The sequence below is a fragment of the Hippopotamus amphibius genome, chromosome 7 (genome assembly GCF_030028045.1).
Source record: "Hippopotamus amphibius kiboko isolate mHipAmp2 chromosome 7, mHipAmp2.hap2, whole genome shotgun sequence".
In the NCBI taxonomy this organism is placed as follows: Eukaryota; Metazoa; Chordata; class Mammalia; order Artiodactyla; family Hippopotamidae; genus Hippopotamus; species Hippopotamus amphibius.
The window spans coordinates 74,276,118-74,347,949 of NC_080192.1; the positions used below are offsets into that span (position 1 = coordinate 74,276,118).

General features: G+C 48.7%; 1 protein-coding gene across 1 annotated transcript; it reads left to right on the top strand.

Annotated features, from left to right (window-relative positions):
- Positions 1-35,785: 35,785 nt before the first annotated feature.
- MAL (mal, T cell differentiation protein) lies at positions 35,786-54,342 on the top strand. Its single transcript, XM_057742353.1, has 4 exons — positions 35,786-35,980; positions 48,525-48,692; positions 49,870-49,995; positions 53,780-54,342. The coding sequence occupies exons 1-4, from the start codon at positions 35,888-35,890 to the stop codon at positions 53,852-53,854; spliced, it is 462 nt and encodes a 153-aa protein (XP_057598336.1). The 5' UTR covers positions 35,786-35,887; the 3' UTR covers positions 53,855-54,342.
- The last annotated feature ends 17,490 nt before the right edge of the window (positions 54,343-71,832 follow it).

The window sequence follows — 71,832 nt, forward strand, 5'->3', positions numbered from 1 at the left end:
GCCGAGCAAGGTGCCGGGGGCTCTGAGGTGGCGTCGGGGCCGACACCACCAGTGACCGCCATCCCCAGGACCAAAGCAGGCCGTGAATCCTGTCTTGCTCCTACTTCCCCTCCTGCCATTTGACCATCGGCCTGAGTTTGTCTTTAGCCAGTGTCTCTTCTGCTGGGAATCTTGGAGTTTCTTGGAAGAGCCCCAATTGCGTAGAAAGTAATTTCTTTCTTTTTTTCAAAGGTGATCCACTAGAACTATAGCTTATGATTTCATTTTTATGCTTCTGTAAAATTCTTTCATGTAAAAGAAGGTACAAAGCAGGAAAAAGTCCACTTTAGTTTTGCAAATTACAGAGCGCACACACACACCCACCCAGCATAGAGCGCGTGGGATTTCTGAGGCTGAACTCGCTCTTGTGGACACCAACAGCCTTTCCTCTTTGGCTCAGCCCCCAAGCAAAGGCCAGAGCAGTTGTCGCCCAGTGCTGTGTTGTGGGAATTGGCTGGAAGCTGCAGGGAACACCTGCAGGGGTTGTGGGAAAGCCCGTCCACCTCCATCTTCCTCTTTTCAGGAGGGAGGGGAAGCGGCAGGCCAGGTGAGCAGCAACGGGCAACCTGAAAAGACATCGGAAGGGATGGGGCTGCCCCTGCACGGCCCTGCTTCATGGGGGCTTGTTTCCAGGACGCCTGCGGTAGCTTGGCCGAGTCAGCTGCCCGGCGCCCATTTCCTTGGGATGGAGGTTTGGGTCCCTGCTCGGTTTGGGCTGAGGGCTCGTGGGTGGTGGGAAGAGGGACCCAGCCAGCCCACAGCTCACAAAGTAGATGACCAGTGGGGACGCGGCGTCTGACTGGCAAAGCCCCCCAGGGCCTGAACAGCTGAGGGGAGGCTGAAGGAAACCAGGGCTCCTCCCCTGACCTCAGGTGGCTTGTGTGAGAAGCTGGCTAGTAATACCTCCCATGCATTCCAGAAAGGGTGAGATAGTAGGGTGTGGTAGGCTAGGTTGTTTATTTGAGATTTCCCTCTCTTCTTGAGTTAGGCCTATATCACTAGACATTTCCTTCTTTGAACTGCTTTTGCTACGTCCCACAGATTTTGGAAAGTTGTGTTTCCGTTTTCATTTGTCTCGAGGTGTTTCCTGATTTGCTCTTTGTTTTTTTTCATTAACCCCTTGGTTTTTTAGTAGCATGTTGTTTAGTCCACACTTGTTGATATGGAATCTAAAAAACAAAATGAACTTATTTAGCAAAACAGACTCACAGATATAGAAAACAAAGTAGTGGTTACCAGTGGGAGAGGGAAGCTGGGAGGGACAAGTTAAGGTTATGAGATTCAGAGATACAAACTGCTACATATAAAATACGTAAGCGACAAAGATATATTGTACAGCACAAGGAATTAGAGTCACTAACTTGTAATAACTTTTAATAGAGTATTCTCGTAAAAATGCTGAATCACTGTGCTGTACACCTGAAACTATATAATATTGTAAGTCAACTATACTTCGATAAAAAAAAAAGAAGGGGAAAAAAAGGAAGGGCGTGAATGACCCCAGCTCTGGGGGAAACCTTATCTGCAAAGAGGTGGACTTCCCGTAGGAAGCTGCTGACTTCCCTCCAGCCTGAAGTGCAGTCACAGTTCCCAAGGCAGGTGGATTCATCTGCCCGAGATCTACTGTGTTTTCAGTGCCAAATCAGGCCAGAGTATTCTGCAGCCCTGGATGGAAACATGTGTCTGGCTGAAACCAGCCAGCCCCACAGGCATCTCTTACTGGTGCAGTTTAAATGAAACCTTTACCTTTCATGTCACACGTAGAGGTGAAGTAATACTCTAGAAATAAACTCACACCAAAATGTAAGTGGTAGGCATAGGCCATTCCTCCCTTTGCAAATGTTTACTGATGGCCAACTGGTCAGCAGTCAGAGGTGACAATTAAGTCAGGTAATGTGGATTGACAATCAGGCACATTTTAGTACCTCCTTACATTTTACTTCCCAATCTTTTACACATAGAAAATAATACAACTTTTTTGCACATTGGGATAAACTGAGATAACTGTATAGGGCTTAGTGAAAAAATTCATTACATTACCCTTACGTATGTAAACACTTAATTGTGATAAATTTTAATATTTGGGGGAGATGTTAAATGTGGAATTTGTATGGAACATCAAAATACATTTTCAAAAAAAATCTTGCGCTTGCATTTATGTACATACTTTTGGGGGCAAGCTTGTTTGTTTGAACTGGCTACAGTCAACTCCTGAACAAGCCTTTTAGATCATTTCTCAGCAGAGTGAGTGCATTTGCCCCCAAGGTCTGCAGGGAACTGGTACAGACACTGTCCTTCCCAGCAGGTACCTGGATGCCCAGATCAGAAGGACCCTGCATGTATTTAGAAATGTTTGGGTGTCAAGAAGGAATCTCATAACTGGAATTTTATGCAAGTATTAGAGATTGGGAATCTCAGACTCTGGTGTGTAATTGCTTTAGATTTGTGGTTTAGGCTGAAATCTAAGTTTGTAAGCAGTGTTGGAACATTTAAGAGAATGTAAGTTTCACCATATTTCAAATTCAGAATTTGAAATTAAAAAGCTCAAAATGACTCAGACCACTGAAATACTTAAAAAGGAAAACACATACATTAAACTCATAAAGGCAGTTTTAAATGTCAGAAGATGTTTCCCTAAGTAAGTTTGCAATTGAAAACCAATGTTAATCAAAGGCCCATTAAAAGTGATTGCTGGCTGTACACTAGCCATGAATAATCCAAAAATAAAATTAAGAAAGCAATTCCATGTAAAACAGCAACAAAAAGAAAAAACTACTTAGGACTAACCTTAACTTAAAAATTGCAAGTCTTGTACACACTGAAAACTACAAAACATGGTTGAAAGAAATTTTAAAAGATCTAAATAAAATTGAAGACACCCCATTATGGATCAGAAGACAATATTGTTAAGATAGCAATATTCCCCCAATTAACCAGCAGACTTAGTGCAATCCCTATCAAAATCCCAGTGGCAGTTTTTGTAGAAATTGACAAGCCGACCCCAAATTCACCCAAAAATGCAAAGGACCCGGAATAGCCAAGACAACTCTGAAAAAGAAAAACAGAAGATTCACATTTCCCAATTTAAAAGAACTTAATACAAAGTACAGTAATCAGTACAGTGTGGTACTGGCAAAAGGTTAGACGTGTAGCTCGAAGGAATAGAATTGAAAATCCAGAGTTAAACCCTCACATTTACAGTCAATTGTTTTTTTGACATGAGTGCCAAGACAATTCAATGGGGAAAGAATTATCTTTTCAACAAACAGTGCTGACAACTGGATATCCACGTGCAAAAGAATGAATTCGAATCCCTACTTTGCACCAGATACAAAAATTAACTCAAAATGAATCAAAAGACTTAAATGTAAGAGCTAAAACTATTAAGTCATAAGAAAACGTAAGAGTAAATGTTCGTGACCTTGGATGACGCAATGGATTCTTAGATATGACACAAACTACAAGCAAAAAAATAAACTGGCTTTGATAAATATTAAAACATTTATGCTCAAAGGACACTATTAAAAGAGTGAAATAACTCACAGAATAGGAGATGATATTCACAAATTATATATCTGATAAGGGACTTGTATCTACAACATATAAAGAACTCTTCCAACTCAATACTAAAAAAACAAAACCACATTAAAAAGTGGACAGAGGATCTGAATGAAAAAAAAAAAAGATATACAAGTGGTCAATAAGCACATGCAATGTTGTTTAACTGCATTCACCAGTAGGAAAATGCTAATTAAACCCATATACTTATCGGGATGGCTAAAATTTTAAACAACAACACCACCAAACACAAGCTGGCAAGGATACGGAAAAACTGCATCGCTTATACGCTGTTGATGGGCGTGTATGCAAAATAGCATCGCACTCTGTGACACGAAACGTATGAGTACCTTACAATCCAATAATTGTACTCCTGGGCACTTATGCCAGAGAAACGTAAACTTACGTTCACACAAAACTCTGTGCATGAGTGTTCAGAGCAGCTCTATTTATTATTAGCCCCAAACTGGAAACAACCCAGCTGCCTTCAACGGGTGACTGGTTCTACAAACAGGAGTACATCCACACCATGGAACATTGCTCAGTAATTAAAAAGAAAGAACAACTGATATGCACAGCAACCTGGATGAATTTCCAGAGAATTATGCTAAGCTAAAAAAAATCCCCAAATGTTACATACTGTGTGATTCTATCAAAAAATATTCTTAAAATGACAACATTATAAAGAACAGGGGAAAGTGGGGGTGGGGGATGGGGGATGGTGGGGTGGGATGAACTGGGAGATTGGGATTGCCATATATACATTACTAATAAGAAACAAAATATCAAATTGTACACTTTAAATACATTCAGTTTATTGTATGTCAATTGTATCTCAATAAAAGTTCTCAAAAGCAAGCAAGCAAGCAAGTCCAGTGGGCTGCCGGGGGCTAAGAAGGGGGTGGGGCAGGTGGATATTGAGTGTGATTATAAGGGACACATGAGGGATCCTTGTGGTGGTGGAAATGTTCTGTATCTTGACTGTGGTGGTAGATGCACAAATCTACACATGATAAAGCTGTATAGAACTAAATACACACACACACTCACACACACAAATAAGTACACAAGTAACACTAGGGAGATCTGAACAGGACCAGTGCCTTGTGTCAGTGTCACATCCTGGTTGTGGTGCTGTACGATGGTTTTGCAACATGTTATTATTAAGGGAGACTGGACAGAGGGTACCAGGGTCTCTCTCTCTGTATTGTTCTTACAACTGCATGGAAACCTACAATGGTTGAAAACTAAAAGTTGGATTTTTTTTAAAAATTGGTTTGGATCAGAAGTCAGGAGGCCTGGGATCTGGCCATGGCTATTCCGTCAAGTCACTGTGTGACCCTGGACAGATCACTTCTCTCTGCTTCAGTGTCAATTTCATCTCCTTACCCAGAAGATAAAGGTTTAAATGTCCCAAAGGTGTCCTCCTGTGTGGACAGTCTGGAGTCGAAGCTGTGGTGTCAGTGTAGCCTGAGGCCACAGGTGAGAGGCTCCTCAGGTCTATGGAACAGACAGGTCTCCAGGGGTGTGCCCTGTCCCTGGGGGTGAGGGTGGGGTCCCAGGGCAGGTGAGGACCAGGATTTAGGTACAGAGACCAGGAGTCCTGGCCCGAGGGGTCATCTGCCGCTGCAGACCAGGGACAAGCTGGCCTAGGGCCAGGTGCTGCATGTTACGACCACAAGCTGCTCCCGCAGGAGGCAGAGAACCCAGCCCGCAGCTGCCCAGCAGGCTGACGCTGTGCCCACACGGCTCCCCAGGCTGACGATGGGAAAGCGCTTGGCTGGCTGAATGGGCCAGAATCCAGTGCGGAGAAATGAAACCACGCTGGGTGTTTCACAGAGAGGGGAGTTAACTCAGCGAAGTTGTGACCAACGGTTTGAAGGGCTGAAGGAGCAAAAAGGGGAATGAGAGGTAACCCAGAGGTTAGTAACTGAAGGAGGTAAGTGCCAGGGGAACACAGAGGGAGGTGGTGACACCAGGAGGCCTTGCTGCGGACGTTGCTGCAGTGGGACCCCAGCCACAGGGACCCCCTGAGGCCCCTGGAGCCGGGGCTGCTGCCGCAGCCAGAACGACCACCAGAAGCAGAGGGAAAGAAGAACGGCTCCTTCCTTCCACCACCTTCCAGCATCCCACTAGATTCTGCCATTGGCCAAAGATAACAAGACACTAGCAGCCACCAAGGAGCCTGGGAGATGACGCAGATCAGAGCCGAGGAAGGGAGGAGAGCTGCTGTGTGAGCTTTGCTCTCCAAATACACAGCTTCCTGTTTTACACGTGTGTGCACAGACCTGGAACACAAACGCAGCTATTTACTCTTGATGCATACTTTCTCTAGAATATTCATATCCTTATCTCATTTGACTCCCAGAGTCACTGGTTTTCTCAAAAAAAAAACCCAAACAAAACAAAACTCATGACAGAAATAATACATTGCAGACATTTATATAATATTTTAGGACATTCCAAGATGCAAAAAGCAAAAATAAAAATCACTTGGAATGCTTCTGCCTGGGGACTGCCAAAGTTAATATTTTGGTACGGGTGTGCCCTTCCTGACTGTCTTTGTAAATGTGTCAGGGTGATTGTCTTGGGGTCTTGGCATCTCCATGGAGAGATGGGAAGTCAGCCACGTAGGTTTTACCAAATGGAAGTTCTGCCACTATTATTATCCATTACCCACGGTGATGGTAGAGGGTAAAGGAGGACAGCACCCGCAAAGCAAACAAAGGGGCATCAAGGGAGTTGCCAGAGAGCTCGGCTGGGTCCCTTGGGGGATGGGGAGGTGGGCGCCAGGGTGCAGCACCAGATTGGTGCCTGGAGGATCTAAGAGCCAGAGCTGGGCTGGAGCTGCCCCTAGAGGGAGTGGGGAGAGTAATGGAGAGCGTGCACTGCCCTCTGTGTGTGTTTCTGGGGTGTGGGGGGCGGGCAGCAGGGCCAGTCGCATGAATGGGCATCTCCAAAGGGCCGGGGAGGCCGGCAGAGGCAAGGTGACCTCCCTCATGGAACCCAGGAGTGGAGGGCAACCAGCAGCCCAGAGCTGAGTGCAAACAGCCAGCAGGGGAGGAGCCCCCGTCAAGGAACCACGGGTGGCTATTCCCCAGAACAGAAGCACACGGTGGCAGAAACACCCCAGCAGGAGCAACTACCCCAGCAGGAGCAACTTCAGGGAGACACAGCGGCCCAGGATTCTGTGCTTGTCCTCTAATTGCCCCTGCCCCCCGCCCCCCGCCCTGTCCTAGGCAGAGGAAGAGGGGTGGGGCAGAGAGGCAGGAAGACCACTTATCAGTGGAAGAAAAGGTAAAGTGAAGAAGAGAGAAAAGCACCCCCCCCCCCCCCCCCCCCCACCTTTTGCCCCTTCTACTGCCGGTTTCCAAGCCTGATTCTGTCTGGGCTGGGAAGGGAGACTTTTGGGATTTTTTGTTTAGGGTTTTTTTTTTTTTTAAATTATTTATTTATTTATTTATTTGGTTGCTCTGGGTCTTAGTTACAGCAGGTAGGCTCCTCAGTTGAGGCTCCAGGGCTCCTTATTTGCAGCTTGCCGGCTCCTTAGTTGCAGCATGTGGGCTCCTTAGTTGTGGCATGTGAACTCTTAGTTGCAGCATGCATGTGGGATCTAGTTCCATGACCAGGTATTGAACCCACGCCCCCTGCATTGGGAGTGTGGCGTCTTAACCACTGCACTACTAGGGAAGTCCCTGGGGAGGGGAACTTTTGAACTGGATAAAAGATTGCAGCTTTGGTTCTAGACTGGATCAGATTTTTTAAGACCTGAAGACAAAACCATTCCTCAATATCTGAGAGCCAAATGAGGCTACTGAGCCCTTGAAATGAGGCCAGTCTGAACAGAGGTGTGCTGGAATTATAAAATACATACTGCATTTCTTTTTTTTAATTGATGTAAAACTGGTATTAACAGTATGTTAGTTTCAGGTGTACCACATAATCATTCCATGTCTGTTTATACTACAAAGCGACCACACAAAAGTCTAGTTCCCATTCGTCACCATGCCACGGGCCCTCCACCCTTTTGTCCACCCCACAGCCCCGTCCCTCTGATAACCACCAATCTGTTCTCTGTGTCTGAGAGGGTTTTTTTTGTTTTGCTTTTTCATTTGTTCTGCTTCCTTTAGCAACAGACACATAGATAAACAGAACAGAATAGAGCCCAGAAATAAATGCATAAATTTAAGGTCAATTAATTTACAACAAAGGAGGCAAGAATACACACCGAGGAAAGGACAGTCTCTTCAATAACTGCTGTTGGGAAAACTGGACAGCTACATGCAAGAGAAATCAAACTGGACCCCAACCTCACACCATGCACACAAAACTAACTCAAAATGGATGAAAGACCTGTATATAAGACCAGAAACCATAAAAATCCTGGCAGAAATCATAGGCAGTAAGCTCCTTGACCTTGCTCTTGGCAGTATTTTTTGGATCTGACTCAAAGGCAATGGCGAACGAAAGCAAAAATAAACAAATGGGACTACATCAAACTAAAAAGCTTCTGTACAGCCAAGGAAACCATCAACAAAATGAAATTTTAAAAACACTGCATTTCAAAGACTTAGTATGGAAAAAATGTAAAACAGCTCAATTTTAATATTAATTACATGTTGAAATGATAATGTTTCACATATACTGGGTTAAGGAAAATACACTATTAAAATTAATTACTTCTACCTGTTCCATTTTGTTTTTTCCACTGTGACTACTAGAATGTTGGACTTAAGCACGAAGCAACTGCGGCAACTACGGCTCACTTTATCTTTCTGTTGGACAGAGCTGCTGTGAGGAGAGAAGATGAGAGTGCATCTAGAGGTGGGGACAGGAAGGACTCTGGGTGGCGTCTGAAGGGTGGGGTGGGAGAGAAAGAAATAAAGTTGGTTCTATTTTCCCTACCAAGCCCAGCCCTTCCCACAGACTGATGTTCATGAAGGCTTGTGCAAAGCAATCAAAAAGCAGCTGGATTTTAATTTTAATTTCCCTCTGCCCTTTCAACTCGCTCTTTGGGGCTATTTCTCATCCTAGATGCAAACGGGGGCAGGTGGCCAGGTCATTCTCAGGTGACAAAGACTGGATTCAATGTGGTGTCCATTCTCACCTCCCCATCCCCACCCCCACCAGCTCCAGCCTGCTGCAGCCCAGGGGTGGCCTGGCTGGCTTCTTCCCCCTCAGAAGTGCTGCTTCTTGCCAATGCAGCTTCTGAGGCTTCCAGATGAATCAGGGAAGAGGAAGGAATAGCAGCGGGAAAGGTTTTACCAGATTTACCAGACGGGTCCTGCGGTGTGATCTGGTACTGGCAGAGGGGGGAGCTGCCTCTGTTTTAGACAAGTGTCTTCATGACTTCCTCAGGTCGTGAAGACACCCACCCTTCCTCAAATGCTTTGCTGCACACCTGTGACCCCCAGACCCGGGGTGAGGGAGGATGTGGCTGTGTCCACCCTTGTTGCTTACTAAGGGGCCCGGGGCAGCCAGCCTCGCCTCCAGCCCCTCAATGCGACCCTCTTCCCATGGAAGCCAAGGCCACCCCAGGCCCCCCCCGCGCTGTCTGGTCCATGGCAAACCTTCCCGGCATCCTTTGCCAGGACCCACGCGTTCTCCAGCAAGGGAGCAGGCCACCAGCCGGTCACTCGCTCTCTGGATTTTTCAGGCTCGAATCCGAGAGCAGTCCTGTGTTCCTCAAACTGTGGTGCCACAGGTTAGACACTTCAAACAGGCTCCTTCAAGCCCCGCACTTGAAGCAGATTGTACCCTCTCCCTCCCCGTGCGGATCAGCCCCTGGCTCCCCCAAAACTCCTTCTCACTTCCAACTCTCAGCCTTTTACCCCACGATGCGATGCGACGTGAGCCTGCAGTTAGGAGTCTTGTAACTGATTTTCACCACCTTGTTTCCAAAGCTCCAGGGCACAGCGTGCCTGGGGGTTCCCACGAGAACGTCCCTCTCTGCCAGGCCAAAGCTTCCCTAAGTGTGACCTAAAATAGCAACACTGCTGCCTGGATGACCTCCTGGGGCCCTGTCTGGCTTTCCTCATCCAGTAAATGCATGGATGTTAGCACACGTGACCTCACAGGGCAGTGCTCACTCCCATGAAGATGGTTCCGCTCTGAGCAGGCGCTCTGGTCTCTGTTCTACATTTTCCTTCCCGCACAGCTGCTCCACGTCCTCAGTCAAGTGCAGAACCAGGCCTCTCGACTTCTAGTAGGTTGCAGTTGGCCCCTCCTCCTTCTATCCAGTGGGGTCTGGCCCCTCCTGCGAAATGCAGGCAGCCACGGTCCACTGCTGCCTAAACTGACGTTTCCATGTTAACATCCGCTGCACACGTGTGCAGCTACATGTGCTCTTACCACACACACTCCCTTACATGTAGCACAAGGGTGAATCAAAAATTATCCGCACTCTGGCTGTAGAATTTACAGAAGTTTTACTGTAACTGGCGTGCGGATAATTTTTGATTCACCCTGTAGATGTGCACATCTTTCCAGGTTACTGTAGGTTCACCTTGTAGTTTGCACATGGCAGATCCCAGAAGCTCTGCAAGGCAGGGGTGATGAAACCCCCTCTAGCTTGGCTTGAAGTCCCCTGTCTTTGTTGCAGCTCTCTGTCTAGAAAGCACTGTGGCACCTTGAGAGGGAAGCTGCCTCCCCTCCTAGGTAAGTTGGGGTGCCCTGAGAGCTTCCTTCAACAAGGAAATATCCTCTTCAACCCCACACTTCTCATTTGGCTCCCACTGTGGGCAACGTAGTGTCTCAAATGAGGTGCCCCGAGGTTCCTGCTGGCTGGAAGGCTCATGGAGGAGCTTGCTGGAGGAGCAGGATTTGTGGGGGTGGGGGGGTGGAGAGGAAGGCCCGGGGGTAGAGGGATGCAGGCTGCGTGGGTTATATACAGCAGGGGAGAGATGGGAAGGCTTCTGCATCATCACTACTGCCTGAGGCTGTCCTTGATTAGCCCCTCCTGTGGGATGGGCTCCAGGTTGAACGCTGGTTTAATCCCACAGCAGCCCCAAGGGGAGGTACCACGAGCGTGTCTGCTTCACAAGTGAGGAGACCAAGGCTTCTTTGGGGGGTGAAATGACTTGATGCAGCCTCCAGGTGACAGAAGTGGACTTGAACTCATGCTATGTGACCCACACCCAGCAGACCTCATGTGCCTGCTGAGGGCCCCTTCCTGAGACCCCCGCTGGCCCTGCCCCACAACCACCACACCGTCCACACCAGGGGCCAGGAGCTGGAAGAGGCCTTCCTGTGAGCGCCTGGTGCAATGCTGTTGGAGGCAGCAGGGCGGCAGGAGCGGGGGCCCAGCAGTTCCACCGTGGGCTCCCTGAGCTCCAGTCCTCCACCGCGGACAGCAGATGAGAGGCACCCAGCCCAGCGGCCCGCCCTGTTCCAGCTGTGGAGTGATGGAAACCCAGATCACGTTCCCGGGTCTCTCGCCAGGCTGTCCACCCTGGAGCTGGTTGGCGACCCCACCCCTGCGTGGACACAGCCACTGTGCGTCTCCAGCTCACCGCACATCAGAGGCCGTGGCGGGTGGCTCTGCAGTGGGGGAGATGAGTTGGTGGCGTCATCGCGACTGTGACTGAAAGCCTAGGGCTTGACTCTAAGAAATGAGAAATTACTCAAGTTAGCCAATCCACAGGGAGCCTCAGAAAGCTAGCCAACCCCACTTCACTTCCACGCACAGGCTGCCCCCTACAGCTCCAGCTGCCTGGTCCCCAGTCCCTGGGTGTGAGCCCCTGTGGGGCCCTGCCTGGCAGCGTGCTCTGGTTCGGAGCTGTAAGTAACAAAGAGTCTGCCTTTCATCTATCTGAGGATCTTTGTGTTGGGGCCACCATCAAAGAGACCTTTAAGTCTTAGAAAACAATTGGTGCTCTGAGCAGGATGGCGTGGCCGTGACGGATGGCTCTTGGATAGCTTTGTCAGGAGACCTCTCTTGGTTTATTTATTGGTTCTAGACCATGGGGAGAGGGCTTGGGACAGAACTGGCTTGCGTGTCGGGCATGTTGCTGCTGCTGTGTGGCTGCTACGCTCCCCTCACCCAAACGTCCTCAGCGTAGGAACAACCGAATGATGGGTGCTAACTGGCCAAGCTCTGGGGACCGCATACCCGCTCAGGCAGCCTGCTTTAGGGCCACAGGAGTGATGTGGGTCACCAGAGCAGCACTCTTCTGGGTTGAGTGTTCCAATGTGTCCGCAGAACAACCAGCATTTATGTAGGACCTCATCCTGTCTTGTGTCATTTTTTTTAATTGGGGTAGAGTTGCTTTACAACGTTGTGCTAGTTTCTGCTGTATAATGAAGTGAATCAGCTATACGTATACATATATCCCCTCCCTCGTGGACCTCCCCCCCCCCAATCCATCCCACCCCATCTAGGTCACCATAGATCACTGATCTGAGCTCCCTATGCCATAAAGCAGGTTCCCACTAGCTATCTGTTTTTCACATGTAGTGTATTTATGTCAATCCCAGTCTCCCAATGTATCCATCCCCCTCCATTCCACTCTGTGTCCACACATCCATTCTCTATGTCTGCGTCTCTATTCCTGCCCTGCAAATAGGTTCATCTGTACCATTTTTCTAGATTCCGCATATACCGTTAATATACGATATTTGTTTTTCTCTTCTGACTTACTTCACTCTGTATGACAGACTCTAGGTCCATCTGCATCTCTACAAATGACCCAATTTCGTTCCTTTGTGTGGCGGAGTAATAGTCCATTGTGTATATGTGCCACATCTTTATTTTTCAAATTGTCCTTTGGGGCAGGACTCTAGCTTGCCTGTGTGTTTCGAGTGATCCCCGTGGAAGCTGCTGACTGGACCCCCTGAGGCGGAGAAATGGTCCCTGTCTCACTGTCTATGCTGCTCAGGTGGGGCTGGCAGCCTCTGTGGCTTTGTGGCTGCATAACTCACTTCTGTCACCTGCACACACCCTCAGGGGCGTTGTCAGTTACGTGCTCCCCCAGCCCCAGCACCTGCCAGAGCCCTAAGCACGTGCCTGGGCCTGACTGAGGACCCCCAAATATGAACGTGCAAAGGGACTGATCCCTCAGAATGGGGGGTCAACGCTGCTGTCCCAAGGAAAGTCTGCGATCGCTTTCCTACATACAAACTCCCATCTCTGGGGGGGATGGCTCCTCCCCGCCTCCTTTTCCTATAACCTCCTGGAAGGCCCACACTGTTCGTTATCACAGACAAAAACGAAAACCACAGCTTTAGGCTGCTAGAAGCCCCGACCCCACCCTGCAAAAAGAAAGAAACCTGGATACACGGTGAGGAGGTTAATATACATATATACTTAAATCATACAAACTGGACTCAGGGTATCAATGGCTTTTCTTCACTTGATATTAGGGATTCTATTCTGTTTCCTGAGCTTGCTGTTTGCTTAGACCGTGTTCCTGTTATATTCCTCGCCCTCTGCCAAAACGTGCACCCCTACACTCCCACGCCTGAGGTGAAACCTTGCAGATGTTACTACTGTCTCTGCATTCGCAACCACGTCACCACATGACCTCCCCCTTAGTCACAAGGAAACACCGCTGTCCTTTGTCCATGTACCTCACTGTACTATCAGTTCAGACCCTCCAACAACGTAGCTGCTGGACCTGCCTCCTCGGCCCAAGACATATACCAAGACATCATTGTCATAAAAATGTCACTCATACTTTTAACACACTTTACAATTCCACCAAGATATTATTAAAGGCCCAAAACATTTCAGATCTGTTTTCTTGGCTAATGCCATGGAACTAGGAAACTTGGTTATGTGCCAGCCTATATGGACTCCTTGTGTTTCTACTTGTTTTCCTACCATTTGGGGCAATGTATGCCCTGCTCTCTAAAGTCTCCTCTACCAGTCAGACCACTCAAATACTCCAAATAATCAAGCTCAAAACGGATGACAAGATGCTAAGGGGTCAATTGTAACAGAGTTTTGTTTCGTTTTGAACACTATCTTGACCCAGTTTTGAGGCCATGGCTAGAGGCTGAGCAGCTGATGCAGTCCACACCCCAACCAGTTCCCTTATCTGGCTTTGCACGGTGGACTGCTACGCACCATGCCCTGGGACCAGGTGCCACAGGTCAGGCCCTAGGCCTGTTATAATGCCAAGTTATTCCAATTAGCCAATCCAGGGGAGCCTGTAAAACCTAGTTGGCCCCAACCCATTTGCCATACCCAAACTGCTCCCCATAGCTCCAGCTGCCTGTTATTCTGCTCCCAGGCGCGGGTTCCCTGGCGTGGCCCTGCCTGGAGGCCTTCTCCCGTCTGGAGCCGTAAGTAACAAAAAGTTCTGCTTTTCATCTATCCCAGTGTCAATGTGTTGTGTCCACTATCAAAAGAATCTTTACATCTTATAAAAACACCAGCGGACCAAACCCTTTCTGGCTCAGGAAAGGTTGGGAAGCACTGGACCTGGGAAGGTGCCACGGAGCACCCAGGGACCCAGGACCTGACCAAAACCTGGTCTTGAGCAAGGAAGAAGGCGAGGTGGGGGTGGATGCGGTTAGGCTGCCTCCATGGTCAGCCTCAAAGGACAAACTCTGCTGCCTGCACACATCTGTCCCCTGCTTGTTCTGTGTCAGAACCACCAGAGAGACACCCGGACAGCCAGGAGGGATAGATCATTCATTCACCCCTCACTTATTCACATACTTGGTTATTCACTTGTTTACTCACTACTTGTTCATCAAACATGTATGCTGTAGGCCCTAAAAATAGAAAGATGACTAAGGGGACTTCCCTGGTGGTGCAGTGGTTAAGAATCCACCTGCCAATGCAGGGGGCACGGGTTTAAGCCCTGGTCCAGGAAGATCCCACATGCCGCAGAGCCGCTGAGCCCATGTGCCACAACTACTGAAGCCCGCGTGCCTAGAGCCTGTGCTCCACAACAAGAGAAGCCACTGCACTGAGAAGCCCACAACTGAGCTTGTGTGCCACAACTACTGAGCCTCAAGGATGGGCGATGCTTCCTGAATTAGGCCAGCTTCCCATTTCTCAAAGAATCTCACCATGTTACCAGATGAGATTCATTTACTCACTCAACAACTATTCTCGAGGACCCTGTCTGTGCCAGCGATATTCTAGGCTTGGAGAACAAGGCAGGCATCCCAGAAGGCAAGCGTGCATTAAACAAATAGTGGACCATTTTCAATTGAAGAAAGTGCCATGAGAAATGATCGGGGGACAACATAAGTGACCTAGGGAAAAGAGTCTCTCAGGGAAGGTCTCTAAGAGACCAGGTGCCTGAGTCCTCCAGGAAGAGGTGATCAGGTCGCGAGAGCACAAAGGCCCGGATGTAGGGACGTGCTTCCTCTGCTTGAGGAGTGGCGAGGAGGGGTGGGCAGGGTGGGCAGGGCAGCTGGGCAGCACTGCGGAGGAGAGGCCACCAGAAGGCTGAGCGTGGCTGCAGAAAGCGCCTCCAGGCCAGCCTGGAGGCTGCACAGTGGTGGCGGCGACGGAGGCCTTGGGCTTGGACCAGGGTGGGGGAAGAGGAAGAGAATGGACAGAGGGTAAAATCTTTTGGAGTCTCCACAGGCTGTGGTGTGAGGACGATGCGAGGGGAATCAAGTTGCCCGATGGGTGTCCACAGACCTGGGGTTCCGGCAGGAGAGCAGTGTCTTCGGGCTCCACTCTCACTTCTACTTTCTAGGGCTCCACACACCCTCCTTTCCCACCAGCCGTTTATGCACTGGTCCCATCCTGCCCCCCGCCGCACCCAGAGCTGCAGTTTCTACTGTTGTTCAAGGGCTGGACTCTCTTCTCCACACGGTCAACTCTGTCCCTGAGGCCACAGCCGATGAAAACAAACCCAAGTTGTTACTTTTCTCTACTGGGTGCACTGGCACTCAGAACCCAGAACCGGCAGCTAAGAATACAGCTTCCCTTCTGGCCCCAGACTCTGGGCTTTGGACCAAGAGTTTCGAGGTTTTTGGTGGCCAGTCACCAGACTGGTTCCTGCTTTCTGATACAGGAAGGACATGGTGGCCACAAAGACTACGATACAATGCATCGACACAGGGACAAAGCAATGAACAAGAGAAAGCAATAAAATAAGGCTGTATTGGGGTGCAGTCAAGATGGCGGTGTGAGAAGACGTGGAGATCGCATCTCCCCACAAATAGAATGGCTGCTGGAGGCCGGCGGGGGACCTGAGGCCCAAGCAGACTGCAGGAACCCCGGAGCAACCGGGTAGGACCTGGGGGAAGTCAGGGGGGCGGGGAAGCGGAAGCCGGACGGGACCGGCACCCCTGGGGGGTGGCTGGGTGAGGGGGGAGGTTCCCTCCTGGAGGGACCGTTGGGGGCCGGGGAGATCGGGGGATCCGCAACTGGGTTTCTCCCGCCCAGGTGGCCAGGAGGCCTGCTGAGCTCCCCGGCTTGGGGGCCTGCTGGGCTCCCCAGCGGGGTCCTCCACCCTCCAGGGCCCCCTCCCGGCTGCCTGGGTCCTGGCGGTGTGGGAAGGAGGGAGGAGGGGCGAGGAGGTGGAGAGGCGGACTGGTGGGGGTGGGGGCTTTGAGATTAGGGGACGGGGAGGCCAGAGGGCGTTTTGCCTGCCCTCTTGGCCAGGGAGGCTGACTGGGCTCCTGTGCCTGGTCCTGCACTCTCCGGGCCCCCCTCCGGCACGAGGGTCCTGGGGGCGTGCGGGGGCAGGGAGGGAGGGAGAGAGGCAGACAGTGGGTGTGGGAAGGGATCTCTCTAGGTCAGAAGAATAGCGGAGGCAACGCCAGGTATTTCTTCTGGGCGGGTCCTCCACCTTCCAAGGCTCCTCCAGGCCATTGGTTCTAGAAGTACAGGAGGGAAGTGGTGGGGGGAAAGAAGAGAGGTGGAAGGGGGGAGGGACCCTCTGGGATCAGAGGATTTGGGGAGGAGCAGAAGGCATTTCTGCTGCCCACTGGCCCGAGACGCCTGCTGGGCCCCCGTGCCTCCCCTCCCAGACGCGTCAGTTCCAGGACGTTGGAGCGTGGCAGGGGAAGAGGAAGAGAGGCAGACTGGTGGTGGGACGTTCCAGGAGCAGAGGACCAGGGGAGGTGTGGAGGACCTTTCCCCTGCCCACTTGGGCCTGGTGGGCCTGCTGGGCTCCCGAGTCTGGTCCCTTGGTCTCTCCGGCTGAGTGGGTCATACAGGTGTGGGAGGGAGGGAGGAGAGGAGAAGAGGGAGAGAGGCAGACAGCGGTGGGGGGGACCTTGCAGGACCGGAGGACCGGGGGGATGCTGCGGGAAATCTCCCAACCCACTTGGCACCGGGAGGCCAGTTGTGCCCCAAGGCCTGGTCTTCAGTCCTCCAGGGGCCCCTCTAGGTCTCACTGGTCCTAGGGTGTAGAAAGAAAGCAGGGGAGAAGAGGAGAGGCGGGCAGGGGAGGGGATCTTCTGGGATTGGAGGATCAAGGGAGGCGGAGAGGCTGCTTCCCCAGCCCACTAGCTTTGGGAAGCCTGCTAGGCTCACAGACCTGGTCTTTCACACTCCAGGGCCCCCTCCAGCTGCTTGGGACCTAGGAGAGTAGGGGGCAGGGAAGACGAAGAGAGGCAGACAGGGGCCCTACCAGACTGGGAAATCTGGGGAAGTGCCACAGATGTTACCCTAGCCCAGTTGGCCCTGGGAAGCCTGTTGGGCATCAGAGTCTGGTCTGCTGCCTTCCAGTGCCCCCTGCAGCTGTGAGGGTCCTAAGGGAAGAGGAGAGAGGGGGTGAGGAAGACGAGAACCCAAGGGGGAGGGACCCTCTGAGATTGGAGGACTAGGGGAGGTGCCTAGCATTTCTCCCACCAACTCGGGCCCAAGGGAGCCCACTGGGTACCTTGACCTGGTCCTTTGCTCCCAGGACCAGGAGCATTCCTGGGCCTCTCTGCCTCATTGGGCCTAAGCCCCATTCCCCACCACCCCCAGGGCCTTTTCTAAGCATAGGCCCTGCCCATTGCCTAACGTCCCCCCTGCCCCCCCCCCCCGCCCCCCCCACTCCGTCCACCCTTTTCTAAGCTCCATCTCCACAGCCAAGGCCTTTTCTGGCTTTTTTTTTTTTTCTTTTCTTTTTCTTTTTTTTCTTTCCACCTCCTCACTTAGGCTATTGCAGTTGTTTTACCTTCCAGTTGTTGCTCCATCTTTTTTTTTTTTTAATTTTTTCTAACACATCTGTTAGTTTCCTATTATTGTATTTTTTATCTTGCTATTGTTCTGCTGGTCTCCTACCTTTTTAAAAATTTTTTTTCGTTTTCCCTGCTCCACACAGCTTGTGGGATCTTGATTCACAAGCCTAGGATCAGGCCTGAGCTCCTGAGGTGGGAGCTCTGAGTCCAAAACATTGGACTAACAGGGAAACCCAGTTCCCAGGGCATATTCTTTACAGTGAGATCTCCCAGAGGTTCTCACCTCAACACCAAGACCCAGCTATACTCAATAGCCTACAAACTCCAGTGCTTGAAACCTCAGGCCAAACACCCAATGGGACAGGAACACAATCCCACCCATCCAAAGTGGGGGGAAAATGAGACGACAAAAAAATATATCACAGATGAAGGAACAAGGTAAAAATACACAAGACCAAATAAATGAAAAGGAAATAGGAAAATTGCCTGAAAAAGAATTCAGAGTAATGATAGTAAAGATGATCCAAAATCTCGATAACAAAATAGAGAAAATATAAGAAACAGTTAATAAGGACTCAGAAGAACTAAAGAGCAACCAAACAGTAATAGATGACAAAATAACCAAAATTAAAAATACTCTAGATGCTATAAACAGCAGAATAACTGAGGCAAAAGAATGAATAAGTGAGTTGGAAGATATAATGGGTGAAATAACTGCCACAGAGCAGGAAAAAGAAAAAAGAATAAAAAGAAGACAGTCTCAGAGACCTTGGTAACAGCATTAAGCACACCAACATTCGAATCATAGGCATCTCAGATGAAGAAGAAAAAAAGAAAGGGTCTGAGAAAATATTTGAAGAGGTTATAGTGGAAAACTTTCCCAACATGGGAAAGGAAATAATTAATCAAGTCCAAGAAGCACAGAGAGTCCCATACAGAATAAACCCGAGGAGAAATACACCAAGGCACATATTAATCAAACTAACGAAAATTAAACACAAAGAAAAAGTATTAAAAGCAGCAAGAGAAAAGCAACAAATAACATATAAGGGAAAACCCATAAGGATAATAGCTGATCTTTCTGCAGAAACTCTGCAGGCCAGAGGGAATGGCAGGATATACTGAAAGTCCTGAGAGAGAAAAACCTGGAAGCCAAGAATACTCTACCCAGCAAGAATCTCATTCAGATTCGACAGAGAAATCAAAAGCTTTACAGACAAGCAAAAGTTAAGAGAATCCAGCACCACCAAACCAGCCTTATAACAATTGTTAAAGGAACTTTTCTAAGCAGGAAACACAAGAGAAAGAAAAGACCTACAAAAACAAACCCAAAACAATTAAGAAAATGGTAACAGGAACACACATGTCAATAATCACCTTAAGTGTAAATGGATTAAATGCTCCAACCAAAAGACACAGACTGGTTGAATGGATACAAAAACAGGACCCTTACATATGCTGTCTACAAGAAACCCACTTCAGACCAAGGGACACATATAGACTGAAAGTAAGGGGATGGAAAAAGATATTCCATGCAAATGGAAGTCAAAAGAAAGCTGGAGTAGCAATACTCATATCAGACAAATTAGACTTGAAAGTAAAGACTATTACAAGAGACCAGGAAGGACACTACATAATGATCAAGGGATCAATCCAAGAAGAAGATATAACAATTGCAAATATCTCTGCACCCAACATAGGAGCACCTCAATACATAAGGCAAATGCTAACAGTCATAAAAGGGGAAACTGACAGTAGCACAATAATAGTAGGAGACTTTAACACCCCACTTACATCAATGGACAGATCATCCAAACAGAAAATAAATAAGAACACACAAGCTTTAAATGACACATTAGACCATCTCGACTTAATTGATATTTATAGGACATTCCATCCAAAAACGACAGAACACACTTTCTTCTCAAGTGCACACAGAACATTATCCAGGATAGATCACATCTTGGGTCACAAATCAAGCCTCAGTAAGTTCAAGAAAATTGAAATTGTATCAAGCATTTTCTCTGACCACAATGCCATGAGACTAGATATCAATTACAGGAAAAAAACTGTAAAAAATACAAACACATGGAGACTAAACAATACGCTATTAAACGACCAAGAAGTCACTAAAGAAATCAAAGAGGAAATCAAAAAATATCTAGAAACAAATCACAATGTAAACACAATGACCCAAAACCTATGGGACACAGCAAAAGCAGTTCTCAGAGGGAATTTTATAGCAATACAGTCCTACCTCAAGAAACAAGAAAAATATTGAATAAACAACCTAACCTTACACCTAAAACAATTAGAGAAAGAAAAACAAAGAAACCCCAAAGTGAGCAGAAGGAAAGAAATCATAAAGATCAAATCAGAAATAAATGAAAAAGAAATGAAGGAAACAGTAGCAAAGATCAATGAAACTAAAAGCTGGTTCTTTGAAAAGATAAACAAAATTGATAAACCATTAGCCAGACTCATCCAGAAAAAAAGGGAGAAGATGCAAATCAACAGATTTAGAAATGAAAAAGGAGAAGTAACAACTGACACTGCAGAAATACAAAAGATCATGAGTGACTACTACAACTATATGCCAATAAATTGGATAACCTGGAAAAAAATGGATAAATTCTTAGAAAAGTACAATCCTCCAAGACTGAACCAGGAAGAAATAGAAAATATGAACAGACCAATCACAAGTACGGAAATCGAGACTGTGATTAAAAATCTCCCAACAAACAAAAGCCCAGGGCCAGATGGCTTCACAGGTGAATTCTATCAAACACTTAGAGAAGAGCTACCACCTATCCTTCTCAAACTCTTCCAAAATATAGCAGAAGGAGGAACACTCCCAAACTCATTCTACGAGGCCACCATCACCCTGATACCAAAACCAGGCAAAGATGTCACAAAAAAAGAACATTACAGGCCAGTATCACTGATGAATATGGATGCAAAAATCCTCAACAAAGTACTAGCTAACAGAATCCAACAGCACATTAAAAAGATCATACACCATGATCGAGTGGGGTTTATCCCTGGAATGCAAGGATTCTTCAATATACGCAAAGCAATCAATGTGATACACCATATTAACAAACTGAAGGATAAAAACCATGTGATCTTCTCAATAGACACAGAAAAAGCTTTTGACAAAATTCAACATCCATTTATGATAAAAACTCTCCAGAAAATGGGCATAGAAGGAAATTACCTCAACATAATAAAAGCCATATATGACAAACCAACAGCCAACATGGTTCTAAATGGTGAAAAACTGAAAGCATTCCCTCTAAGGACAGTAACAAGACAAGGGTGTCCACTCTCACCATCATTATTCAACATAGTTTTGGAAGTTTTAGCCACAGCAATCAGAGAAGAAAATGAAATAAAAGGAATCCAAACTGGAAAAGAAGAAGTAAAATTGTGACTCTTTGCAGATGACATAATATTATACATAGAAAACCCTAAAGATTCTACCAGAAAACTGCTAGCACTAATTGATGAATTTAGTAAAGTATCGGGATACAAAATTAATGCACAGGAATCTCTTGCATTCCTATACACTAACAATGAAAGAGCAGAAAGAGAAATTAAGGAAACTCTCCCATTTACCATTGCAACAAAAAGAATAAGATACCTAGGAATAAACCTACCTAAGGAGGCAAAAGACCTGTATGCAGAAAAGTATAAGACGCTGATGAAAGAAATCAAAGATGACACAAACAAATGGAGGGACATACCATGTTCTTCGATTGGAAGAATCAATATTGTGAAAATGACTATCTTACCCAAAGCAATTTACAGATTCAACACAATCCCTATCAAATTACCAACAGCATTTTTCACAGAACTAGAACAAGAAACCTTACGATTTGTATGGAAACACAAAAGACCCTGAATAGCCAAAGCAATCTTGAGAAGGAAAGACAGAGTTGGTGGAATCAGACTTCCTGACTTCAGGCTCTACTACAAGGCCACAGTGATCAAGACAGTATGGTACGGGCACAAAAACAGAAAGGAAGATCAATGGAACAGAATAGAGAACTCAGAGGTAAACCCAAGCACATATGGTCACCTTATCTTTGACAAAGTAGGCAAGAATATACAATGGAAAAAAGACAGCCTCCTCAATAAGTGGTGCTGGGAAAATTGGACAGCAACATGTAAAAGAATGAAATTGGAACACTTCCTAACACCATACACAAAAATAAACTCAAAATGGATTAAAGACCTAAATGTAAGATCAGACACTATAAAACTCCTAGAGGAAACCATAGGCAGAACACTCTATGCCATGCATCAAAGCAAGATCTTTTTTGACCCATCTCCTAGAATAAAGGAAATAAAATCAAGAATAAACAAATGGGACCTAATGAAACTTAAAAGCTTTTGCACAGCGAAAGAAACCATAAACAAAACAAGAAGACAACCCTCAGAATGGGAAAAAATACTTGCCAACGAAGCAACTGACAAAGGACTAATCTCCAAAATATATAAGCAGCTCATGCAGCTTAATACCAAAAAAGCAAATAACCCAATCCACAAATGGGCAGAAGACCTAAATAGACATTTCTCCAAAGAATGCATGCAGATGGCTTGCATTCTTTCATGTGCAGAAACACATGAAAAGATGCTCAACATCACTAATCATTAGAGAAATGCAAGTCAAAGCCACAATGAGGTATCACCTCACACCAGTCAGAATGGCCATCATCAAAACATCTAGAAACAATAAGTGCTGGAGAGGGTGTGGAGAAAAGGGAACTCTCCTGCACTGTTGGTGGGAATGTAAGCTGATACATCCACTATGGAAAACAGTTTGGAGGTTCCTTAAAAAACTAAAAATGGAACTACCATATGACCCAGTAATCCCACTACTGGGCATATACCCAGAGAAAACCATAATCCAAAAAGAAACATGTACCATAATGTTCATTGCAGCACTATTTACAATAGCCAGGACAGGGAAACAACCTAAATGCCCAGCAATAGATGAATGGATAAAGAAGATGTGGCACATATATACAATGGAATATTACTCAGCCATAAAAAGGAATGAAATTGAACTATATATAATGAGGTGGATAGACTTAGAGACTGTCATACAGAGTGAAGTAAGCCAGAAAGAGAAAAACAAATACCGTATGATAACTTATATATGGAATCTGAAGAAATGGTACTGATGAACACAGTGACAGGGCAAGAGTGGAGATACAGAAGTAGAGAATAGACTTGAGGACACGGGGCTGGAGTGGGGGGCAAAGGGGAAGCTGGGACGAAGTGAGAGAGTAGCATAGACATATATACATTACAAACTGTAAAACAGATAGCTAGCGGGAAGTTGCTGTATAAAAAAGGGAGATCAACTTGATGATGGGTGATGCCTTAGAGGGCCAGGACAGGGAGAGGGGGAGGGAGTCGCGGGAGGGAGGGGATATGGGGATATATGTATAAATACAGCTGATTCACTTTGGTGTACCTCAAAAACTGGTACAAGAGTGTAAAGCCAAATATATTCCAATAAAGAGCTTAAAAAAATAAGGCTGTATTAATTAAAACAAATGTAGTAGCATTTGAAACCCGTGAGAAAGGGTGACATTTGTGGTATGGTGACCTTTCTCAAAATTATAAAAATTATAACCACCATGGGACTTCCCTGGTGGCGCAGTAGTTAAGAGTCCACCTGCCAATGCAGGGGACACGGGTTCAATCCCTGGTCCGAGAAGATCCCACATGCCCTGGAGCAACTAAGCCCACCTGCCACAACTACTGACCCTGCACCCTAGAGCCCATGCTCTGCAACAAGAGAAGCCACCGCAATGAGAATCCTGCGCAGCACAACAAGGAGCAGCAATGAAGAACCAACACAGCCAAAAAAAAAAAAATTTGTAACCACCATGAGGTATTATGTGCAGGCCTACCAAGGGGCAACTTAGCTAAACACTCCTCGCTAGAGAGGTTTCTTAGGGAAATACTGAACAAGGCCTCAGAAAACTCTAGTACCAAACTTATCACTTATGAATACTGACCTTCGCAGTGCTTAGAAAGTCCCTGCGGTGTAACCACGTTATTCAGAAATTCCAGGGAGCCAGCTGTCCGTTGCCTATTAACAAGAGCAACAACCAAGAAAGATTCAGGGGATTTGCTAAGTCAGTTCTTAGCCTGTCAGTTCCTCCAGGGACCCTCTATACTTATACCCATTCAGGGTGTAAATGTGCTCCTTACCACTCTCTCTTTCCCTCAGAGAGAATTGGGTCCCTGAACCAGCTGATTTCAGGTTGCAAGTAGCATCAAATTATGGTGAGATAATTACTTCCTTTTAAGTTGTTTAAATAAATCATTCTTTTTATTTTATTGATTAGTTGAAATAAAACTCAAAAGGTACAAAAGGGTGAATGGGGAAAAAATAAGTTGCTTTCCTCCTCTCTCCCCCAACTACCCAGCTGACCTCCCAGGAGGCAACCGCTGCTACCAGGTCCTTGTGTCCAAAATATCACAGGCATCGGGACTTCCCTAGTGGCCCAGTGGTTAAGAATCTGCCTTCCAACGCAGGGGACATGGGTTCAATCCCTGGTTGGGGAACTAAGATCCCACATGCCTCGGGGCAACTAATCCCGCGTGCCACAACTACTGAGCACACACACCACAACTAGAGAGAAGCCCCCACACTGCAACGAGGAGCCTGCATGCCTCAACAAAGGTCCCAACGAAGATCCTGAGTGCCACAACTAAGACCCAATGCAGCCAAATATTAAATAAATTTTTTTTTTTTTTTAAATCACAGGAATCTAAAAGCAGATGCAAGAGCAGTGGGGGAAGTCCAGAGCATTCAGTAGGTGTTACTGGAACAATGAGCCATCACATGACATGATGAAACTGGCTCTCTGCCTTCACCATGCACAAATGTCACTTCTATGTGGATTAAAGTCCTAAACGAGAAAAGAAAAACCATAATCTTGGGGTAGGGAAGAATTTCTTAAGACACAGAAAACACGAACCATAAGGGAGAAGGCTGAAAAAGTCTATCTACTTCATTAAAAACAAACTTCAGGACTTCCCTGGCAGTCCAGTGGTTAAGACTCCATGCCTCCAATGCAGGGAGTGTGAGTTCCATCCCCGGTCAGGGAACTGAGATCCTACATGCCACGCACTGTAGCCAAAATGTTAAACAAACAAACAAATATATTTCTGTTAGTCAAGAGACAAGTCATAGACTGGGAAAAGACATTTGCAAAGGATAAAACTGACACAGGACTAGTACTTGAAAATATAAAGAACATCTATAAATACCATCTCAGACCTTCTGGTTTGGTGAAATTTAAAGAGCTTGACAATGCTAGGTTCTGAAGAGGGGGAGTGACAGGATCGCTACCCTGTGGGATAGAGAGTCAATTCAACCCCCTCCACAGATGAGGCTGCATCCTGAGGGCCAGCAGGTCTCATCCTACTCATACTATTTTGGGATCATATCTCCACACTTTCTCAGGCACCAGTGCAGATCCTTGAGGGCCACAGAATCTTCTGGAATGTAATCCTGCTTTTTGGTGTTCATGGTATCTATTGTCAGAGCTCCTTTCTATATATGGCAAATGATACTCTTTTTCCATTTACAGTGGTGACAACGTTTCCACTTAAAGAGTGCATTTGTTGGTTAGAGAATTCTTGGAAGATATTGGAGTAGGAAGCACCAGAAATCTCTCTCTCCACCTGGGCAACAATTACACCGGCAGAATCTGCCTGATGTAATTAACTATTTTGGATCTCTGGAGTCTGTTGAAGACCTACAACTTACAGAGAAGACTTGGGGAAGATTTTAATACCTCACTCACAACAGTAGATAGAACAAAGAGAAATAAAGAAATAGAAAACTTAAATGACACAATAAACCAACTAGATCTAATAGATGCATACAGTAAGTCCCCTACACACGAACAAGTTCTTTTCCGGGAGCACATTCATAAGTTCAATTTGTTCATAAATCCAACAAAGTTAGCCTAGGTACCCAACTAACACAATAGGCCATATAGTACTGTACTATAATAGGTTTACTACACTTTTCATACAAATAATACATAAAAAGCAAACATAAAATATAAATAAAACATTTTTAATCTTACAGTACCGTACCTTGAAAAGTACAGTAGTACAGTAACAACAGGTGGCATACAGGGGCACGTTCGCATCTTTGAAAGCTCACAACTCGAAGGTTCGTATGTAGGGAACTTACTGTACAGAACACTCCACCCAAGAACAACAGAATGCACATTCTTCTCAAGTGCACATGGGACATTTTCCAGGATAGACCATACGTTAGGCCATAAATTAAGTGTCAGTGGATTTAAAGAGATAGATATTGTACAAAACATCTTCTCTGACCACAGTGGTTAGAAGTTAGAAATCAGCAACAAGAGAAAAACTGGAAAATCCACAAAATCATGGAAATTAAACAACACACTTTTAAACAATCAATAGATCAAGAAGAAATCACAAAGAAAATTAGATAATACTCAGAGATAAAGGAAGACGAACACAAAATACCAAAAGTTGAGTGAAGTGAAAGTAGTGCTAAGGGGGAAATTTATAGCTAATAACACTTATGTTACAAAGCAAGAAATACCTCAAATCAACAACCTTACTTTACAACTTAAGAAACTAGAAAAAAAGGAACAAACTAAACTCAAAGGTAGGAGAAGGAAAGAAATAATAAAGATTACAGCAGAGATAAATGAAATGGAGAAGAGAAAAACAATAGACAAAACTCAATGAAACAAGAAGTTGGTTCTTCAAAAAGATCAACAAAATTGACAAGCATTTAGCCAGATAGACTATGAAAAAAAGAAAGAAGACTCAAATTACTAAAATCAGAAATTATGGAGTGGGGACATAACTACCAACTCTACAGATATAAAAAGGATTATGAGAGTACTATGAATAACTGCACACCAACAAATTGGAGAATCTACATGAAATGGATAAATTCCTAGAAACACAAAACCTACCAAGGCTAAATAGCAAAGAAATAGAACATCTGAATAGATCTATTTCTAGTAAGGAGTTTGAAACAGGAATGAAAAATAACCCAACAAAGAAAAGCCCTGGACCTGCATGGCTTCAGTGGTAAATTCTACCAAATATTTAAAGAAGAACTAACACCAATCCCTCTAAAATTTCACAAAAAATTGAAGAGGAGGGAACACATCAAATCCCATTCTATGAGGCCAGCAGTCCCCTGACATCAAAGCCAGACAAAGCCCCTACAGGAAAACCATAGACTGATAACCCTTATGAACACTGATGCAAAAATCCTCAACAAAACACCAGCAAACAGAATACAGCAGCATATTAGAAGGATTGTACACCATGACCAAGTGAGATTTCTCCCTGGAATGCAAAGACAGTTCCACATATGAAAATTAATCAATGTAATGGCACATCAACACAACAAAGGGGAGAAAACCATATGATCATATCAACTGATGAAGAAAAAGCATCTGACAAAATTCAACAAACTTTCATGATAAGAACACTCAACAAATTAGGAACAAAAGGAAACTACTTCAACATAATAAAAGCATATATGAAAACTCCATGATGAACATCATACTCAATGGTGAAATGCTAGAAGTGTATCCTCTAAGGCCAGGAACACTCAATGGTGAAATGCTAGAAGTGTATCCTCTAAGGCCAGGAACACTTTCACCACTTCTATTCAATGTAATACTGGAAGTTCTTGCAAGACCATTTAGACAAGAAATAGAAATACAAAGCACTCAAATTGCAAAGGAAGAAGTAAAATTATCTCTGTTTGTAGACAATATGATCTTACATGCAGAAAACCCTAAATATTCCACTAAAAAAAAAAAAACACTGTTAAAACTAATACAGAATGTAAAATGGTTCAGCCACTAAGAAAAGCATTATAGTAGATTCCTCAATTAGCATGAAAATGACCATATGACCCAGCAATCCGTCTTCTAGGTATACACCTAAAAGAATTGAAAGCAGGGTCTCGAAGAGATATTTGTATACTCACATTCATAGCAGCATTCTTCACAATAACTAAATGTGGAAGCAGCTCAAGTGCCATCTAAGGATAAATGGATAAACAAAAGGTGCTATATACATACAGCAGAATATTACTCAGCCTTAAAAAGGAAAGAAATTCTGACACAGGCTACAACATGGATGAAACTTAAGGTCAATATGCTAAGTGAAATAACCCAGACAAAAAAAGACAAAATACTGTATGATTCCAATTATATGAGGTACTTAGAGTAGTCAAATTCATAAAGACAGTAAGTTTAATGGTGGCTACTAGGGACTAGGGATAGCAGGTGGCGAGTTATTGATTAATAGGTTCGAAACTGCAGTTTCACAAAGAGGAAAGAGTTATAGGGACAGATGGTGCTACTGGTTGCACAACAGTGTGAATGTACTCAGTACCACTAAACTGCACACTCAAAAATGGTTAAGATCGTAAATTTTATGTTAAGTGTATTTTACCACAATTTAAAAAGTTTGTTTTTAAAGTAGAGTTGTTGGGGGACTTCCCTGGTGGCGTAGTGTTTAAGAATCCACCTGCCAGTGCTAGGGACACCAGTTTGATCCCTGGTCCGGGAGGATCCCACATGACATGGAGCAACAAAGCCCATACGCCACAACTACTGAAGCCGGCGTGCCTAGAGCCAGTGCTCCACAACAAGAAGCTCACACACCACAAAGAAGAGTAGCCCCTACTCACCACAACCAGGGAAAGCCCACATGCAGCAACAAAGACCCAATGCAGACAAAAATAAATAAATAAATAAATAAATAAATAAATAAATAAATAAATAAATAAATAAATAAATAAAATTTTTTTAAAATTCCATATTAAAAAAATGTTGAGCAATTAATGAGAGATCATATATAAATTAATGAGCACAGGGAATTACATTAACAAAAGGGATTCCTCATTGTTCCCACAGTCAGGAACACGCACTCCCACACTGCATCACCAGAAGAGAGCTGTAAACCTACTGTGTGAACTACAGGACATCTCCAGAGAGGGAAAGAGAAGTCGTGACTGAGCTGGGCCTGGACTGCTTGTAGAAGAGGGGGCCTGGGGGCTGGGAGGGGCTCCTGCAGGTGGTAATTGGGGAGGGGGGTGGGCAGGAGGTGTGAGCAGGACGTGGGGGTGGGGAGCAGAAGGTGGGGAGCAGGGGAGGGTGGTCGTGTCCCCCCTCCTCCATCCCCCTGGGCTGGGACTCACACACTAGCTGGGTGCAGGTGTAGGTGGGTAGAGGACCCAGGCCCTCTGAGCAGGAGGAGCTGGAGCCGAGGCCAGAGGTTTTCATGGAGGCAACAATGGAGCCTTTTGGGCTGAAAGCAACTGCTCAGGACCCCAGCGACCAGGCCTGACCCCAGGCTGAGCCCGAGGGGCTGCCAGTGGCAATTCTGCTTCTTTCCCCTACTTCTGAGCTGGGTGGGCCTCCACCCACCCCACAGGCCCAGGAGGCCACCCGAGGGTGGAACGTCCACAGCAGGCTGGCGGGGTGACTGTGGCCTGCCTGCTGCCGCCCCGGGGGTGGGGGTAGGAGGGTGGTGCCTGGGTCACGTCTGACAAGGAGCCGGCTGATGGCGCAGTGGGCACAGTGGGGGTGAACCATGGAGGAATGAGTCCACCAAGGGTGGGTTTCTCCTAGGCTGAGAGATTTTATTTCCTGATGATAACTGTGAGGCCTTTCTGAACCTGTTTCCTTCCTTATGATTCAAGGCCAGGAGGACCCCTTTTAAGAGCACAAAGAGGCAGTGGAGACGCACACGGATGGTTTAGGTCTCAGTGGCCGAATGTGGATCGGCTCCCACAGCTTTGGCATCTTCTGAGTTAAAGGAATTCACTATCAGTGTCTCCTGAGTGACCAGAACCAAAACTCCCACTTGCTGAAAGAGGAAGGGACAGAAATAGCCTCAGGCCCGGGAGGTGACTGTCAGGAAAGGAGTCAGGGATGCAGGTATGTGAGTGAAAGCCAGAACGTTCTCTAATGGAATCAGCATCCAGTAGGAGAGAAAACGTCTCCTCTGAGAATGCAGATGTGTGAAAGGGCACACACAACAGTGATGAATCCGAGGGCATTTTGTGAGCATCTATTTATACCAGCTTCCACGTCTTGCAATTTACCTCATGGCAGGCACTGCAAAGGACACTTGACACACATTATCTCATTTAATTCACAAATATCCCTGTGAGAGAGGGATTACTGTTGCCATTTTACAGGCAAGCAAACCAAGACACAGAAATCAAGTAATTCATTTGAAGTTGCAGCGAGTAAATTTCTATTCACTTCTTCTGAAGAGAGATTTTTAATCCAGGTCCCAAATTACTATAAGCTGAGGGCTCTCTGGGGTCTTTGGTTAAATATCTGTTGTATATTCAACGTGGGACCAGAGGGAGGGCCATGACTGTGATAAAATTAGGGATGCAGCCCCAACCCAACATGTGGCTATGTCTGCAGAAGACAGGATGCAGAAGAGAAAGCCAGAGGCCATAGTTCAGAACAGCCAGATGCCTGACAGCTCAGGTCCTTCTTGCAGGAAGGAAACCCAGGGCAAGAGGGCTGTGACGACCGGGGGACCTGAGGCAGCCCAAGCAAGCGGGGAGCAGGGGCTGCTCATCAGCCGGGGGTCCTGGGGCCGGAGGCGCGGCGCCTTGTCCCTGCCCCAGAGGTGCAACCCTCTCTCTCCAGCCACACCTCTAGGCTGCCTGTTAGAGGGTGGGGCCGCTGGGGGTAGAGAGAGGGAAAATGATGCTTCCAGAAGCGGGGAGCTCTGAGGTCCAAGGTCTCCTGTCCCCAGCTGGCTGGGCTGCAGGCAGGAGTTCCCGGCGGGGCAGAGTGAAGAGCCTCCACAGGTCAGCAGGCTGGAGCCAAGATGTGCTTTCCTGAACGCGGTTTCCAACGACAAGGTCTATGTTCCATGCCCACTATTTCAAGAAAAAGCGACATCTCTCTCCTGCCCTCAGCCGCACGTCTCTGTGTACTGGTCTGCAGCGTCCTCTTTTCACCTCCAAATGATGCTCTCCTGGCCAGGCTCCTGTGTCAGCACATGCAGGTCTACTGTCCCTTTTCCAGCGCTGACACGCATCCCACGGTATGGACACAGCCCTCCTGTGTCTGGGTGACTTGTCCTGTGTGGAGTGCATGTGGTCATGGGCCTTCTTGAGAATGGGTTGTCCTTTCCCACAGAGTTGCTCCCTCCCATCAACTGACCAGAGGTGGGGGGAGGTGGGGAGGGGATGTCGTGTCTCAGAGAACCTGGTAATGCCAGGATTCTGGCCCTTCTGATGTTTAAGGGATTTACAGGAAATGATGGATCTGAGAGGTGATGGGGTCTGGGAATTGATGGTTTGGAAAATGGTGGGGTCTGGGGAGCCTTTGGTCTCATGGGGTGCAGCCACCTCTTGATGGTGATGTTGTGAGAAGTTAAGTCCGAAAGGTTGTGGGGTCTGGGAGGTGATGGGGTCTGAATCACCTCCCATGATGCAATGACGGCTCCTCACAGTCAGGGCTGCTGTCAGAAAGAGCTGGGCTGGTCAGATGAGGGCCAGACCTCCTCCCCAGGGGCTGTGGCACCATCCAGCCTGTTCGGCTGGGCTGTGTCCTGCACACCTCTGAATGCAGCTTTCTGGAGCCTCCTCTGCTGTCACCCAGGTGAAGCAGCAGCAGGTCCCCTCCCTTCCTTGCGAGGGTTGGCTGCTCTGAGTCATAGACCAAGACCTAGGGCAGCCAAGAGCTCTTCCTCCTTCTTTCTACTCCCCACAGCTGGAAAAACGGGTCTGTTTATAGTGATAGCAATCCATTCACCTAAAGGACACTCTTCCCGGCAAGTTCAGGAAACCAGTGGGACACAGCCCCTGTGGAGTCTGAAGGTCCCTGGGCTTTCCAGAAGCCCTGCCTGAATGTTTAATTTCTCCCTCCTTCTTCCCTTCTCTTCCTCCCCAACCCTCTCTCCCTCTCCCATGTACCAGGCACTGTGCTAAGCAATGGGCACCGAGAGGTGAATTAGCAAGTTCCTACTGTTCTTCATAAGGACATGCCATCCTTCTTCTGCACCAAGTTTCATATTCTGCTTGGTTGAGGCTTTTTTATAGTTTTATTGTGTTTTCTGATTTCATGCTGTCCCAGATCTCAGGGGTCCCTACGCTGCTTCAGAGAACTCTGAGCCGATCCCCGGACCCTTGTTTCTTTAGGCTCTGTCCCAAGTGCTTGGCACTGACTAAGCCTTCTAAGGACTAAAGAAATGGGCACCTGCTGGAATCCCCTCTCTTCCCTGGAGAACTCACACTGGCCTTCATGGGTGCCACCTGGAATGCTCCCAGGTACAATGGCCTCATCTCCACCACCCAGGCTCCCACATACACCTCCCTCTCCATCCTGGTCACCTGTGCTCAGACAGCATGGGTGTGGCACTTGGAGGGTGTGTTTGAGACTGAATGAATGAACAGGTCAACAGGTGGAAACAGAAGCTCAAAGAGGTCACAAGTGTGCCCCTTCATGAGTGCAGAGAAGAAAATAGTTGCCTTGATTTGGAAGAATCAGGGGTGTTGGTACAATTTTCCTTTCTATGTTTTCTAAGTGCAAGTGTATTTTTTCCAAAAGAAAATGGAAACACAGAGAAGAGATAGCAAGAAAGGGCTCTCTGGCACCGTAGGTGGGAAGTTAAAGGTTTCTCTTATTTTCTCAATGACTGGAGACAAGTGGCTTCTCTAGAAGGTGGGTTCCTGGTCATCCATGAGGGGTCAGTCCCCATGGAGAGGCCTTCGAAGGAAGCCCCAGGTACAAATGTGAGTCTGAGAGTGAAAGGCCCAGGATCAAGGCTGTTCCAAGATGCACTTGCTAAATTCTGATGTTCACTCAACAACTCTTCCTCGTCTAAGAAGCATGCTGCATGACAAAGGCTACCTGAGAGGTGCTGTAAGGGAAACCTGGAAGGGACGCGCTTAACAGGGGGCAGACTGCCCGCCTCAGTCTGCTGAGAGAGTGAGTCTGCATCCCAGGGACCTAGTGGCCCAGCCCTCTCTGTGCATCTGAAGCTTCCTGATGTTTTGGGCAACGTGGGCCAAATTCCGGGTGCAACTTGCTAGGCAGGTGGTGAGCTCTCCTGCAAAGGTGCAGGGTTCCCACCCCTCTCTGGGACAGAGAGATTGAATCCGTTTAGTCTCAGGGCTGAACAGGGGGAAATGACTAAGCTTGAGGTATGCTTTACAATCTTTAAATTTTCCCCTTTCCTCCTGAACCCAGCCTGCCCTTGGCCTTTCCAGCTCTGCCCCACAAGTCACCCTGCTCCCACAGAGATCAGAGCCTCTCCAGCCTCCAGGACCCTTCCAGGTGCACCCTGCCTCCCTCTTCCTGCTCAGACTCTCCTGTCAGCATCTGTCCTGTCTTCTTCCCCCAGAACCCACCATCTGTGCCTGTTTCCTTCAGCCCTGGATGCCCATGGCTCTTCTCCCTGCTCCCCAAGCAGAGCAGCTCTGACCCCTATCAGGGGTTCCCTTGTTTATCCTGCAGCCCTCACAGTGTGTGGAGCAGGGCCTGACCCTCCTCCAGGGCCCATGCCCGCTGCTTCTCTATAGGGAAGGCTGCCTCCTCCCTCTAGTCACCCACTGCTCCCTGGCTCAAAGGTCACTTCCTCCCACAAGCTCCCTGAACCCCAGGCCAAGCCAGGCTGGGCTGGTGGGTGCCCTCGGGGCTCCCTGCACTCTCTTCCCACCACCAAACCCTTTACACATTTATCATGTGGTTGTGATTGATCTCTGTCTCCTGTGCCCCAGGGTGAGCTTCAAAAAGGCAGGATCCAAAAAGGATCCACATCCTTGCCAACACTTTTTATCTGTGTTCTTTTTGATGATTCTGAAAGGTATTAGGTGATATCTCTCCATGGTTTTGATTTGCATTTCCCTGATTGTGTGATGATGGGCTTCTTTTCATGTCCCTTGGCCATCTGCATTTCCTCTTTGGAAAAATGTATATTCAGTTCTTCTACCCATTTTAAATCAGGTTGTTTGTTTTTCTGATGTTGAGTTTTATTAGCTGTTTATACGTGTTGGATATTAACTCCTTATCAGTCATATAATTTGCAAATATTTTTCCCATTTAGTAGGTTGTCTTTTCACTTGTCAATTATTGTCTTTGCTGTGCAAAAGAATTTAAGTTTAATTATTAAGGTCCTTCCTATTTGTTTATTTTTGCTTTTATTTCCTTTGCTTTAGGAGATGGATCCAAAAAAAATATTGCTACGATTTATTCCAAAGAATGTTTTGCCTATGCTTTCCTCTAGGAGTTTTATGGTTTCCTGTCTTACATTTATGTCTTTAATCCATTTTGAGTTGAGTTTTGTGTATGGTGTTAGAGACTATTCTAATTTCATTCTTTTATGTGTGGCTGCCTAGTTTTCCTGTATTACTTATTGAAGAGACTGTCTTTTCTCCATTGTATATTCTTGCCTCCTTCATCATTGACTAATTGCATGGGTTTATTTCTGGGCTCTCTACTCTGTTCCATTGATCTATGTGTCTATTTTTGTGACAGTACCATACTGTTTTGATGACTGTAGCTTTGTAGTATACTCTGAAGCCAGGGAGTGTGATTCCTCCAGCTCTGTTCTTCCTCAAGATTATTTTGGCTATTCAGGATCTTTTGTGTTTCCATACAAATTTTGAAATTATTTGTTCTAGTTCTACAAAAAATGCCATTGGTATTTTGATAGGGGTTGCATTGAATCTTTAGATTGCCTTGGGTAGTATGGTCATTTTAACAATATAAATTCTTCCAATCCATGTTGGCAAAGATGCGGAGAAAAGCGAACCCTTTTTCCACTGTTGGTGGAAATGTAAATTGGTGCAGCCACTTTGGAAAACAGTATGGAGCTTTCTCAAAATACTAAAAATAGAACTACCATCTGACCCAGCAGTTCCACTCCTGTCTATATGTCCAAAAAACCCAAACCACTCATTTGAAAATATACATGCACCCCAATATTCATAGCAGCATTATTTACAATTGCCAAGATATAGGAGCAATCTAAATGTCTATCAACAGATGAATGGGTAAAGAAGATGCAAGATACACACACACACACACACACACACACACACACACACACACACTGGAATACTACCCAGCCATAAAAAAGAATGAAATTTTGCCACTTGCAGCAACATGGATGCACTTGGAAAACACTGTGCTAAATGAAATGTCAGACGGAGAAAGACAAATACTGTATGATATCACCCACATGTGAAATCTAAAAAATACAACAAACTAGTGAATAACAAAAAAGAAGCTGACTCACAGATATAGTTTTCAAGTTTGTGGACTTCATGTAGGGGGAAAGGAGGCAGTGGGGACAGTCTGCCTTCTAGAGTCAAGAGGCCCAGCTGCCTCCATGTGGCCTGGGCATCTTCTTCCCCACTCTGAGCCTGGAGGTGGGGTGGCACCGACTGGAAAGGCCCTGTGGGATTAAATGAGGTCATGGGGGCAAAGAGCCTATGGTGGTGCCGGGCACTTAGTAAGCCCTCAGCAGTGCCGGCCCCCTTCCCCCCTCCAAGGTTCAAGGCAGCTGTGACTACCATTAATCCACTGCCCAGCAGCTCCAGCACGGATTGATGCGGACCGGGGTGCAGCGTGCCCGGCTCTGGGCTCTGAGGGCTCAGGGAGAAGGAATGGGTGGCTGGAGCTGGTCTCGGTACCGCCCCTGCAGGGCAGGGAACTGGTTCCACGGTGAGCCTGGACCCAGAGGTCACGCATATTAACTCACCCAGCAGAAAGATGAAAGAGCCCCAACTTAAAAACAATTCGATCAATGGTGATCACAAGCAAAGAGTGCAAAGCCTGCGAAGCGCCTCACCAAAGTGGCTTTGTTTGGCTCCTGGTGCGAGGTGGCACCCAGACGTGGAACTCTGGGGTCAAACCCCCGCCCCAACCTTGGGGTGATTTAGGGCTGCGCCCATGGCGCTGGGCAGGTCCCTTGCGGCGCGCCCCACGCTCTAGGGCGGGGGCCGGGCGGTGGCGGCCGGGGCTCCTCCCTCTTCGGCCGGGGCGCCCCTTCTTTTAACCCGCGCGCGGGGGCGCCCGGGCCACTGGGCTCCGCCGAGCAGGCGAGCGGTCAGGGCAGAGCCAGAGCTGCGCGCGTCCGGTTCCGAGGCCGTCGCCAGCCCGCCAGCATGGCCCCCTCAGCGGCGTCGGGCGTCAGCAGCCTGCCTAGCGGTTTCGCGGTCTTCACCACCTTCCCGGACCTGCTCTTCCTCTTCGAGTTTGTGAGTGGCTGGCGCGCCCCGTGCCGGGGAGGGCTGCAAGAGATGGGTCGTATCGCCCGCTCTCCTGGGGCATCTGCACGGCGCGCCGCCTGATGCGCGAGCAGCGAGCGTCCTTGAGCAGTGGGTAGCCCGGGGAGGAAAGTCTCTTCCCCACGCCCACTCCGCAGTACTAGTTTGGCCCCTTCAGGGGGAACCGTCTTCTAGACTTAGGTGGGAAAATCGAACTCACAACACTTATTAGATATCCGAAGCCAGCCCCGGCCCACGCCTTGCGCGCCGGTTCCAAAGCTGCGCTCGCGACCTGTTTCCAAGGACCGGGCAGAGGCAGCCTTCATTGGAGAGCGACGTCCTTGTAGAGGTGCCCAGCTCTCTCCAGGGTTAGGATTTTGTTTAAAAATCAGCAAAAGAAACCTGAGTATTACCAAGCGAAGTGTGAAGATTGGGTTGGTGTCACAGGCGGTGCCGAATCCAGATGATTTTCTCTTGAACGTTTCTGGCGAATGAACGAATTTGCGACAACTTTGATCTGTAAATAATAAAACTGACTCTCGTTTGCTCCGCCACAGTCATTCTGCCCCGGTGTGGGGGGTGTGGGGAGGGAGAAGGACCCGTGAGAGCCGTCCCTTGCCTTGGCTGACCTTGATCAATCCAAAGACTTCTGCACCCGGCGCTGGTCCCTCCTTACGCTGGAGCCTCCCAGCTTCGGCTCCTGGCTGCACGAAAGCGCTTCCTATTCTGGGCTCCTGTCGGGAGGCTTCAGACCACCCTCAGCCGAAACTCCCCAGGGCCCCAGAGCCTCACCTAAGGGCGGGGGGGGGGGGGGGGGGGTCGGGGGGCGGTGATGTATTTCTTATGCGGGTTTGATGCCCTGAGCCAGGAGACTCCTCTCCCTGCACCTCCACCGCAGAAGTGGCTGCCTGGAATGTCACCTGGAAAGGAAAATGTCCAAACCTGTTTAAAAATGGGACCCCAGCTTCTTCTCTCCTGACTGGTTGGGGAAGGTGTGAACAGCAAAGGGAGAGGGTTCCATTATCCATGGAGGGTTGGGAGAAAGGGCTGAGGGGGTCAAGGTTGCCTACTGGCACCACATTACCGACCTTGAGCCCAACCCTGTGTGTATACAGAGTGACTTCAAATCCTGGAGCTAACCAGATTCCAGGAAGTAACATCTAGAAGAAACCCTGGACACTTCTAAGCTCAGCCACACCATTTATAGGCGGGGACACCCAGGCCCAGAGTGGAAGGGGCTCACAGTCACGGCAACATTCCTTCCCCACATGGCTCACCTCTGCACTTCTCTCCAGCACGTAGCCTGAAAATGAGCATGTATAATAAGTAATGGGTGTTTCCCTTGGAGGCTACTGTATTCACAAAGGCAGAATTTGGTGACTGTAAGTGATGAAGGCTAAAGGTGAGGTGAGGTGGGGCAGAGAGAGTTTTAAGCAACAAAAGGACTTTCCTGTATCTCTTGAGTTGCCCTAATGAGTGTTTACTCTGCCTTTGTAGCTGTTTGGGGAGCATGATAACAAGAATCATAAGAAAGTGTGTTGAGAATTCCCTGGTAGTCCAGTGGTTAGGATGTCACGCTTCCACTGCCAGGGGCCTGGTTTCAATCCCTTGCCAGGGAACTAAGATCCCGCAAGCCACTCGGCATGGCCAAATAAACAAACAAATTTTATTTTAAAAGTGTGTTAATTGGGCTTCATGCAAAAGACTGGCACACCCTCCTCCCCTTGCCCTGACCGGAAGAGGCGCATGCGCATGCGTGTTCACAGCAGCAGTGTTCACATAATCAACAGGTGGAAACAGCCCAAACGTCCCACCCGCGGGCGAACGGATAAGCAAACTGTGCTATTCCACGCAATGGGATATTATTCAGCTGTAGAACAGAATGAAGTGCTGATACAGGTTGATAAATGTGAAAACATTATGCTAAGTGAAAGAAGCCAGACAAAAAGTTTCCATAGTGTACGATTCCATTCATATGAAATGTCTAGAACAGGTAAATCTATAGAGACAAAAAGATTGGTGGTTTACCAGGGGCTGAGAAGGGAGGGAAACGGGGAGCAGCTTAATGGGTATAGGCTTTCCTTTTGGGGGGATGAAAATGTTTTGGAGTTAGATAGAGGTGGTGGCTGCACAACATCGTGAAGGTATGAAATGCCATTGAACTGGTCAATTTAAAATGGTCCATTTTCTGTAGTGCCAACCTCACTTCAATTTCTTAAAAATTAAGACCTATTTCAAATGTTACAGAAAAGTATATATAATACTTTAATAGGTACCCATGTAATTGTCACTCAACTTTGTCTAATCTTAATATTTTGCCTTATTTTCTCTCAGTATTAAGGAAATAGAGCTTTCAGATGACATCTAAGCCCCCTGGGTATTCTGCTATTATCTAACTCTCCTCCCTCCAGCCTCAGGACGACCCCTGGGCTGTGTGCTCAGGGTTGGACCTCTACTGCACACCTTACTATCTATGACTACACATGGTGTGATTTTATATATTTTCTAACTTCATGAAAGTACTATCACCCTGTACACATCCTTCTGCAACATGCTTTTCATTCAACTTTGTTATGAGGTTTATACACATTGACACTCTTTATTCAGTCTTCAATTGGTGGACATTTGGGCGATTTTCAATTTGTTGCATTTTGATATTGCAGACGGCACTGCCAAAGAACATTCTTGTATTTGCCTCTTTGGGGAATTTCTTGTGGGAACACACAGAGATTTGACTTGCTGGGTCATAGGGAATGCACACCCTCGTCTTCCCAGATGTTAGCACGTTGCTGTCCTAAAGGGTTATTGCAACTTACAGAGCCAGAAGTGGAGTTTCCAGGAAGATGGTGAAGCTTAATTCAGCTCAGGACCCCCACTGGCTCAGACCCCTTCCAAGACTCTAACTCACTTTGTGTTCTTTTATAAAGAAGGTACCCATGTTGTATAACTTTCCCGACCCCACCAGCAGCTTATGAAAGTCTCCATTGTTCCTCATCTTGCCACACTTGGTAGAATCAGACTTTGTAATTTTCTGCTCGTCAAGTGGGTATGAAAGGCGTGATTATTTTTTAAGTCTGTGGTCCCGCGAGTTGTTGATTACTCCCGGTCCATATTCTCATGCCTGACCTCCCAATAGCCTGGGAGGTGCAGATGTCAAACTTTCAACCTCTAGGGTCAATAAGGTGGAGCTCTGCTCAGCTCCCAAGACAAGGAAACTGCCCATAGAACAGGGAAGGGTGGTAGCTCAGGATGGAGCATGGCAGCTTAACTCTAGCCCTGCACCCCCACCCCTGAGCTCCTGACTTCTGAGAGCTGCAGGGTCTTCACAGGAAAGGGAAGGCAGGCCCAACCAGGTGGTGTGACCCTGCCTCTCTGAGCACCCCAGAGCCACAGAGGCCATGCTGCTGTTGTAGACAGTGGGGTCACAGGTGTACACCCATTCAGATGCAGGTGGAATGTCCAATGTCTCCCCTCCCCCAGTAACTCCACCCAAGGCTTTGCTTCTGGCCTCTCCCTGCACTGCCACCCAAGGGAGTTTTTCCTTTTGGAGCCAAGGCTCTGGCTCCCCTTCCTCCTCTTCCCTGTAAGCCAGGGGCTTCATGACACTTGGGACATGTTCAGAAAGCGGGATGTTAACATAGGATGTTTTTTGTCTCAGCTCTGGCCAGGGCCCCAACAGGAAACTTCGGTCACAAGTGCTGGGAGAGACACCTCCCTTTCAAAACTTGCGAAGGGAATGCCTGAAACCAGGTTATGTAATAAACTTTAACCCAACTCCCTCCTCCCCAGCCTAGTAGAGGCAGAGCCACTGACAGAATGGCTGGACATTAAGAGAGAACATTTCTTTGGAAAGAGTGTGCTAGGGGTGCCACCCACATCTCCAGGGCGCTACCCCTCTGACTGCACACCTCAGGAGCTGGAGAATTCAGAGAAGGTCAACTGGTGTGGGGCAAAGCCTGCAGGGTGCACTTTTGGAGGTGGGGGTGGAGGTGGGGAACCACCTGGAATCAGTTGGCAGTGTCAATACTTACAGTCGATTCTTACAGACATAGTAGTTACTATGAGACTGCTTCTGGGACCCAAAGTGACTGGGGGCTTTTTATTATTTGAGGGTGACCATGAAAGTCCTGGGACCCACCCTAGATTTTCACCTGTCTGGGGAAGAATAGCACCATACCTTCGGGACTTGCAGTGGGGGTGGGCAGGATGACAAAGCAGTTTTCTTACCGGTGGTCCACGTTCTGGCTATACTGGGAAGGCAACATGAGCACTCCTAGGAGATGAGAGATGTAGACTCACAGAAACCTAGTTTTTCAGAGCTGGTGGGAAGCTGAGGCTCAGAGAGGGGAAACAGCTTGCCTGGTAATGCAATCACCAGGGTGGCACTTCTTGCAGTGACAGCAGAGCTCTCCCAGGTTCCTGCATTCACCCCAGCACCCATGATGAACTTTTACCTACAGCAGAAGGGATCATGCTGCCCACCCGGCAGCCCTGGGCAAGGCCTGGTTGCCTCTTCTCCCCCCAGGGAGTGAAGGAACAGCTCAGAGCCACTGGGGAGCTCACACCTGCCTAGGCCTTGTTGTCAAAAACACACTGGAGGTTCTGAGTCACTAGGTCGTGGGCAGGCCCAAGAATCCACATTTGATAAGCACTGCACGGCCCCTATCATCCAGCTAGGTTTGGTCACTGGGAGGCCAGTCTGCCCCCTCAACATTTAATGGGGGACAGGATACTGGAGACAGTTCTCGGTGAAAGGCTTCGGCAAGGAGCCAGGTGCCTCGAGGCTCTCCTGTGTTTGGGGGCAAGCACCCTCTCTGCTCCTGGGGAAATTTTTCTGCTGCCTCAGCCAAAGACCTCTCCTACAGTCACCAGAGAGTGGGGGCCAGCCCCGCTGGCCAGTGCAGGATGGTGGCTTCCCTGGCTGTGCCCACTGACTCCTGGCCTGTCTCTCCTTGAGCTGCAGGCTCCTCCCTGGGGTTGTTTAGAAGGAGGTAAGGGCACTGCTGGGTTTTCTCCTTTCCTCTTCTCTAAAGGGAGGGGAAGAATTATAGGTAGAGGTCTCTCAAGGGTTTGTCCTTGGAGCTGAGAAGTGACTTTTCCAGTTTTTCGAGAATGGAAGGCCTGCTGTTATCAGGAGTCAGTGACTTGAGCTGTTCTCTGGAAACTGCTAAACCTGCTGATGCGGTTCAGCTCCAGGACCCTCGTGCATTTGTCATCACAACCAAGCTGCCTTGAAAAAGATTGCTTTCAAGCTTTCTGACTGGACGCAGATGGGCCCCCCTCACTGCTGGAGTGCTTTCAGAAGAGAATAGGCAGGTCCCAGGTGCCCCTGCAAGGCACCGCTCACACTCAGGTCAGGCCAGGGACAAAGGCCAAAGGCCGGCTATCTGCACCCACTCCCTCCAGAGAGGGTGGGGGAGGGTGTCGTGCAGCCAGCTGAAGCTGGTCCTGCGGAGCCTTAGGAATGCCTTGGCTTTTCTTTTCTTTTTTAATTGAAGTATAGTTGATTTATAACGTTGTGCCAATCTCTGCTGTACAGCAAAGTGACTCAGTTTTACACATATGTATATTCTTTTTTTAAGTATTCTTTTCCATTATGGTTTATCCCAGGAGATTGGATATAGTTCCCTGTGCTATACCAGTAGGACCTTGTTGTTTATCCGTTCTAAATGTAATAGTTTGTATCTACCAACCCCAAACTGCCAGTCCATCCCTCTCCCTCCCCCCCGCCTTGGCAATCACAAATCCGTTCTGTCTGTGAGTCTATTTCTGCTTTGTAGATAGGTTCATTTGTCCCATATTTTAGATTCCACATATAAGTGGTATCATATGGTATTTGTCTTTCTCTGTCTGACATGCTTCACTTAGTATGATAATCTCTAGTTCCATCCATGTTGCTACAAATGGCATTATTTTGTTCTTTTTTATGGTTGAGTAGTATTCCATTGTATACATGTACCACAGCTTCTTTATCCAAGGAATGACTTGGCTTTGCTCTGGACTCAGAACGCATTATCTGAGGGAAGGGCTGGGTGTGGGGACTGGGCTACCTGGGGCCTGCCTCGAAGTGGGATGGGGCCAGCCAGTCTGGACCTGGATGGGGACTGGGGGCTGACTCCTCGTGGATTCAGTGCTGACCCCCGGCTTCCACCCTTGATACAAGCCCAGCTGGGCTTCCTCTTGGCCCTCAAGTATGGGTTCCTGGACTTGGTGCTTTGGCCCAGAGGCCACCGGGGTCAGGCATTGATGAGATGCCCCGGCAGGCATTCTCTCCGGATGCTGATGGATGTGAGGACAGTGGATGAATGACACCCCTGGTCCCTGAAGCACTAAAGCCTTGGGGAGGTGTGGGCCAACTCCTCACAGGTTCCAGATTGTTCCTCGGAGCATGAAGCATGGCCCTGGTACTCTCTTCATTGTGGGGCTCCGACTTGTCTGCATTCTGGTGGGAAGTTGTGGTTCCTGGTAGCATCTGGGTGGGTAGCGTCTAGTGGTGTAACGACTTCCTAGAGTAATGTAGTGGCCTTGATTCTCTGCCACGCTTAGCCCTGCCACGCTTAGCCCAGGCTCTCTGTTGCTCCCACCATGTGACTAATATTCTGCTCACACTGGGGCAAAACAACCCCTATGTTGAATCATTTTAATACACCAAGGTCCTAGAACCTAAAACAAAGTATGTAGGAACTAAAAGAAAAGCCTTGTGACCAGCCATCACACATTGATGTGCACGGGCAGTGGGAAGAAGGGCCTCACAGCCAGTCTCAGCTGACCCAAAATTCCACGCTGGAGCCTTGGTTCCCATTAGAATGCAGTCAGGCTGGGAGGGGAGGGGGCAGGAAGAGAGGGGCAGGGAGAAGGGGAGAGCTACCCCCTCATGATAACGACCAGTGCCATGGAGAGAGATGGGGTGGGTACTAGGGAGGAGATTTCCCTGCGACCTGAGGGAAGAGGGGCTCAGGCCTGGACAGGGGCCACTTGCAAGTCCTCACTTGCCCTGTTAATAGCAACTACAACCTGAACTCACACCTTCTCTCTAAATCTCAAACCTCTATCCTCCTTTTCACACACAGACTCAAGGCCCCCTGAGTCCTGGTCTCACCCTAAGATTAAAGAGACAGGATCTAAGTCTATATTGGGAGGGTGATGCCATGATGGGTCCCCCAGAAGGAAGAAGGCTGCTGAGGAAGGGGCCAGGAGGGCAGAGTACCTCGTGTAGGAAAACTGAGTCAGGAAGCCTCAGCACCACTCCTGGTGTTCATGTGGAGTAGTCAGAAGTCAGACTCCTCAGTTGGCAGAGGGGGAGAGGGTCGCCAAACAGAGAGTCTCTGAACTGCCCCAGACGCCTCCATTGGGTTCGAGGAGGGGACCCTGTGCAGATTTCTGGGCTCTGTCCCTGTTCTGGGCAGAGATGTTTAGCTGGTCACCCTCACTGGGGCCCTGACACTTTCACCAGGACCTGACTCTGCCCTTGGTGACCCCAGAGCTGCTCGAGTGGGGCTTGGCAGCAAGACTGGATGAGAGAGGACAGGACGGGAGAGATGGGCTCCATTTATTAGTGTGTCTTTGAATAAAGTCTGTCTCCCTGGACATACCTGCCTTCAGTGCTGCTGTTTCCTCTCAGTGTCTGTTAAATGCATGAGAGAATGAATGAATGAATGAATGAGAAAGTGAGCAAGGGAAGGAAGCCTTTCCTTAGACTTGCTGGGAGCCAAGTTCCTCCCTACGTGGGCGGTGGGGCTCACAGAAGAGCAAGTGTTTGTTTCCTGCTCTCTCTGCCTTTCAGAACAGGAGGAGTCCCCAGCCTCCCTCTCAGGCCCCTTTTCTTGGGTCTTGGGAAAGGCTTCAGTGCTCTGATCCCCCCTCTCTCTACACCCTCCTGCCACTTGGTGTTTGCGTCCTCTTGACTTGGTGCCTATTCCCTTCTCTGCAATAGCTCATCCTTAACCAGCCTCTACACACACACACACACACACACACACACACACACACACACACACACGAAAATCCCCTCTACTCTACCTCACGGAATGACTGATTTTTTTTAGTCAACCAAGGCTTAGAGCTGGGACTGATACTTCCCCTGGAAGACAGTTATTCTACTGGTCTAGTCACCTGCACAGGCCCTCCCAGCTTTGCAATGACTCCTGGCTGCCAAGAGAGTTTAGTGGATAGAGACACTTCCAGAAACACGAATTGGAGATGCTGTTCCTGGTGGCCTTGGGAGAGCACCTGAGGGCTCGGAGCTGTCAGCAGCTGGGACAAGTCTCACTGCTGTGTCCACCTCTCTTCTCCCTTTTGCGGGGGGTGGGGGGGTGATTTTTGCTCACCTGACCGAAGTGGCAGGACTGCTCAGGGTTGGGTGCCCGCCTGTGTTCTGTGGCCAGTTTCCTTTACTTCTCAAGAGTTCAAGGCACAAGCTCCTGTTCACATGTGCCTTCAGGGCCACACCATGCCCTTGGAGCTTGGGAATTCTGATCCTGGGCTCTGAGGGGCCACACCACCAGGTGTGTGTGTGAACAGCCCTATGTGGATGTCTTCTTTGGGTGAGGTCTTGCCTTGCTATTGGAAGAGTGCCTGCTTGTGGTGAACTTGACAGAGTAAAATGGAGCTCCAGAAAAATATTCAGAGAATTTGAGCAATTCTTCTGCCTTGACCTCAGTGATCCAAGTCCTGCAGCAAAAACACTGGACCATTGTGGACCCAGAGCTCTTAGCCCTTCACAAGCAATGGAGACGCCCTACCAATCTCAAGAATGTGCCGAAGAAGTCCTCTTCCCACTTTTGTAACCGAAGCTCATTGTTTGAAGGAAGACTTTCTCATTTTTATGTCCTTTGTGTGTCCTCCTACAGAGGCAGACACATTTTCCTCTACTTTTGATTTCTGGCAGATTGTAGGTTTTTCTCTTTTTTATGCTTTTGAAGTTATTTTAAAATTCTGGGTCCCAACAAAGTCTGGAGAAGATAATTGTGCATGTTGAGATCTTGACTTACCGGGGTTTTCACGTAGTTACAGGTGAGGCTTCGCCCCATTGTATGACAGTTGTGGCAGTGAGTATTTGGAGCCCTCACTGTGTGCCAGGCACCTGGTAGGTATAAACTCATTTCACCCCATCCCCATCAGGTGGGCACTACTGCTATCACCATTTTTCAGATAGGGACCAGAGAGGAAGTAACTTGCCCAGGGACAACCAGTCGCCCAGCAAAATGGGGCAGAGCTGATTCAGACTCAGTGATTCTGAAGTCTACGCCCTTAACCACCCTTGCCTGCCTCCTCGGGATTAATTCAGAAAAGAAAAGAGAGAATCTACTCTGAGTTCACATGAGAGCCTTCCCTGAGACCATCTCCTCAGGACATTTTTTTCACAAAAACCATTTGATGGGGTAGACCACAGCTAAAAACTTTTTAAAGTCTTTGGATAGTCTTTTGTCTAGTTTTGTACAACATGCTTGGTTTTTACAGAACCTCACCTCTGCTCAGCATCCAAAACCAGACTGAATGAAAGATGGGCAGTTTCCAGTCCTGAAACAGGAGGGTGCATAGAGGCCTCAGATCCCCAGATTCACTCCATTCACAGACACTGAGGCTGTGTCCCATGTCTAGAGGACACCCAGGGATGAGCGACTCTCATATTCAGGGCAAGACAGGGACGGAAGCTTAAGGAGAGGAAAGGAAACTCTGTACCAGAGCTAATCAGGATCTGGAGAGGCATCTTGGCTTGCATCGCTGGATGTTGAAGACAGGAGCCATTTCTCCTTGTTTGATAGGAGTTACCAAAACATCATCCATGGACCACTTGTGTTACGGAAACACATTCCAAAGCCTTTGGCAATGAGCCTGGGATATCTGCTATATATCCTATAATGCTGCTTCTCTCCTGGGCATGAGACCTGGGCACTGGGTTTTTTGAGGTGACCCAGGCAATTCCAGTGTAGAGTGAGGGCTGAGGACCACAGAGCCTTAGCCCAGGCCTCACTCCTGTTTTCTAGCATGGGGATCTGGGACCCAGAGAGCAAGCTCAACCCTGGTGACTCCTGGGCCACCCAGTTTAGAGATGTTCATCCGAGGCCATCCTGGCCAGCTGCACCATCTCTGCTGTGGAAGACAGTGACCTGGGTGCAGGCGGGAGTGGTGGGAATCTGGCCTGTTGACAGAGATGAACAGAAACTTGGGCCATGCCTCCACTTGTGTGACTGATGTTTCAAAACGACTGCCACTCAGTGTGCTTCTTGGGAGTTGGGAGCCCCTTCAGGTTCTCTTTAGGAAGGGAAGTACCTGAACCCTCACCTACCCCTTTGCTCTTGTCAAATATTTGGCCAGCAGGGTGCTGAGGCCAGGGTGGAGTGGACTGCTCCCTGCCCGGGATGCCTTATCTCCTGGCTGTGGGTGCTAGGCTTGCTCTGTTTGCTCTCTGCAAACTTTGTAGGTGGAGCAGGGCAGGCGCTGGCTTTGCGCCATGATTCTTGCTGAATCTTAGCTTTCCACTGAGCGGGGCCTGGGATGCCTGTGAGGTGGCCCAGCAAGCAGTCCTATGTGAAGGTCACCATTCCTCAAGCCACACCTCCTGTTTTCCTTGTCCCCTAGCCTCGTGCCAGCTCACGGCCTTCCCAAGCCCTCACTGCTGCTCCAGCATCCTTTGGGCTTGGCATGTACTCTTTCCTCCCCTGGAAAGCCTCATCCTGACCTTCTGGCCTAAGTCCACCTCTCCTTTCAAGACTCAGTTGGGGCCACGTCCCAGTCGGGGCTACAATCGTCCTGCGTTGTCACTGGCTGATTCTGCATCTGTCTGCACTGGGCTGCCGGCATCCTGGGTGAGCGGTCTTGCCCCTGCTGTTGGGTGGTGCCGGGCACAGGACCAGAAGCTTCACGCTCATGCCCACAGTTTCAGGCAGTCTGCACCAGCCGGCAATGTGGGGAGTGAGCTGCCAAGTGCCACTTACAGATGAGGAAGCCAGGGCCCAAGAGGTGCAACCATATGCTACAGCCTCCTCCAGCAGACTCGGTGGAGAGGCCCTCTCCCGTCACGTGCCAGCCACCCTCTGCTCATGAGATGGGCAGGCCAGGTCCTCCCTCTTCTTCATGCCACACTCCTGCACCTTCTAAATCCAAGTCTGTCTCAGCCACTGGCACAATCACATCTTTTCACTGTCCCTTACGGAAAAGGCTCAGCAATCCATTTGATCTTAAAGTTGACTATGCATGAAACTACACACACATCTTATTCTACCACAGTCAGGATTTTTATTTAGTGGATTTTGCTCCACTTAGGTTGGAAAGTGTGTTCTACTAGCTCTCAGTCATTAGTAGAGGAATTTTCTGGTCAGAGATGCCCATATATGATGCAGCAGACCCAACTTGGTTTTAACACCTCCAGATTCTTCACTGCACTGATTTTTCTACCCAAATGTGATTGTCTCCTGAAGCTTCTCAGCTAAGAGGCTCAGAGCACACCTGTGAGGATAGTGCTACCTCTTACTCAGCAAGTGGGCAGCAGGTGCAGGGAGACGGGGTCAGGGTACCACGTGCATTCACCCCACAGGGGACGCAGGGCTGGGAGGACAGCCCGTCCTCAGCCCCCAGACCCTCAGGAGGATGGTGCCAAGCTCCGCAGTACTTGGACCCTCTGACTGCAAAGCCATCTCTACCCGTGTCCCAGCCCACTCCCAGCCCAGGCCTCCTCTGCTGGGGACCGTGGAGGAGGCTGAGGTGACTTCACTGGGATGGAGAGGGACAAGGAGAAGGGGAGACAAGCACAGAAAATCCCAGCTTGGTTTGTGCCTCGTCCACAGGGGGAGCCAGACTGTGCCACTGGGCTTATGACCTCTGGGTCTGTCCTTATGCTTCTCTTTGAAAACATGGGGCTCCCTGACCCTGAGGGCACCAAGTGGGGTGTCTTCTGGATAATGACAGGGGGAGGAGTGCTTCTCTCGTTCCCGTCCTAGGACATCCAAGGAGACCAGGCTGACCTGAGCCCTCTCCACTCCAACCCACCTCTAAAGGTCAGAGAACTTCTGGGACTTGGGGGTTTAAAGGTCAAGGTTTTTCTTTTAAATGCTGATGATATAGTGTGAATAATTTGTTTGGCCAAGTAAAGACCAAAAGAATCTGCTGGTCACTACCATTTTATAAAAGAAAGAATATTTTGGGGAGTTTCCTGGTGGTCCAGTGGTTAGGACTTGGCACTTTCACTACCGTGGCCCCAGGTTCAATCCCTGGCCCACAAGCTGTGCAGTAGGGCCAAAAAAGGGAGCAAAAAACAAACAAACAAAACAAAAACAAAAACAAACAAAAACTAGGAAGGACATAATCTCAGAATTTGCCCTTCCACTGATAAAACTGGATGGCATAAGTCCTTTCTACAGATAACAAATTTTTAACTTACAGGTGCCTGTTCCCCCATCTCACACATGTGTCAGTACCACACTCACAGGGATGTTGTGAGGGTTAAATGAGTTAATATTTATAAAGTGCCCCTGGTTCCCCAGTGTGACCTCTGGGTCTGGCCTGACCCACACCCCTTCTCTCCCTCCCTCTGCAGGTCTTTGGGGGGCTGGTGTGGATCCTGGTGGCCTCGTCCCATGTGCCTATCGACCTGATCCAGGGCTGGGTCATGTTCACATCTGTGTTTTGCTTCGTAACCACCACTCTCCTGCTCTTCCTGTATGTAATTGGCGCCCATGGCGGCAGAACTTCCTGGATCACCCTGGTGAGTCCCAGCCCTGCATGTTTGTGGGGGGAGGGGCTAGTACTGGACCCTCTCCGCAGGGAGGCGGGTTTTCCAGTGCCGGGTGAGGTGCCCTGTGGATGTCCCCCACCCCTGCTCCAAGGCTGGGCTGGCCACCCTTCAGCTCCGAGCTGCCCACAGCGGCCCAGGGCTCCCCGCAGCAGGAGGGCAGACGGAGGTGAAGGCAGAGGCTGCCTGTCGCTGTCGCTGCCTGGTTCTCTGTGGGCCTGCTCTGCTTCCTCCTGTGTGACTGCCCCTTTCATGGAAACCAGCAGCCCAACAACCCTCCCCGTACCTCCTGCACCTGCCGGGCCCAGCTGGCATCTCCCACCACCCAGGAGGGCTGGCTTCCATCTCGGGGGAGGGGGACAGGGTGCTGGGGCTGGTCCTGCTGCCCAGTGTGAGGCCACGCTCACTGCCCAGCCCCCAGTCACCGCCTTCTAGAGCAGGGTCACCAGAGAGGACTTGGCCAGGGAAGAGGGATGGTCTGTGACCTCCCTTCTGCATGAATTCTGCCTTGAGGCCCATGAAGGGGGTAAACTTACACATGGGCCACCTGCCCTCACGTCCCCTGAAAGGGGGTGTGCCACTGGCCAGGCCTCTTAGTCTCAAAAGGCCTCCAACCTAGACTTTAGAAACCACCTCCAAATCATAACTACTCAAAAGCCTGCTCTAGTGTTTTGTTTTCTGGAGCCCCAATCCCTGGCTCCTCCCAAGAAACAGCTAACAACAACAAAACAGCAAGGAAAATGGCCTGAGCCTCTCACTCTGTATTGGCTACTGAGGCCACATCCAATCTAGGAACTGTGTCTGAAGCTGACGCTTCTCAGGTCCAGAACCAATTTCTACCAATCCCAAGAGGCCCTCCCCAACCCATTACTAGGTCCTACCTCAAGGGAAAGCATCATCCCTCCTCCATCAAAGTCCTTACTCTGGTCTCCAAACCAGTGAGAGAAAACTCAGCTCAGCAGTCCCTAGTTAATCAATGTCTCTGAGAAGACGGGCAGGGTTGTGGGGGTCAAAGGATGTAGCAGAGGATGATGGAGGTCCATGCCAGGCAGGGACAGGTGGGGTGGACAGGCCCTCCTGGGACCACAACTGCTCCACATCTCTACATCTGGGTGCCCCATCTCTCTAATGGCCCTCTTTGACCCTGCAGGATGCAGCCTACCACTATATGGCCTCCCTGTTCTACTTTGGTGCCTCTGTCCTCCAAGCTTTGGCCACCATCCAGCTGCAAGTGGGCTTCATTTACAAATATTACCATGAAAACATCGCTGCTGTGGTGAGTCCCCAGTCAACGTGCCCTGTTCACAGCTCCCACTGCCCACTGACAGAGGTTCTGAGTGGAAGGCTCCCCAGGCCCTCTCACTTTTTTATAGTCCACTAAATTTCAAATAAAATAAACCTTCCCCCCATTTTTGAAGAAACAAAGCCCCAGGAAAGGGAAAGCATGTGCCCCAGACTCCCTCGGCCAACGATCAGTGCTGCACTGCCCAGGCCTGAGCTGGCCAGGGGTCTGAGCCTGGGCGGGCTTTGAGGAGGCAGATGTGGGAGGAGACAGGCCTGCGGGGCCTGGACTGTCTGAGCTCTTGGGAAGAATCTTATTTACCCTCACAACAGCCCTAGGATGGAGGTGCTGTTGTTATAGCTATTTCACAGATGGAGAACCAGGGCCCCAAGAGCATGCACAGCTTGCCCCAGGGTCACCAGGAACTGGAGAGGCCTGGTGTCCAAGCCAGGTGCTCTGTCACCCACACCCTTAGCACCAGTGTGAGCAGAGGCTCTGGCCACTTGGGTTCCTGGCTCTCCCTGAGTGTCTTCCAGGGAAGCACACAGTCAGGGCAGAGGCAACACTGAGACCAGGGATGGAAAGTCGAGTGGCCAGTGTCTCCCAGGCCCTGGCTCTGGGGCTGTGGGGAGGCCTTTCCTGGGGCAGCGTGTCCAGACCCCCAGAGGTGGGTGGTTGCTGCGGGGATTAGGCCTTCCTCTCTTGACAATGGTGTCTCCAGCCTGACAGCTCTGAGCACCATGGTTTTAAACAGTGGGCATTGTTTAAAAACTAAGAAAAAATTGAGAAACAACAGTCCTCAGAATTGTAGCAAATCCCAAGGTCAAATGTAATGACAGACCGTAGCATGTCCACCCCAGGTGCCAAATCTGTGCCACCCCCACTCCTTTTTGGGAAGAGTAGAGCAGAGGCTGACAGAAAATCCACAGGGTGGGCACTGCTGGGCTCTGGGAAGGGGGTTAGTGAGGGTGCCCTGCCTGCTCCCAGAGAAAGGGTCTGGGGGAAAGCTCCTCAAAGCCTATCTGCTGGTCCCCAGGGGCTCATCCACTTCCCCGGGGAAGCCACACACACCCCTCAGCTCCCAGTCTACTCCCCAGTCCATAAGCATGGCCACCTCACGTCCCTGGCACCCCCTCAAATGTCCCACACTGTGGGACCCTCTCCCACATGGGCTCATCTCCCAAGATGGCAGGCCCCTAACCAGGAGCACAGCCAGGCAGCACCTTGGTTGCTCTCCTTCCCTTGGGAGACTGCTCACCTGCCTCCTCCATCACCTTCGAATGACTCTGTCTCTTCACCCCCTCGCTAGAGAACCATACACACCTTCCCATCCCAATCCCAGAAGCCTTCTCTCTGAACAGACATCAGCCAGGCATTTGACAACCGTTTCTGTAAAATTACTGCAGACGAGGGCAGTGAGATGCAGATGGCATATGCATAACGGGCCAGCCCTTGACGGAACCACCCAGGCGGGGGGAGTTAATGACCTGCCCACTGGGCTGATCTCTAGTTGAGAACCCCTGGGCTCTACCGTGTTCCAACTTTTCTCTTTTCCTGTCTATGGAAATGCGGCAGGAACAGGCGTCCAGACAAGTGAGCAGGATGCACGTGTACGGCTTGATGAATTGCCATAGTTCGCCCATTATTCATCATTCACAAGCCCTCTGTGCAACACAGCATCCAGATTAAGAGACAGAACGTAGTAAGCACCTCCCAGGAGCCCCCTTCTTGTCCTGCCGCGATCACCGTGCCCCTTCACTAAGGACGAGCGCTGTCCTGAGGCCGAGCTCGCTGCCACTTCGCCTGCTCTGGACCTTCCTGAGCGTGCTGGGCCCTCTCCCGTGTCTGGCTTCTCTCTCTCCGCCTCAGGTTCCTGCGGCTCGTCCGCATTGCTGGGTGGGACGCAGAGGTTTGCTCTCTTTGCTGCTTAGGGCCCCCACTGATGACCACACCAGCATCTATTTATCCCTTCCGCGGCGGATCACCTCCCCCCATCTTTGTGAGCTGAGCTGGAGAACCACGAGGAGGCCCCCGCAAAGTCAGCAGGGCCAGAATCAGGAAGCTAAACGTTGCCAGCAGGTGGAAACGCTGGGCTGAAGCCCCCCAAGGGAAATATGAGCCTGGTTCAATGTAAAATCACATCTTTCTATTCAAAATATCAGTTGTGTCCACGCACAGGGGAGAAGGGATCATGATTACACGCTCGGGATTTCACCCCAGACCCTGCCCAGCCACCACACGCCCTTCCCATGGCCTCGGGGTGGAGGAGGGGGCAGTCCCGGGATGTGAGGAGGCATCTCAAGACCTTCACCCACACACCCCGGCCTTTGGGAGCATCTGACCTCCTCTCACCCGCCTCTGTGACCGCTCACCTGCCTCAAAAGCTGAGCTTCTGCCTCTCTCCTCAGCTGGCAGCACAGGGAGGCTGCTCCAAAGGGATCCCTAGGATTGGTGAGAGTTGCCTGAGAGTAGCTGGAAATTTCTGGAGAAACCTGGAGGTTCCTGGATCTTAACTGTGGTGGGCAATAATGGCAGCTGCTCAGGGAGAGGGGCTTCTGGGGGCCTAAGTTCATGTCCACGCGTGGCCCTGGCCCTCAGTGTCCCCCGTGTGCCATTTCCTGACCTCGCTTTAAGATACGGGTCTGTTTCCTGTTCCTGTGGCGACTTCTGAGGTGCTTCTGCCAAGGGTGTCCATTGGGTCTGGAGTCCCCCACACAGCACACTGCTCCCTCCTGGTGGGCAGAGGTATCTTTTGAGGGGCTTCTCACGCATGTGTGACGGCTCCCTTCACGCAGGGCGTCGGATTCCCAGACGCGTTCTCTTACCTTGGTTATTAAATAACTCAGGTTACTCACCGCCTCTGGCAGTGAGGGTGAGGTTCGCCCAGGTGTGGAGGCGGGGGAGAGCAGGCACTGGTTTTATGGGAATTTTCGACAGTCACGGGAGTGTAGCCACTCTGATGTTATGCCTGGGTTGGAAACTGTTGACCCCACACCGAGGGTCACACGCCAGGTGCAGTTATTTGCTTGGTGGCAGGAAGCCTCTGGGGGCCAGCCACCCAGAGCAGGGCGACAGTCCCCAAGCGCACACAGCAGGTCAGGGCCTGGACGGGGCACAAAGTGACCTTCTGCCACATTTCCCGGCCTCTGCTCCCAGCAGCTTTCTCAGGAAGCCCCCTCCTTTTGGCAAAAGCTCAAATTCTCTCTTCCCCGCCCCAGTCCCTCACTTCCTGTTACCTGGTTCCCTGACCCATGCTTGTGAAATTCAGAATCTTACAGTAAAATTCTGCTCGGGGTCTGAGGCTCTCCAGGCAGCATGGAGACCTTAACCAGAGCCAACAAACCCACGGGGTCATATTCTCTTAGCCAAGGCCGCTAGGATCCCAGCTGGTGGACTCTGGTCTTACTGGTGTGCAGGAAGGACGTTTTCCATGAAAAGCAGGGGATACTAGCCTGCAATTATCACTTGAAGGGTCTCTGAGGGCCCTCGTTTCCAGTTGAGTGACACCAACATGGTGATGTGCGATGGCATACAGTTGACCCTTCACACCAAGTCCAGTGTATCATTAGGTCACCTGGAGTCTGTGCTGAGAGCATTCTGGGTCGCACCTGGGCTCTGCAGGAAAGCATGTCTGCATATGTAATGGCAAGCAGTGGCAGTTCACACACTTCAGAGCTGTCAACCCCGAGTGCCACATGAGCAGCCAGCCCAGTGTGGATGGCCCACGTCTTTCTTCTCCCCATGCACCCCCATTAATGGTCAATTATCTTTGTTTCAGGTGTTTTCATTCGTAGTCACTCTGCTATACGTGGTCCATGCAGTGTTTTCTTTAATCAGATGGAAGTCTTCCTAAAGCAGCAGCAGAACTTTAGCTGAAAACCGAGGGTGTTAACTGATTGGCCCACCTTCCAGCATAACACTTTAGAATGCAGAAATGTTCTTAACAGTGGATAAAGAAAGAGGTTTACTCTCCCACATACCTTCATGTCAGAGTAAGGGGCTTGCTACATTTCTCCTCCAACTATTGAGCTGTCTTTCCAAGATCCTTTCCTATTTGAAAGGGGGCAGTGGGAGTGGGAACTGAGGACTGTGATCTGAGAGACCATGAAACTGGACTGCTGACTCCTGGACTGGATCGTGAGAACCGTCTATCGGAATTTTCCTTGGGCCCTTTTGAGTGTCCATCTTGCAGCAAGTTTCTCCGTCTTCATGGGTATTCTACGTCTTCAAGGATATTCTACCTGTCATGGGAAATAAAATTTACCCAACAAATATCTGCAGATGTCCATGGTGGGATGTGAAAAACCCTTGAAATACTTTATAAAGTGCCTTTATGTTCAATACTTTCCTGGGAGTGTTTTTTTTTTGTTTTTTGTTTTTTGTTTTGGTTTGTTTGTTTTTAATTCTCCAGTATGGAGAACACAATCACGTCAGCTTTCTTTCTGAGGAATCCTTAGCTTAGACCGAATCTCAGAGGCAGCATCAAAGGGCAGTTTAAATGACAGTTGTGTGTGCCCAGTCATTGCGTCTCAGAGAGCCCAGTGTGGGTATCCCATCCTGCCCAGGAACCAGGGAGGTCAGAGGGCTTCACTCTCTCTAGAAACTCACTGAGCACCAGCCTGGGGGACTCCCTCTTTTTCCTACAAAACAAATGGGCCTATGCTCAATTAGAAAGTCTTTAAGCCAAAAGAAAACAGGGATGGAAGTTTCGTCTCACTCTATATGAAGCTGATCAGAAATTTTCTGGGCAGTCTGTTCTAAATTCTATTCCCATTAGGAATGTGGATAAGAAGCTGTTATTAGAATTTCCTTGGGCCACACCACAGGAGAGAAAGGGGACCAGGCTACAGTGTGAAATGAAGTACTGTGACAAATGGCAGTGCTACCTTTCGGGTATGAGATGTCTAAGTTGGGAGGAGAGAGGATGATTAGGAAGGAGGGCACTCAGAAATCCTGAAAGCTCAGCTCCAGTTATGAGATGCTCCATTTCCCTTCACTCAAGGAAGGTAATGATATTTCAGAGCTGGGACACCAGAACAGGGGCCTCAAAAGCTGGTCAGATCCCAGTGTGGAGGTGCAGAGGCTGGACAACCACTTGCTAGCAGGCAAACAGAGCAAAGATTGAAGCCTCAAGCAGAGGTTTAAGTAGTTGACATCTTACTCCTTCCAATATGGGGACCCTGTGACTACACTGGGTCTCAGTGGTATCTTCAGGAGCTGTTTATTACCCCAGGGTAATTGTATCAGAAGAGGCCACTTTCACTGAGTCCACTTAAATTAAGTTAAAATTTTATAGTATTAGGAGCAAAAGATGATTGGGGCCATATCCTGAAAAATACAAATACAAGTTAAGAAATGATAGGAAATTTGTCATGTGTTTAACAAAATTTGCAGCCAAGCGTTGATTGAGGGATGTATCATTTTTTTGTGACACACTGGGATCCTAAGAGAAGCTCACATTCAACCCCATTAAAAAAAAAGAAACCACTTAGTTGAATTTCCCAAGGGTTTCTCAATGTTTCTAATGTTTTTTCAATTATCCTTTTTAAAGGAATTTTGACATGCTCTTTCTCTGTTTTCCCTTTTTCAGTTGGAAACTGTCTAATTCTAAACCCTCCTTAGTCCCAGGTTTTGCAGAGGATTCTCTGACATGACTTTCTCACTCCTTCTATCCTGAGTCATTTTTATAATTTGCATTTTCATTGGCATTTGATTTGCTTCCTCTTTGCATTGGGTATAAGAAGGGTGGGCAGCCTCAAAAATGCCCTCTCCTGGTCTGTTTTCCTTCCCCCAGACCACCCCTCTTCTCTCACCCCCAGCAGACCCTGGTCCAGCCTCCCTGCTGGTGCATCTCATTGCTCAGTTCCACCTGCATCCAACTGTTTGGGAAGTGTTTGCAGGTACAAGTGCTAGCCAGTGGGCAGGCTCCCCTGCTAAGGGCAGTGCTCCCAGGAAACCCATGTGGCCTAGGGAAATGGGCATTTAAGAAGCCTGCTGGGGACTTCCCTGGTGGTGCAGTGGTTAAGAATCCGCCTGCCGGACTTCCTAGGTGGCGCAGTGGGTAAGAATCCGCCTGCCAATGCAGGGGACATGGGTTCGATCCCTGCCCCAGGAAGATACCACATGCCGCGGAGCAACTAAGCCCGTGTGCCACAGCTGTTGAGCCTGCGCTCTAGAGCCTGTGAGCCACAACTATTGAGCCCATGTGCCGCAACTACTGAAGCCCACGCACCTGGAGCCTGTGCTCTGCAACAAGAGAGGCCACCACAATAAGAAGCCCGTGCACCACAATGAAGAGTAGCCCCTGCTCGCCGCAACTAGAGAAAGCCCGTGTGCAGCAACGAAGACCCAACACAGCCAATAAAATAAACAAATAAATTAATTTTTAAAAAATTAAAAAAAAAAAAAGAATCCGCCTGCCAATGCAGGGGACAGGGGTTTGATTCCTGATCGGGGAAGATCCCACATGCTACAGAGCAACTAAGCCCATGTGCTACAACTACTGAAGCCAGTGTGCCTAGATCCCGTGCTCCACAACAAGAGAAGCCACTGCACTGAGAAGCCCACGCACCACAATGAAGAGTAGGCCCCACTCGCCACAAGTAGAGAAAGTCTGCGTGCAGCAATGAAGACCCAACACAGTCAATAAATAAATAAATAAATAAATAATTTTAAAAAAGAAGAAAAAGCCTGCTGGACAATAGCAGAAAAGTCCTCAGACCACAGAGACTGAGCATCCACTGAGCACCTACTGTGTGCTGGGACAACTGGTCCCTCCAGGTGTGGGACGGTGTCCACCCCCAAAGCGTCTCATGGCTGGCATGCCTCAGCTCTGCCTCTGGGTCTTGGGCAGGAGGGAACCTCCTCTGGGGCACACCTTGCTGTCACCCCAAGGGCAGGTGGGACATGCCTTACAGACTGCCTGCTTGGTGGCCCTGACTTGGACCAAAGGGCAGGTCATACCGACACCCAAACATGACTGCACAAAGGACCCACATTTGCACTTTGTGACCATCTTGTCTGCTATGTCTGGAGATCTCGCCTTGGAAGCACCTCCCATACAGAGCCTCCTGTCATCCTCCCAGTGGGCACAGTAGACAGCTACGACTGTCCTTTTACAGATAAGGAGATAGACTCTCTCAGTTGGTGAAAACTGGAGCTGGGTTGGGGGCCGACCTCCTTTGTCCCTGAAACCCTGTGCTCACTCACTGCCCTCAGGTACCCAGACCTGTCCCCATGAGGGTCTGTCCTCTGGCTGCTTCCCATGAAGTGACAGTGAAACAAGGCCTTGTAGTGGACCTGATAACAGTGGGCAGAGAACTTCACAGGGGGCTGAAGCCGGGCATGTGGGACAGCCCCGGACACTAGGAGGGTCTGTGGGAGGCCACGTGGCCAAGTCCAGGTCCTGCACACAGCTGTCTTCCTGAAAGCGGTTGGCTGCTCGGAGCTGCAAAGTCACGGTCAGGCCAGCTCAGGCAGCTGCCAAGCTCCACGTTGCAGCCCCCACAAAGCCAAAGGCCCCCCAGTCCAGCCGATGCTTTGTGAAGAATGTGAATAACTGAGTGTCTTTAAGTTCACAGTCCGTGGGCCTGAGAAGGAAGTAAGAAGAAGCTGATGTCTGTACGTGACCAAGAGCCAAAGCTGGCAGCACAGAACAAACCATGATGACTACAAACGTGGGTGAGGGTGTGCATCACTGGATGGAAAGAAGGAGAGGAAGCCGTGGATCCAATCACACCAGGACATTTTGAATGCTCCTACCTTTGACTTCAGTGCCTGTGGCCCCCTCGCTCTGTGGGGGCTCTGCAGACACATCCTAAGGGCCTTCCCTGTGCAGGGCAGGTGACCTGGGAGGGGCTTCCGCCGCACATAGTCCTCCTCTGGGAACCAAGCCCCTACCCCTGGTTCTGCTCACGGTTGGTCCCACCAGATCTGCCCTTCTCCCAGAGAGGACAAAGTTTAGAGGAGCTGAGCTTCACCAACATGCCTGAACCAAACTCTAAAAAGCACCTCATCAGAACCCCTGCAGCAGCCCAAATGGGGGAATTTAAGGCCTCCTTCTGCTGACCTTAAAGAGAGAGTGGGTTCACACTGCCAACCATGGCCCGTGGGCCGTGGGCCACGGGCCATGGGCCGGTGCAGCCTTCAGGCCCACACAAGGGATTGTTGTTCCTGGGATCACTCGGGGCTGGCTTGGGGTCACAATGGGGCCTTTGAGGGGACAAAGCGCCTCTGGCCTGGCTGACTGTCCTCGCATACATGGGCATCCGCCCAGGGCATTTAAAATAACACGACTTGAGAAAAAGATTTAAAGTGATTTTCCCCCACTCTCTGCGTGATTCGTGGGCTTTGTTATGTCTCCATCATATGGTCATGGCAGCCTCTAAGAGCTGGGGAGCTGGAGGCAGATGCCGGGGCTCCTAGCTGTGACCTCTCTCTTCTCTCACAGGTAACCTGGGCCAATCACAGTGCCAGGCTCTACAGATGGTACCCAGAGAGGTTTGATACATGCAGGGAGTTCAGCTTCCAAGACGTCCTTCAGCCAATTTGCAGTCAAGGAGAGCCTGGTAGGAGACAGGCATCCAGGCACATGATGGGAGAAGCCTTGCCAACAACACTGGAGGCCCAGCGCTGCTTGAAGCACTTTACTTATTCACTTAATCCTCATGACAACCCTATGTGGTAGATACTATTTAGATGCGGACTCTGAGGCACAGAGAGGTTAAATGATTTACCCAAGGTCACAGAGCAAGTAGGTGTGACTTGAGTTCCAAGGGTCTGGCTCCACAGTCCCCAATGTTACCTGTCACGTGCCACATCTCATAGGACCAGGGGGCACTTGCCATACAAGTCCTTCAAACCCACAACACTGACAGACAATACTGAAGGTTCCAAACTACATACAGGGACTTTCAGGGAAACCCAGGCCGAGGCCCAACCCACTAAGGAGGTGTGTCTGAGATGAGAACACCTGGAGGCAGGGAGGCTTCCCTAAGCAGAGCCAGGGTAATGACCCAGCCATGTAGGGTGGAGGAGGGGAGGTCTCAGGAGGTTAGGAGAGCCTGGCATGGCCCTGAAGGTGAGTACCTGTTGGCAGGGGCATCTCTCACCTGGAGAGCTGGGCAGTAGTAGGGGTGGTGGGGGAAGAGGGACAGACAGACAGGCTGGGCTGGGGAGGTGGGACAGACTTGACCAGGTTTTGGTGAATAGAGATCCCATGGAAGGCAGTGGCCAAGGGCATGGACCCTGAGCCAGCACACGTGTGTGGCCTGTCTCTCAGCCTCAGGGCCCTTGCCTGCAGAATGGGAATATTCATCCAGCCTCAGAGGTTGTTGGGAGGATTCAAGTACTTGGCTCAGGGAAGCCCCTGGGACTGAGGAAGGCTGAGGAAGTACCAGCTGGGCTCACCATCATGGGAATGAAGCAGGGAAAGGTCTAGAATAACCCTAAGTTTCTAACCTGGGCAGATGATGGTTGTTGGCATTGTGTTTAGTAATTAACCTTGTTCCTGGCACTGTCAGAAACTTGGACTGATACTTTTGCTTTTCCCCACAGAACTGAACATTTAATCAGCCATGACACACTTTATTTATTTTTTTGTTTTTCTGAGTGTTACCCATTTATAAATAAGTACATTTGCTTTCATACATACAGTGCATTGTACAGATGGCGATCTGTATACGTGGGCAGGAAACTGCATTCATTTAACTTTTCACATCTGTCTCACACAGTTCACATGTACAGACAATAAAACTGCTCAAGTAAGTACAGCAAAGGAAAATGTCTTTCCTTATACACAGGGGCTAGATGCCTCTGCTGGGTGTGGAACATCCCCACTGCACGAGTTCACAACTGTGTGGTGTTCAATATATCAGGATAGAGAAGAAACATGCATTGGATAATATACTGTACAGAGAAAGTCCTTTACATCTGAGTTATAGAAAACCTAAAGGAAAACTAAGTGCATTAAAGCTTTTTCCAGCAAGTGTCTTGAAAGGACAGCAAACAGGAGGAAGAATCAAAATCATATTAGTACAAATCACTCTTTAATTGTAGACTGTACATGTCTGTACTAATTAAAATCATCCTGGATCTGGAGGAGACAGAACAGAGACAAAGATGCTATGCTGGATGGAAAGGAGGCCATGCCTGAGAATGGTCCCTGCCCTGAGCCTGAGGAGGAACGGGCCCCACTCAGCAGGAATCAGCCAAGGAGGAAAAAAACAGAAACAAAAACAAACCAAAAGAAAAAAAAAAAAAAGAAAATAAACTGAACCAGAACAGGAAGTGTAACTTACAGGATTTCCAAAATAACCTGTGAATGAAGTAGAGATCTGGAGCCAGCTTTTGTAACTTTTTTTTCCAGTAAGCTGGTTCACAATAAGGCAGATACCTTCAAGTACTGAATTTTCCAGAATTAACTCTCTGTCTGGTCCTGGGGACCAAAGGGATTGGGTTGAGTCCCCCTCACCAGGTATTCTGGTTAGTGATTAGGCCAAAGAAAATCCAGCCAGCAAGCGCTACAACAACAAAGCAGCTAGGCTCCTTCCTTTCCACAGAGGAGGTGTGAAAAAACAAGAGCGATGCTGGCCTGCACCTCGATGCATCCAACTAAAACCTGACAGGTCAGCTTCGTGGAGATATCACAGAGTCAGCAGGAAGAAATGAGATGATACGGGTGAGGAGACATGAAAGTAACACTTGATTTTTGGTGTCCAATTACACGTTCATTTGGTACTGACTTTCAAAGCTCTGACTGTGGCCATCACCTGGCCACAAGCATCTCAGGGTGGTTCAGCTGCTGTGAGGCATTGGACACCAAAATGCAGGTTACCGACACTTCAGCCCTTGAGTAGTCTGTGTTATAAAAGTTGATGAAGACCCAGTGATTATTCAAGTAGCTCTGCACAGTGGCTCCACCAGCCCCACTGTGCTTGTGTCCAGGCCCCCAAATAGCCACCTTTTCTTGGGAGCAGCCAGAGCTGAGTTCAAGGCATTGCATGGTGAAGGTTTCCATGACACGTCTTTGTAGGTAGCTCCTACCCCTAAGCTCTTTGTTCACTGTTGTTACTCATGGTAGATGGTCAGTCGGGAGTTCCTAGAGGAGAAGGAGAAAAAGCCACACCTCCCAGTGCCCATGCAACTGGGTGGCACAGGCCTGGTGTGGGAGCAGCAGCAGGCTGCCTCTGCAGGGTAGTTTCTCGAGAAGTGGGCAGCTCAGGGACAGACAGGCAGGGCGGGTGAGGCTCGGACGGGGTGGGTACATCCTGCCCCCTCAGGGAGCCTGTTTTCATTTTGTGGCAAAGACTCAGTGAGCAACTGGTTTTGTCCAAGGCAATTCTGCAGTAGAAAAATAACTATCTTTGAATCATACCATCCAACTGTGACACCTCTGGAGTTATAAAAGTTGGAGGCCGAGAGGAACTGAGAGGGGTGTTCGTGGGGAAGAAATGGGTCTTCTACATACACATCTGTCCACCAGAGCAAGGGAGTTCTGGTCAGCCTTCCCCCAGCCTCTGCCTGGCTGAAGGTCCAAAGCGGGTAGCATGACCCACTTTAAAATAGCCCCGCCTAGCTAATGAGAGATTGAAATTATAAGGAAGTAGTCATAGCTCAGGAATACAAAATAGGGCCTGTGGCCACTGAGGACCTGGTCTCAGACATGTCCCTGCACCTCTGAGCACTTCAACATTCTCTTATCTATATCAAACCAAGGACACTAGTTGTTTTTAAAACCTCTGCTAGCTACAAACTTGTGGTCTCACGGTTGCTCTCCCTTCCAACTACACACTCATTTCAGACACCAACCAATCCTTACCTCCTGCCAGCTCCAATTGCAATTCTTGATCAACAACTCATGTAACTAACTGGCCTTGCGGTTCTGCCTTTATAAGCTCTCTCCATTTTGAATCTGGGTGTCCCAGGCTGCAATCCTAAAAAAATCCCAAATAAATGCCTCTTTATTTCATTAAGTCTTCATTCCCGAAATTTTAATTAACATAGTAAGCCAACTTACAGCCCTGTGGGAAGGAAACCATTTGTGTCAGAGCCCTCTGACCACTAAGTGCAGGGCACTGGAAGGGCCAGAGAGGGTCACAGTCATTTGGCCAAACCCTTCAGTCCCTCAGTTGCCCAGGCATGACTAGCCAGACCTAAGAAGCTTCACTACTCCCTCCTGGGGGCAGTGCTGGGAAGGGTGGGTGACATTACAGATGAAGAACAGGAGGCTGGAGAGGCCGAGAGTCTCGCCCTGAACACCCAGGAAGTTAGTGCTGGGGCTGGCACTCAGCCTCGGCCTCCTGGGCACCCTCCTCTGCCAGCCGCCCCCCTTGTCTTCCCGCCCCTGCTGCCCTCCTCTTTTTCCCTCCAGTTTTATTAAGATACAGCTGTCATATAACACTGTAGACGTTTAAGGTGTACAATATAATGATTCAATACACGTATATATTGTGAAATGCTACCACAGTTTAATTAACATCCATTACCTCATATAGTTAACACAGTCTTTTCTCCTTGGGATGAGAACTTTTAAGACTTACTCTCTTAGATAGCCAGTGGGAAGTTGCTGTATAACAAAGGGAGATCAACTTGATGATGGGTGATGCTTTAGAGGACCAGGACGGGGAGGGTGGAGGGAAGTCGCGGGAGGGAGGGAATATGGAGTTATGTGTATAAATGCAGCTGATTGACTTTGGTGTACCTCAAAAACTGGTACAAGAGTGTAAAGCAATTATATTCCAATAAAGAGCTTAAAAAAAAAAAGACTTACTCTCTTAGTAACTTTCAAACATACAGAAGAGTACTGTCACCTATCGTCATCATGCTGCACAATACGTACCCAGGACTTATTTATCTCTAACTGGAAGTTTGTACCTTTGACCATTGTCATCCAATTCTCCCACCCCTAACTACCCCCCACCCCCACCTACCCCCCACCTCCACCTACCCTCCACCCCCAACCTCTGGCAACCATAAATCTGCTGTTTCTACTAGCTCCTTTTTTCCCCTTACTTTCCACATATAAGTGAGATCATACAGCACGTGTCCTTCTCTGACTGACTTCATTTAGCATAAGGTAATCACTATCCCAGAGAGACACCTGCACCCTCATGTTCACAGCAGCATTATTTACAGCAGCCAAGACACAGAACCATCTAAGTGTCCACGGACAGGAACTTGAGGGCATCATGCCTTCCTCCTTTAAGATATCCCACCGCTTTCTGCCACTTGCACTGAGGCAGAACAGAGACAGGGCCTAAATTAGCAACCTGCCCTGAAGACAGGGCAAGGGCTCAGAAGAGCCACCCCTGTGAGGGTGGGGATACACTGCCCAGGCTCCGGAGTCCACCCGCTGACCCTGTGGCTTCAGTTGCTGGGGTAAGAACTGATGACAACCTTGCGGATCACACAGGACAGCATCCACCAGCGGCGAGTGAGGGTCCGGCCGTCCCTGAGAACCAGGCACAGCCCACCCCGCCCACTCTTCCTACCTGAATGTCAGGGGCAATGACAATGACGATGGTGGTGATGACAGTGCTGTCGTCCTCCAGCCTAAACCCTGCCCAGCTGGCAGGCCATGGCCTCCCTAGAGCTGTCCCCATACCCAGCCAGCGCCTGCTCCTGGGTGTCCTGCTCTCCACACCCCCAGCCTCTGCTCTTTCAGCCAGCAAGCACCTTCCACACCCACATCTACCAGGCAGGTGCCCTGACTGACTGGCTGCTTCTCTGCAGATGCTCTACCCCGTCCCCACCCCCAACAGGACAGAGTGAGGCTAGAAGGACAGAGGGGCTCTCAGCAGCTCCCAGGAGGGAACGTGGCAGAGGGAGCAGGAACTGAATGGGTCCTCAGGGCCCCTCCTATGACTCATTCCTATCACCCAGGTCACGAAGGGAGGGCAGGCAGGGGGAGTGCAGGTGGACAGACAGCATATTTCAGCCAAGCCCTCACTTCTAAAAGCGGGGCAGGGGCCGCTGGTCTTGGCCTGTGCCCTGCCTTGAGCAAACAATGACAGGAATGTACCCCGAGACAGCGTGCCTGGGGAGCTGGCCTTGTCCGACAGATGCTCTGATAGGGCTGCCTGCCTTTCACCCCACTCACCTGAGGCAGCTGGATTTCTGGCCTCTGATTCTAACAGGGGAAGGAGCCTGGACCCTGTCAGGGGGTCTCCCTACAGGCTGCCCTCCGGGCCCCGGCACAGCCCCCAGCTGTAATGGAAGGGGCAGGGGTGTCTGGCCTCACTGAGCAGGAAGGTGGGGGAGGCTGTTAGGGGGATACAGAAAGCTGCCACGTGGTCACCTTAGGCCCCATCCTGCCCCTCACCACCCGCTCAGCTCTGCTCCCTCCTGTGTTACACAAGAGGGTCCCCAGTGGCCAGTGCACACTGTCACCGGGACTGAAGCTAAGAGCTCCCCACGTGTCCTCTGCCGTCACCTCCCGGCGAGCCTACCTGGCAGACGCTCTCACCATTCCCACTGTGCAGACTCTGGACCACCCTCTGCTGAGGCCGCTGCCAAGAGGCTGAGCCCGGCCCTGAACCAGGCAGGCTGCGCGGGCGCCCAAGCAGGAGAGGAGCCGTCCCTGCAGAAGCGCCGTGGCCCCCATGTTCCCCTGTCCCCTCGAGCACCTGCCTCCCCCTTCTCCCAGCTCCATACAGCTTCTCAGCTGCCCCTGTTCACCTTCGGGGCTTCAAAGGGCTCCTGCCCCCAAAGATGCTTGCATTTTATAGCAGGAGACCCTGGAAATCTGCAAGGAAGGCTTTCACGGTGTTTGGGCACCAGGATCCTGCTCTTCTCTGCCCAGAAACTTGTCTCTCAAGGAGACTGTTCTTCCTGCTGGGGTGGGAGACCAAACCCCCAGGAAATGGACCCCCCTCATACACACCCCTGACCTTGAGGACCGGTAAGAAGTCACAGCTGGGCTCAGTGAGTTCCATTCTCTTGGGCCCATAAGTCATTTCCCAGAACAGATGTGAGGAGGGACAGATGCGGCTGCAGAAGCCGGGACAAGGGCAGCTAAAAGGACCCGGTACTTCCTTTGGCACAACCACACCCGCAGATGTGTCCTTGGTTCCCTCAGGGCCTCACATCAGCACTGGGGCCCAGGTGAGGGAAAGACTGCTCTCCTGTCCCCTGCCCAGAGGGTGGGCACCATGGACCCTTCCCTCGTCCCTGGTCAAGAAGAGATGGCTCTCTCCCCCTCTTGCTGCCCTCCTATCCGGGGTGCTCAGAACGTTGCTCGCAGCCGCCCTCCCTGCCTCCAACATCACCAGGGCCTCAGCCAGCAATGGAGGCCCATCCACGACCCGAAATACATTTGAAACTCAGGTCTCTTCTCAAATCCCTATTGGTCACCCTCTGCAGCACAGCCAGTGACCTCACGTCCTACTTCTTAAAACACTTTTATTAAAAGGACTAACAATTTTTCTCACCCTGAACCAGCTCTCCGGTTCCCACGCTCCTGCTCCCGGAACCTCTTTTCAGCTGTGAATCGACGTCTCAGTCCGGGAACGCTGAGCTGTGGTGCGGACCCTCCGTGTGTTTCTCACTCCCTTCCGTCTACCACAGATCAGCCGCTTCACCCTCTTTGAGCCGTCATAGATGCCTCCCTACCGGTTATGTCCGGATCCTTGCGGTCCTTTCTAGTGTCCGAGGTCGTCTGCTGGTGTTCAGTTGGTTCTCTGTGGGATATATTGTGTCTTTTGGTGCGTTCCCAATGCATCTGTGGAGAGGGATGCATTCCATGTCCCTCTACTCCGCCGCCATCTTTTTCTCTGGTGATGTTATTAGATGGTGTCAGCACATCACAGCATAGGGAGATGGCTCAGCTGATCAAATAACTTTTTTTTTCTTTTCCTTTGTGCTTGTGTCATTTCACCTGAAGTGCGCCCAGCTCTTCAGACCAGAATTCCCAGTGCGAAGCGGCTGTACCCAATACCTCAGCTCGCCAGGCCATGGGCAAGACTCTAACTATACAATGGAATATTACTCAGCTATAAAAAGGAATGAGATGGAGCTATATGTAATGAGGTGGATAGACCTAGAGTCTGTCATACAGAGTGAAGTAAGTCAGAAAGAGAAAGACAAATATTGTATGCTAATTCATATATACGGATCTAAAAATGGTACTGATAAACTCAGTGACAAGACAAGAATAAGGATGCAGATGCAGAGAATGGACTGGAGATCTTGAGGTTTGGGGGGGCATGGGGTGAAGGGGAGGCTTAGTCGAAGTGAGAGGATAGCACAGACATATATATACTACGAATTGTAAAATAGATAGCCAGTGGGAAGTTGCTGTATAACAAAGGGAGTTCAGCTCAATGATGGATGATGCCTTGGAGGACCGGGATGGGGAGGGCGGGGGGAGTCGAGGGAGGGAGGGGATACGGGGATATCTGTATAAATACAGATGATTGACCTTGGTGTACCTCAAAAACTGGTACAAGAGTAAAGCAATTATATTCCAAAAATAAAATAAAATAAAATTTTAAAAAAGGACTAACAATTTAAAGGAGGCGGGAGGGGGTGGGGGCGGGGAAGGGGGAATAAGTTGTTTAGACCACTTCCCCCCTTGCCTAGCCCTCGCGGGGCTCCTTCCTCCCACCCCCTCCCTCCCTCCCTCCCTCCCTCCCTCGAGACAAACCCACCTCCATCCTTCCTGGCGCTCTGGGCCCGTCCCCTGCCCGAGCCCCGTGCTCCTCCCAGCCGCCCTCGCAGTGGCCGCCTGCTGCCTGCTGGGCTCCTCCTCGCTCCTGCTCAGATCCTGCCCCTCCAGGCAAGGCCAAGGCCAACACCAACAGAGCCACGGAGAAACAGGCAAGATGCAAATACAAGTCACCAGCAACACCCCCAATCAAGTCAAAGCGACGCCAAAGCCCTCGGCCCACCCTGCCCTTCTCGCCATCACAGCCAGACTTCCGGGAGAGCTGGCTCCAGGCCTGCTCAAAGGTGAGCCACTTAGTGCGCGACGGCTGTCACCGCCAACCCATGAGTCCCCAGGAAAAATAAGATGGAATTCAGGTGACAGGATAAGGACTAACCTCTTCAGTTGTGTGAAGTCTCTTTCACTGGCCTACAGGGAGCCGTGCGCAGAGGCCACGCACCTAACACATCACCAACAGGCTGACGTGGCTCCACCGCGTGGAGGAGCTGCGCCCGACACTCAACCCAAGATGGCGGCGGCGAGCCGTGTGCAGAGACGCTGCCCCGCCCGAGTCTGAGGTGCCGTGAGCAACGCCCCTGCGCCTGACCCGATGGGAACACTCCCGCACCTCCACCGCCCCCAAACCAGAACTTGTAAAGCACCCCACATTTATTAAAAATTATTTCCCTTCAGACATCAAAGAAATAGCAACTCTGAAATCTTGAATGCAACAGAACAATGTTTTAGACACACACGCACATATACACACATATATCAGATATATATTTGAATCTCATTATTTGCAGTAGTTATTTTCCATAAAGTCCTCACAAATACTGGCTTAGTAGGTACTGACCTACTGCTCCTAGTGTAAATACAGTGTTAGGTTCTATAAGCCTATGGACACTACATCTTCACCAGCTGGCAAATACCTGACCTTGTTTGAATCTGTTTAAAGACCTTGTCTGATGTTTTTTGTTGATTCATTCACATTGAACTCATGGCCACCAGCACTATAATTCATTTCTGAATGAACCTTATGTAACAGGTATTTTCACCATAAGGCACATCACAGCCTTTTTGTCCTTGGTCAACACCAGCCAGCATTGTGCTTGGGCACCATTTTAAAGAGCAAAATCAACCCAGAAAAAGCACAAAAATGCAAAACACATGGCACTAAATAGACCATGAAAAGGATACTTGGTTATAGGACAAGGGCTGAAACCTCAGGCAGAATGTGCACATCAGGCAACTCAAGTTCCTAACTACTCTGCACATGTCCACAAATGACCCAAAAGTACCATGAGGATGGACTTCAGGGGTACAAATGAATATTAGCAAGTTGGCAAATTCACAATACAGAACCACAAGTAATGAGAAGCAGATGTACACATTGTTAGAGGGATGCATGACCCAGTCTGGATACAAGAACTTTAGCAGATAACAATACCTTTGTGAATATTTGCTCTCAGTCTGTGGTTTGTCCTTTTTGTTTTCTTAATGCTGTCTTTTGAAAAGCAGAAGATTTTATTTTTATGAAGACTGATTTACCAATGTATCTTTTGTGCCTTTTGTGTTTCTAAGACGCATCAGTCTTTGCCTACCCCAAAGTCTTGAAGATTTTTTCCTACATTATCTTCTAGAAATTTTATTGATCTAAATTTTATATTTTGGTCTGTGTTCCATTTTGAGTGAACTTTTGTGTGTAGCCTAAAGTAAGTTTGAGATTTTTTTTCTATTCGAATTTCCAAGTGTTCCAGTACTACATGTTGAAAAGACTATCCTTTTCCTCATTGAATTAATTACCTTGGAGCCTTGGTCAAAAATCAGTTGACCATATTTGTCAAAAATTATTTTACCATGTACTTGTAGGTCTATTTCTGGATTCTCTTTTGTGTACCATTGATCTGTGTGTCTATCCTTTAGTCAATACCACACAGTTGTACTTTTATAATAAGTCTTGAAATCAGCTATTGTAAGTCCTCTTTTTTCTTCTTTTTCAAAATTGTTTGACTTTTCTAGGTCCTTTGCATTTCCATATCTACTTTCTGTCAATTTCAGCAAAAACAAAAACAAAAACAAAAAAAGCCTGATGAGTCTGTGATTGGGATTGCATTGAATCTACAGATCAACTTTGGGAAAACCGATGTCTTAACAATATTGAGTCTTCCAATCTTTAAGTGTGGTATATCTCTCCATTTATTTAATCTTCTTCAACTTCTCTCTTATTTTCGAGATACAGATCTTACACATTGTTAATATTCTTCCTTTTTCATGCTACTGTAAATGATGCAGTTTCTCATTTTTAAATATTTGGTGCTATATGTAGAAATGTAACTGATTTTTATATACTGCCCTCGTATGACCTTGCTAAATTCATTTAATAGTTCTAGTAGTTTTTCACAGATTCCTTAGGATTTTATACAGATACAATCATATCATCTGTGAATAAAGACATCTTACTTTTTCCTTTTCAATCTGGATGCCTTTCATTTCTTTTCGTTGCCTTGTGACAGTGACTAGGGCCTCCATTACAACATTGAATAGTTATAGTGAGGGTGAGTATTCTTGCTTTGTTTCCAATCTCAGAGAGAAAGCATTCTGTCTTTCACTACTAAATATGGTATATGTTGGAGGTTCCTCACAGATGGTTTTTATCATGTTGAAGTTTCCTTCTATTTCTAATTTCCTGAGAGATTTAATCATGAACAGTTGTTGAATTTAGTCAAATTTTGTCAAATGCTTTTTCATCATCTGTTGAGATGACCAGATGGGTTTTCTTTATTCTGTTAATATAGGGAATTACATCACTTGAGTTTTAAATGTTAAACCAACTTTGCGTTCCTAGGATGAGCTTCACTTGGTCATGACGGATTTTTAATGGGTTTATATAAAAATACTCTTTGCTGAATTCAATCTTGTAACATTTGCCAAAGATTTTTGTGTTGACTTATAAGGTCTATTTGTCTGTAATAGTCTTGTCTTGTAATGTATTTGTCTAGTTTGAGTATTAGGGTAATGCTGGTCCCATAGAATAAGTTGGGAAGTTTTCCCTCCTTTCCCATTTCCTGTTTTTTTTTAAGAACTTTTATTGAGATATAATTGACATACAGTAAGCTGCATATATTTAAAGTGTACAATTTAATTTTTTTTTCTTATATAGCAATCCCAATGTCCCAATTCATCCCACCCCAACTCCATTTTCTGAGTTGTGTAGGATTAGTACTATTTTATTTTTTAAATGTTTGGTTAAATTAATCTGTTCCTGAAGTTTTATTTGTGTGACAGCTCATATCTATAATGAGGTCTAAAAGCTGCTCAGAAGTTCTGAGCACAAGCGGGAAATTTCCTGTAGCATGACTGTAGGGTGATGTGGGTGGGCTGCTTGGTGAAGGAATCTCCAATATCACTGTCTATTCCAAGAAACTGTTCCTTTTGCAGGTCACTAATTCACTCCTCCTTACTGAATGCAACGGACCCAGGTGAACCCTGATATTCCCCGACCTCTCACCAGCATTTGATACCATTGGGCCTCCTTGCTTTGACACTGCTTCTTTCCTGGGCTTCATTGACCTCACGCTGTCCTGTCTCCCACCTATTTCTCTGGCTTGGTGACCTCCAGCACTCCATATGAGGCTACTTTCTCTTTCCCTCTGTGTCCACGTTCTTCCTTGGAGAAATCATTCAGACCCGTGGCAAGGACTCCTGAGTCCATTTATCACCTGCCTCTCTCCCAAGCTCCAGATGAGTGGACACAACTTCTACAGAGTCTTCCAATCCATGAAAGTCATGTGTCTCCATTTGATCGAGTTGTTTACATCCCTCAGTAGGGATTTATTGTTTTCCCCTTAAAAATCTTGCACATTGTCTGTTATGTGTGTTCTCGTGTTCTTTATAATTTGTGTTGCTATCATGGCTGGAATCTCTTTTATGTTACTGGTCATTCTGGGACACTGGCCACCTGACAATTTCCTATGGGGTCGCCTGTATCCGGCCACCTTGAGCCCCACTTGTATTTGCTCCAAGAGTCTGTCCGTTGATCCTCTTGGACCATGTGGGTGGACAATCATGTCCACTACAAATGAAGACTGGGTCAACCCCCGAGACAGAACTGATGGTGGAGGAGTAGGCATGCATGTCCTGTTCCATCCTTAAATGCAAGGAATATTTCAAAGGTTTCACCACGAAGTTCCAGGTTTACTCTGGTCAGTAGTACGTATCACATTAAGGAAAGTCTCTTCTCCTCCTAGTTTGCCAAGAGATTTTTTTCAAGAGTGGGTATAACTTGGATCAGTCTTTCTGGCCTCTCTTGGAGCAATCCCAAGGTTTTCTCTTTCAAGCTGTTGCTCTACTCAATTAAACTGATAGACTAGTGTTGAGCCAATCCAGAAGCCATTGTTCTGGCAGCCTCCTGGACACCCTAACTCCATCATGTGACAATTTCTCCTTCTCAGGGGATCAGACAGAGGGAATAAACCAGGGCCCATGTTCTCAGGCTAGTTTCACCAGGATCTGTAAAGCTCACGTAGCAATATCGTGTGGGTCCAGGTGCTTTCCATGTCTGATCAGTCTTTGAAGATCAGGCTTATTGTTTAGAGAACAGTTTCATTCTTCAGGTCCTGAGGGAGGAAGGAGCCAAGTCAGGCTGTGCTGCAGACCTGTGATTTCTGCTTTCAGAAAGCTAGCACTCAGAACACGCCCCACCCCGCCCCCAACACACACACACACACCCAGTCATGCCCTCAGGGCCTGGTTGTGGATTGTAGCCAGGTCCCTCCCAGTTCACCTCTGGACTAGAGGAGCCATCAGCTCTGGAGTCCAGGACATTCAGGCTGAGTAGCAGTTGCACCTTTGGTAGAGAGATGGCTAGGGATGAGCAGTCCTTTAACTGGTCTCCATCTCTTGGTGTCTTGAAAATTTACCCCCAGAGACCAAAGGAACCAAAGTAAAGCTTCACACAGAAAGAGAAGTAATTCCTAATTTCATCAGGATCCAACATGGTAATGCTGTAGTGTTCTTTATATAAGCCATATTTATTTGGGATTTTTCTTTGGATGCATATGTGGGGCTGACATAGTTGTCTTTTCGTGTGTCGCCCAGACTTGGGAAACTTTAAAAAAATATAGCCCTCATTCAGGCCCTGGAGATTCTGATGCAGTTGCCCAAGGTTAATACAAGAATTTGCACTT

Coding starts and splice junctions, on each gene's coding strand:
- MAL (XM_057742353.1), top strand. CDS start 35,888: ATGGCCCCCTCAGCGGCGTCGGGCGTCAGCAGCCTGCCTAGCGGTTTC. Junction 35,981..48,524: donor TGCTCTTCCTCTTCGAGTTT/GTGAGTGGCTGG, acceptor CTCCCTCTGCAG/GTCTTTGGGGGGCTGGTGTG. Junction 49,996..53,779: donor ATGAAAACATCGCTGCTGTG/GTGAGTCCCCAG, acceptor TCTTTGTTTCAG/GTGTTTTCATTCGTAGTCAC.